Source organism: Danio rerio, chromosome 20 (genome assembly GCF_049306965.1).
Source record: "Danio rerio strain Tuebingen ecotype United States chromosome 20, GRCz12tu, whole genome shotgun sequence".
Lineage (NCBI taxonomy): Eukaryota > Metazoa > Chordata > Actinopteri > Cypriniformes > Danionidae > Danio > Danio rerio.
In genome coordinates, this window is record NC_133195.1 from 10652936 (window position 1) to 10719672 (window position 66737).

Below are 66737 nucleotides of genomic sequence, written 5' to 3' on the forward strand. Positions count from 1 at the left end.
GCCGACCGACAGCTCCCCGTTCTTATGCGCGGTTTTGTACTGCCATGTCGCCGAGCGAAGACACCGCGCTGTCGACCTAAAAACGCTATTCATTGTGCAAGTCTGCGCGGTTTAGGGGGATATTTGAAGCAGTTTAAGTTCGTTTGTCACTTCTCTTTTGCCGCGACGTAGAACTCACTGGAGACTGGACTCAAGCTCCACCTCTTCTAGTATAAACACTCAGCGAGTGAAGTTTATTGGATGTCGGGTTTTTCTTCTCCCCTATGATTGGTTGAAGAATACGTCAGTCGTGAATGTTACGAAATGTTACGATTTTTTTATTTTCATCTCTAATAATTTCAGTTTATACGGTGCGAAAAAATGTGATTAAATGTGTCTACTTGCATTTGTTGTCACTGTAACTAAAACACGTTTGTTTGTTTTTGCTGAAAGAAGTGGAGTGGAGGCGTTTGCATCCGGTTAAAATGTACGCTAAAGTTTTTCTTCCGGTAGTCAACTGATTCATCTTCTAGAATCGACTCATTTAAACTGATCGATTCATTTCAAATAAACCATGGTAAATAATCCACACTCGGGTGGATTTAATCAATAAGCAAGATAAGCGGCAGTTTAGGGAACAAGGAAATCTGAGGGCCCCAAAATAAATACCTATAATTATAAATTATACCTATAAATTATATATAACACAATTTTCTGTCATATTTTTTATGATGAGTGTATAATAAAAAAATAAATGTTTATTGTTTATTACATCTGCGCAAATGTATCACCCCCTCAGTCATGGAGAAGTCCAGCAGTCAAATTAGGTAAAGATTAAAAAAAAAAAAAAAAATCGTATTTTATATATAGTTTTAGTTGTGAATTAATTTTAAGAAAACTCATTTAAAACGTTTTCAAGATGCTTTACATGTTGTTATTATTTTGGCTTGAGACAAAATATAGAAAATGAGTGATTGAGAGATATAAGAAAAAGAAACAGCAAAATAAATCATTTAAAAATAACTTAAAATAGAAAAGTTGCATTTCAGAACTTTTGGGCCCCATGGCTGGAATTGCGAGCCCCTAAATCACTAAACCAGCCCATGCCACACTGTATCGCTGGGAATGGATTTGAGGTTAAAGATTTTTCTTCCAAACCTCACATATAAACGTATTTCATTTAAAAGAAGATCTACTTTGCAAGCACACATAAAAAAAAATAAAATAAAATAAATAAATAAATAAAAAAATAAAAAATAAAAAAACTTACAGTTTCATGGTTGTGTGTGCGCACTTATAGTATACCTTTTCCCATTTGTGTATTTATGTATTAATTCATGTAATCATGACTATTTTATTGTTACTTATTGTTCGTGCATTTGTGTTTTTAATGCTTGTTTGTTTATTTTTTGTGTATACATAATTGCATTTTATAATATTTGCATGTTAAAATATTTCAATAAAACTAAATAAAACACATTTTAAAATCAAATCTTTATTTTTTGTTTTGGCTTATTTTATTGTTTACTTAAAATACTTTATAAAATTAATTTATAACCAAGTTATTAAAGTAAAAGTGCTAATACCAACTCTTTATCCCTGTAGTTTCACAGCATTAATTTAAAACGAATATGACATATTTTAACCGTAAACACAATAAGAATTTTAAATTGTTCAAACTAACTTGTCCATGAATCATACACAACGGTGTTTGTGAAAATGACTCAGTCTAAGGATTCGACTCTGAGTGAATGATTCATTCACGAAGCTCTATTTAACTGCACGATGTTGCATGGGCTGAGGAGACATGTTGTTGAAGGCTGCATAAATGTTACTTGTATGAAGTAAGTAGCTTAAGATAGCCTACTTTTGCACGCATATTGGCATGATTAAAGCAGTGCAGTCTCGCGGTCCGGTCTCCTGTTTGTCCAGTGACTCGAGACTCTGCGAAGCTGCACAGATCAGACTGAAGGATCCAAAGGCGTTACTTCTCCAGACTGAAGTTTTACGTGCGATATTCTTTCGACAGATCTTAACCTGTTTCCACGGCGGTAATGGTTGTGTTGTACCGTTACCAATCTAAAAACAGGCAGAGTAAAACAGCGGCAGTCAGATATTGTCTGGCAGGAGGAGCGCGCCTTTCAGACACTTCGAATTGCCACAGTTGTAGCATTGTGTTGCGGAGGAACCATTGATTAATTCATATTAACTTCTTTTATAGGTTTGAGACCGAATAGAAGCACGGACCCTGAATTGCTCGACAAAATGTGTTTAAAATGGCTTTGTTTACACTTATAACTAATTTATTGTTAAATAAAACAAATTGTACAAAACCTTTTGCAGTATTTTCCTACAGTTGTGTTCTGTAATTGTTTTTTTTTTTTCATTTTTATGAGCTTGTACAGTGAATCAGGGTAATTTGAGACTTGCTTTGCTCAATTTATAATAATAATTAATTATATTTGCAAACTGTGCTTTTCTGGATATCCAAGGTCGCATACTACAAGCATCAAAAGCAATACTAGAACAAATTAAATTAATTAAAACGTTTCCAAACAACATATTGAATGCATGTAAGGAGGTACAGGTACACACATTTTGAGTACAAAATAACACAATAAAACATTGTTAAAAGTAAGCCTGCTTAAAAAGATGGGTCTTGACTAGATTTAAAAGTGTAACGGCTATTACTGATTCTTGGATCCTGGGAAAGCGAGTTCCATAGTTGAGGAGCCATGGAGCAAAAGATCTGGCTCCCGTTGTACTTAAGTGTGAGGTGGCACCAGGGAGAAAGGCTTTAGATATCATTAAACTGATTTAGTTTATCTGACCAACAAAGTTGGTCTCTGGATGATTCCATCCGAATTTTGGTGTGCTTAAACTGATGAAGGCAATATGGACTCAAACCGCTTGGGTCTACTTGGATGATTTGTTTTCTGCATTTGGCTTGTCTGGTCAGCATGAACATTGCAAGTGTAGGCTACTTTTTATTTAATTTCTTACCCCATGGAGCACAATATTACACCAGGAGGCAGATTCATAAAGGCCGATTAGAAAAGTGGAGACTAAGGCCCAAAACCTTACTAGTATAAGCCAGGACATTCTACCAGAAATGTCAATTTTCGCTTATAAAAAACGTGTGACAGGGCCCGACCATTAAGCTTGTCCTTTTCAAAAAAACATATACTGTAAAATCATAGAATTCAATGATAGAAAGCATCCATAATCCCTGTCAGCTTCTCCATCAAATTATGTCACTTCCTCTGAGTCATATGTATTGTACGCTTATGTTTAATTTAATGCAAATGTGACAGGACTGTTAGAAACTTGGGGGAAATTGTAAAGTAATTTTTGTTTGTAGACTTTATTTAGAATTTTATGTTTGAATCAGTTGATGTGAATGATAACAACTTACCTGCTGTTTCTGAAGATATTTGTTTCTAAATAACAGTTTTGAGTATAACAAAGTTATTAAAGCTTTAGGTTTCAATCGGGCTGAGGACAAGGAGAATCACAGGGTTTGTACATTTGTAAAGTGTTTTTAAAAAAGAAAAAAACAATATGAGAACCAAATGAATGGCATATTCCTTAACAGAACAGCACACAGAAATCAACCGTCAGTCCATGTTGGACATTTATATGATGGAATACTTCTTATTCACTCTATTTACGTTTTTATTTCTAGGACAGATAATGTACGTTTCTGGTAGAATGTCCCAGACGAACTAAACATATGTGCTATAATTGGTAATAGTATCAATAGCTGCACCTGTATGTTCAGTGGCGTTTCACAAAATGCGAGGGCCCCCGGAAATCACGTTCAGTGGGGGGATGGGGTAGGGGGCCGGTCTGCTATGCCACTGTGTATGCCAGCAGGGGGTGCTCAACCTGCAGTTTGTGTGGGTTTTAACACCCCAGTATATCCGCTTGTTAAGTGGTGATGTGTTGGTAACCGGCTCCAAGCCACTCATTTGAATTGACAATATATTTGTTTATGACCACTTTTTATTCATATCACACATTAAAGTGAATTTTATAGAAAATCATGGTGTACACAACATTCTCTGGACTTCCTGCATCACAAATTCCAAAATTGTAACAATTTATAAAAAAATGAATCACCTTTTAGCCATCGGATATTAGGCATGGATATATACATTGCGATCGTAATTTTGAAAATATTACAGCGCTTTGTAAACATTTATTATGACCATTTGATGAGTCTTCCTATACAGTTTATTAGAGTGCTTGGACCCGGAAGCCGCTTCTCGTGACGTCACACTTAACAAGCCGATTGATGGGGACTTTATACTATATTTAGGAAGAACTATTCTTTGAATAAGATGTTAAACTGGCATCCTGGCCAGTTGCCTTCTGGCCACTCATGGTCTTCTAACCATCCCCATATTATAACTGGCTTCATCACCAATATTGTCTCCATCAGAAAGCTGATGTGTATGCGGTCTGGCATAGAATGGCTGTGGTCATGTCATTGAAGTGGATGTAAAGCACTTTGAATGTCCAGAAAAGTGCCATATAAATGACATCAAAATGGCACGATTTAAATTAAAGCCTAAAAGGGTCAGTTTTAAAGAGTTATAAAAGATTATTAATTTGGGTATATTGAGCTGAAACTTCACAAACATCAGATATGTATTTAACATTTTGTAAAATAAGGCACAGTAGGTCGTCTTTAAGTAAATCTGATAAGATAAAAAAAAAAAAAGGCTTGCTATTATTTCCTAAACATGATTCACTTAGAATATACTGCCCTAAGGCCTTACTGTGCTTTGGAGTTTTTCACAAATGAGACAGTTTTGCACATTTCCTCTTGCATGAACTTGCTCTCAACTCTAGTCTGCTAGTGTTGATTTTAAGACAGGCCCATCAAATAACTCTACAAAGGACAGAATGTAAAGGCATACATGGTCTGCATTTGAAATTGCAGTTCCTTAATATGTAGTAGGTGAAAATGGTTTCTGAGAAAATAACGTTTAAACTTAACAAGACCTGTTTGTATTATTAATCCAATAATTATTAAGAATAAGAACCTACTTTACAGAGTTTTGAGATTTTGTATACAGCTAAATTGTCCCCAAAATAATGTTTTAAAGAAAAAGTTGATTTAGCCCACATAGCATTGGTTTGAAAAACCAATAATAAAATATTATATAAATAATAAAAATATTTATAATAAAAATAATTTATTTATTATTTTTCTGTCACAGTCTCTTTTTCAGAGGTTGTCACAACGAAATAAACCGCCAAAAAAAAAAAAAAAAAACCCTCTTGTTATTATTTCGAGAACATGACGCATTAAGATGGGATACACTTCACCTAGAATACCGCCCTAAAGCAGTATTCAGGATAGTGAAGCTCACTGCGCTTTGGTGTTTTTCAGATATGAGACAGCCTTGCACACTTCTTGCATGAACTTGCTCTCAAGTGCCTAATCCGCGAGTGTGGGTTTCAAGACCGGCCCATCAAACAACCCTACAAAGGACAGAATGGATAGTCATAGAAATTGCATAGTATGTGAGGAAATAAGGATGTTAGAATTCAACAATACCTGGATTGATTATTTATTTAATAATGTATTCTAAAATAACAACCTACTAAATAGACTTTTGAGATTTTGGATTCAGCCCTGTTCCCCTCCCCCCAAAAAAACAATAAAAAAAGAAGAAGAAAAAACCAACGCAGCACTTATTTTGAAATCTCAAAGTTAAATCAATTTGTCAAACATTAAATCTTTCCATCAGGTAAAGACTGTATCCTTTTTAGCTGTATTTGTTTTGGCATTCCCCATTCATAATGTATAAATAATGACAGTGTTGACAGTGAGCAAACCAGATCTAAATGTATAATTTTCTCTCTCTGTCTCTGTTTTGTTTTGTTCAAATGAACCAAGAAAACTGAACCACAAATTGTGAACATTTTAAGTCTATTAAGTCAGTTTTCTTAAAGTTTATACCAGTTTAAACATATTTAAATATGATTTTCTGTGCTTTATTATATAAACAAATGTCGCTTTGGATTATATTTGTTAAAATTTTGTATGATTTCATATTTCACACAATGGATTTCAGCTTCTTTTAAATCTATGAATACACTGGAAAACTGGATAGGTAATCTATAAACACGCCCATGAATTCTTTGTTATTTTTGAACAAAATTTTATAGATTTTGTTGAGCATCATGCTTGATGGGACTATCACACAGATTTTTTTTTTAGAACGTTCAACAAGAATCCAAAAATCTACAGAAAAGGTACAAAATCTATAACAACAAAAGTAGACAACAGAACAAAACAAAAAGACAAACTAAAGAATATGCCAGGGGGAATATGAATTACAAAAATCACTTTTAATCTACCTTAAAGCAAGTTCACAGTGATGTTTACAAGATCACATACAATACAGTCATCTGGGTATTATAAAAAAAGAGACAATACTGTAAGATTCACATAGTGTTACTGATTTTAAAGCTTTAACATTGCTGGAGGTAGAGATTGTATTTAAATCATATTTCAAATCTTTACAAAAAAAATAAGAAAAAGGGGCTTTACAGACAAAAATTTGCATTTGTGTATAAAAAAATTTGCTAGTAAAATAAACAGATTTATTAGAAAATATTTATCTTTAGCTTTATCAACATGATAAAAACCAAATAAAACATCCTTGTATGACAAAGAAAAATTATATAAAAGAGAGACATGTATAAATAAACTGAATTCTTTCCAAAAAAATCTTAATATGGGTACATTCCCAAAAAAGATGATCGACAGATTCATCTATTTTTCTACAAAAGGAACAAAGGGGATCCTTTTCAGGAAGCATTTTTTTATATAAACATGCACTGGATAAACTCTATGTAGCAATTTGAAGGAAACCTCTTTAACCTTATTTGTGATTAGAAATTTGTTGGGTAAAGACCACACAATCTTCCAAAGAATGTCATGAAATAAATTACTCCAGTGAAATATAACATGAGCTATAGAGGTGACCATTGTTGTAATGACCATTATTATTAAAAAGTTGAGAAACTAAGCTAATATTATTCCTAAACCAATTAGGGAAAAAAATAGATTTATTTTTATAAAAAATATCATGGTTATTCCAGATATAATACTTATGGGGACTGAAGTTGTGTTTATATATTAAACGCCATGCTAATAATACTTGCTTATGAAAATTGGTTAATTTAATAGGAAGTTTGGAGATATTATAATTACATACTAATAAAATAGGGAGGCCACCAACTTTGGAAAAATATACTTGGGAATCACATTCCAAAGGGAATCAGGATCATTCAAAAGCTGCCTCAACCAATTTATCTTGAAAGTATTAATCATAGAAGAAAAATCAAGAAAGTTTAGACCCCATAATCATAACTGTTTATAATAACATATTTTTTAATATAGTGTCTTCTGTTTTTCCAAAGAAAGTCAAAAAGCATTCTATCAACCTCAGCACAGAAAGACTTGTTCACAAACAGTAAGAGAGCAGGATATGTTACTCCTGACATACCCTCACTTTTGGCAAGGAGTGCCCTCCCTCTTAAAGATAAGTCCCTTTGAAGCCAGGAATTAATTTTATTTTTATTTTATTTTTTTTGGTTTTGGCAATTACTGGGTCAAAATTTTATTTACCTCTAATATTGTCATTTTTGCAAATACTTAAACCTAAGTAGCATACTTGAGATTTAACAGGGATATTATAAACCTACAAAAGAAATCTTGTGAAAGTTAATCTTGTGCAATGATTGTAAAATAAAATTGTGCTCAAGAAAATCAAAAGCTTTTTAAAAATATAAAAAAAAGAATAAAGCTCTTCTCCTTAACTAATTCTGCATAATCTAATAACTCTAAGACGAGACGGATATTATCAGAAATGTTTCTTTTTGGGATATAACCTCTTTGCGTTTCCTCTATGATTGTTCCTAGCCAACACAATCTCACGGCAATTCATAACTTTTTCATTTAGTGGCTAATTCGTATGAATTCTCACAATCTAATTTGTACAATTTAGTACGATTTGCTTATCCCCCAATGATGGTTGGGGTTAGGGGTGGGGTTAGGTGCCATGCCTCCTTTTTTTAAAATCGTACCATTTCGTACGACTGAACTCAGGCTGTCCTAGCACACTTTTAAGCCCATTGGCCAATATTAATGCTAATATTTTGTAGTCACAACTTAAGAGTTAAATTGGACGTCAGTTATCTATAAAAAAATAATGTCTTTCTTTGGTTTGGGAATTAAAGTAAGTAAGCCTTGTAATAATGTTGAATGAAGTGCTTCAAAAAAATTCAATGCTTTCTAAAAACAATTCAAGTAAAAAAGGTGCTAAATCTTGATTAGTATAGAAATTTGCACAAAAGGTAGAAATTTGTTTAGAGTCAGAAGACTCGGTTCCATCAATATTCAAGGAATTAATAGTTAGATTTCTAGAGTTGTTCTTTTCCATCCTAAAGAAATAAGCTGTACTTTGCTCTCCCTGCTCAAGCCATCTTCTTGTAGAGCGAATAAAAGTGCCTTCTGCTCTGTATTTATATATTAAGTCTAACTTAGATTGCAATTAAGCAAGTTCTTGAAATTCTGCCTCTGATAGACCATCCTGAACTTTGTTATGAAAGGATATTATTTTATAAAAAATAGACTCATCCTCTTGCTTTTTAAGTTTATCTAGTTGAGTCCCAAATTTCCTAGCACATTTGCCAATTTCATGTTTAAGAAGTTCCCAATTCAATCCATATTTATTTTTTCGCTTTGAGCCAGTATTATTTAATTAAAAATGAAATTTTAATCTGTAATTGATCATGTTTACGCAATGAGGAATTAAGCTTCCAATAAGATGCCCTGGGTCCTGAGAATATATTGTCTGATGAGAGAGGGGACTGAAAAAGAATAGCCTTATGATCAGTTAGAGGGGAATCTTGTCCTCTATAGTTTCAAACAACAAGTCATTATCACGAGTGACATTATAACCATATATATTAACCAAAATTATAACAATATTATTTATACAAACTACCAATATCAGAAAATGTCCCTTCTTATCGCAAAAGTGATGTAAAACGTCTCCAACAAAACTGTTTTTTAAAATTAAAACTCCAGCTGAATGTTCTGAACCATGAGCGAACCAAATGTCATTGCACCACTGATTTTTCCAAAAAGCATAATCACTAGGAATTGAATGTGATTCTTGAAAAAAAACAAAGTCCATCTTGAACGATTTTGCAAGTAAAAACAAAGCTTTCCGCTTAGTAATGTCTCGAAGTCTCCTGGCGTTGAGTGAAATAACAGAAATAGACAGAGTAAAATCAAAAAAAAAAAAAAAACCTCTTAATATGAAGAGAAAAAAAAAGTTCCTTACTGAAGCTTACCCGATGAAAATGCAAAAGTAATAGCTGACAAAATAACTATATAAGAACATTTACAGCTAACTTCAGTGTTCTGAATAGTGTAACATTAGTTATGTGAACCTCTCTTGATTATTTGTTCAGATCATAAAGGGTTAATTTATGAACCTTCAATGAAAGCTCGGTGGCCCACAAAGTATGCTTTTCTTTCTTGCTTACGAGCGTTTTCCTCAAGATCCTTGGAAAATCGAAGACTTTTCACACGAAGAAACTGATGATTTTGCTGCTCTCCACACGCCATCTCTCATTAACCTTAACTGAATGATGACCGCCCGTGGCCTAGTCGTGTTCATTGGCCTCTTCCAGATACGATGAACAGTGTCAATTTTATAAGGTAGAGACAGACCTCCCTCTGGAAAAGTGGCAACACATATGCGAATAGATTCAGCTCTGATGTTTTCACCTTCTTTTTCTGGTATTTCATGCAGGCGCAAATTTCAACAACGCGAGTAACGCTCCAAATCTGCAATCCTAGACTCGCAGAACTACATCTTTTTTTCCTCAGAGCTCACTTTTGCTTCAATAAGGCCAACCTTCCCCTTAACGTTGTTGAGGTCGGCACATATAATGTCAACAGTTTTTTTTTAGCCCTTCTATTTTCATTGCATTGTCTCCAACCATTTTTTCCAGGGCATCCGATCGGTTATTTATTAGCTGAAAAAGCGTGGAGATCACAAAATTATCATCATCAGCTCTGCCTTTCTTTGATGGCGGTTTATCTGGGCTCCCAGGTAACAGTGAAAGTAAAGGGCTATCTCCATGCTGTGGCCTTCCATAAGGCTAGAAACACATGACGTGAAGCACGCGATGTTTCTCCTCCTTTCCTTTTATCTGCCTCTCAATTCATTTTTAAAGTTGTAAGAGGTAACTTTAAAGTAAGATATTTCTCGTTTAGCTGTTAAAGGTTAATTTGTCAGCAGAGCACTACACAAGTAGACTTAGCAGGACACCATCTTGGATCCTCCTCCTGGGAATCGACTATCACACAGATTAACAGCACTTCGGAAATCTTAGTGATGGTGCAAATACAATCAGGAAAAATAATGTATTGAGAGAAAAAGATCCTAGAACATCATTCTGTTGACTACTACTTTGGCTCACTGAGTTCAACTACTGCAGAACACCCAAGTTATATAAAATCTATGATGAAATTTGTTACTTTTGTGATTGTTACATGCAGTAGTGTTGGTGTTCAGTTGGTGTTTCTGTGTGGAGTGTGCATGTTCTTCCGGCGTTCGCGTGGGTTTCCTCCAGGTGCTCCGGTTTCCCCTACAGTCCAAAGACATGTGGTACAGGTGAATTGGGTAGACTAAATTGTCTGTAGTGTATGAGATTGTGTTTGTATGTTACATGCAGTATATATATAACACATTCACTTTAAGACTTAAAATATTACTTAACAAAATGTGAAGTATAAATTATTGCAATATTTGCATATTATTCAATAACATTAAGTAAAATAATAATAAAATTGTGGAAAATTCCTAGGGGGCTCAGATTCCATAGCCCTACTCATAAGACAAAAAAAAACAAGTCATTGGCATAGAACTAAAATTGTTCTTTGATGATGGGTATTAACTTGAACATTCAAATCATAGTTATAATGTGAATAAACTGTCAGCCAAGTATCAACTTGTTTTATTTGTTAAACGTGAATAGATGAAATGTTGACACATAAAAGCCACACTATGTCTATGAATGAGCACTGAATATTGGCTGGAGGCAGTAGCTGGGTTTTGCAGGAGCTGTCAAGGGTAAACGCAGGTCTATGGAGAAGACGGGCGTGTACTGGCAGGAGACAACACTTCTTAAACCTAAGACTTCACTTCCTCAAATGCTTTATTAAAGAGTCACTACAGCTACGCATGGAGCATATCAGTGTCTTTTAGACATTATATTAGTCCTGTTCAGGATGACATCAAGACTAAGTGAGAGAAATGGACAAGTTGGTAAAGAGAAGAAGTGCAAACAAAGAGCCCAAGGTAAGGACATCGTTATTTGCAAGTACAATTTTTATTAATAATGATAATTTTGGGTGGATGTTTTAATTATTTGCCATTATTATTATTATTTTAGGTTTAAATAATATTAAGAATATTTTCTATACTACAAACTTGTTCTATTATGATAACATAATCAATGTTTTTATTCATCTCTATATATATATATATATATATATATATATATATATATATATAGTAGTAGTATTTTATGCATGACAAGTATAATGTAATAAAAGAGTAAGCAAAGGAAATTTTTAAATACAATGAATATGCATGGTATTATTTTCCTTAAGACATACTGTACTTCCTCATTTAGTTCACTTAGTGCATGACTCTCAAATGATACTAAACCTGCTTATACCTGTTTTTGCCTGCGCTAAACTATGTTTTGCCGAAATGGCAGCATGTCAGTCATTCACAGCACCTGTGTTTGTTTATTCATGCTCTTAACCAGAGTTTGATTTCTACATTTACAGATGAGAGACATGCAGTCCAAGAGAGAACTTTTACCAAGTGGATAAACATGCATTTGAAGAGTGTGAGACATATTGTTTCTCTCTGCTTAGCCAATCAATGTATTTACCTTTTAGCAAGCTACACAATGCGATTCTCATTAATTATACCATGGTATTTGCCATAAGTAAGCCTAATAAAAGGATGGTTCGTGTAAAAATATCCACTTAATTTTTCACCCGCAGGCCATCCATTGGCTTCAGTAAAACATTAAAGAAGATATTTAGCTTAAACCATGGCCATCAACGACTGTGTTGAATGTAAAGCAATTTTCTTTTTCAAAGTTTGTGAAAAAAGTAATTTAAAGAGATGGAAAATGGAATTTATGTTATCATTTACGCATTCTCCATTGGTTACAAACCAGTTAAAATGTCATTTTTCTGTTAGGCTAAAAAAAAAGAGATATGTTAAACATTAAAAACATGTAACCATTGACTTCTATAGTATTTGTTTATTCAATTTAGTTAATGGGATCGCTACAATTTTATATTACACCCCTTTAAAATTTGCACATCGATGGATTTGATCTTCAGTGTTTGGAGTTTCAGCAGTGAAATCTAAACCACTAAACTGAACTAAACCTCAACTCAAAACTGGACTGACACAGTTTCAATTTACTAGAACTTCAAGCTGCTTTGACATTTTAAAAGCGCTTTAGAAATAAACAGTAATTGTATTTAATTGAATTATGCTCCCTATGTTACACCATGAAGGTGTTAGAGCAGCTGACTGTAGTATTGATATCCTGGTAACCAACATTAAACAAGACATGCACAATGAAGACAGCTGATCAGTCATGTGAGTGTAATGCCTGCTGTCACAGTATATTCAACAAATGCTTTACCATCTGCCACTATTTGCATTTTTTGCAGTCCAAAACCACCTCAAGCAAGCATTAAATGTTTTTATGGGCAATTAATGGATTTTTATTCGAAATTTGGCATTTACATAACTCATTTCTCATGTGAGAATTTAAAAAGTACATTAACACAGGGTGTTGGAAACCCAGCTAGTGATTTTTAAAATCCAAGTGAATAGTTTGACACTCTGAGAGTCAAAATACTACTACTACTACTACTACCACTAATAATAATAATAAAATACAGGCAACACAAAATAAATACCAATGCTTTTATATATGAAGTAAAAATCATTTCTGTTAAATTTTTACAGCATTATTACTTCCGACAGGAAGCTTCTGCTTTGGACTGTCATAAACACAATGTTTGCTGTGGCTTTAAATTACCATTGCTGTAGCAATGCAAACAGAGGAAACACTTGATAGAATCACTTTTTTATTTAAACATTATCAGCCAATCATTGAACACTTAAAGAAGCAGATAACAAAACTAATGCAAATACTGGGTTTTGGAATAGGCACTGGTGGGGTTTGACACTACAATAAACTTACAGCTTTATATTGTATTAGTATTTGTCTCATATGTCACAGAACAGACTGTTTACAAACATATTAAATTGTAATTTTCCTTTCCCGCCAAATAAATCAATAAAATTCTAATATTAAAATAAACTCATTATTACATTTTTAGACAACTTATGAAGTTGAGGCATGTCTTATTTAGATTTTTTTGTTGCACACTGTTTACACATTGGAAATATAAATAGACTGTAGCACCTTTATGTCTTTCTCTGTGTTGTAGTGTGAGCCACCATTACAAGTCCACCACTTATTTACTGATATTCAAGATGGAAAGGTTCTCATGGCCCTTCTCGAAGAACTGTCAGGCTGTAATTTGGTTAGTCATCACATATTTAACTGAACATTTACACACACTTTTCTCACTAAGTGATGTTGTACATTGATGTGACTTTCCTAAACACATAAAAATTGTTTAATTATTCTTTTTTTTTTTTTTGTATGTTTTTTAGCTTGATAAATTCAGGCCATTTCCACATCGGATCTTCAGACTAAACAATATTTCTAAAGTCTTGAACTTCCTTAAGGACAGAAATGTAAGTTTTGATTTTTGAATAAAGTTTGTCGGCTATAAATTGTAGTATGTAACTCCTCACATGACATATAGGGGGAAATATATTGTAGAAATTTTCCCAATACTGTTTTAAATAAGGAAAGATTCCAATAGTTAACTATTGAAATACATGAATAAAACTAAACCATTTGTGTTGTGGGAACAAATTTATCATATACAGTAGTGACAGTATATTTTACCCCCATGTTTAAACATAAATTTAACATTATTTTCACACAGATAAGTCTTGTAAATATTGAGGCTGATGATATTGCCGATGGCAGCCCTTCAGCTGTTCTCAGGCTAATCTGGAACATCATTGTTTACTATCAGGTAAATCACACTAAGGTTGTGTAATGGTATTGAAAGAATCCATTGTTCTTGTGAGTGAGCATTTAATCTTGTGAGTTAAATCATTTCCTCATTCGTAGATTAAACAGGTCACAAGAAGCCTTGAGAAGTCCCCCTCCACCTTCAGCCTGCTGTCATTACCATGTGACAGTGATTCTTCAGGTCGTAGTTCTCCAGCATCACCCGGAGATGACATTTTTGGCACTTTACCCTCAAAAGGCAAAAAGTCATTAAAAAATCTCAAGTACCGTGGGACAGCTATAAAGACTCTCCTGAGCTGGGCTCAAAACTGCACGGCAAAGTAAGGCAATTAATTTACTGAAGCACAACATGATTTGAGTGTGTGTTTCTTATTACAATGGGTCCAATTTACTTTAATATATTTGACAAAAAAAAACTAAAATCTTGTCTTTTGAACAAAGTAATTTAAGCCCTTGTGCTGATTCAAACCATATTTCGTGAAATGCAAAGGAGAATGATTGATTACCCTTTACCATTAAGGGATAGTTCTCCCCCAAATAAAAGATTTTTAATTTTTTTGCTATTTACTCTCCCTCAAGTGGATCCAAATATTTATACATTTCTTTATTCTGCTAAACACACAAGAAAGTATTTTTAATAAAACTAAAAACCTGTAAACATTGACTTCGATATAGGAGTCGGAAAAAATAATACTATAGAAGCCGATGTTTTTACAGTAGCTTACTTCAAAATATGTTTGTTTGTGTTTACAAAAAAAAAAAAAAAAAGAAAGTCAAACACGTTTTAAATAAATGAATCAAGGATCAATAAACAGCCTTTCTTTGTGGACCATCCTTTTGGAATATTGAATGGATGGTATAATGTTTTCAAAATTCAAAAAGAAGCAGAGTCACTGTTATCTTAAAACAGTTGATTTTCCCCGTTTGATAATTCCTTTTGAGACCAGGTTTCTGTTTTTACCAATAATCACCTTTCCCAGTGAGATAAAACTGAGGACCAGGAGAGAGTGAATTAAAAATAAAGACCCCATTGTCGTGATCTAATTGTACAGTGCATCTAGAAAGTATTCATATCATTTCACTTTTACCACTTTTTTATGTTACAACCTTATTCCAGAATGGAATAAATTAAATTATTATTTCTTATTTATTATTATTTATTTTTAAATTTATTAAAAATAAAAAAGCTGAGAAATCACATCTACTTAAGTTTCCACAACCTTTGCTCAACCTTTGGCAGCAATTACAGCCTTAAGTCTTATTTGAATATGAAGCCACAAGCTTGGTGCACATGTCTTTGGGAATTTTTGCTCATTCCTCTTTGCACTACTTCTCAAGCTCTATTAGGTTGGATGGGAAGCGGCAGTGTACAGCCGTTTTCAGGTCTCTCCAGAGATGTTTAATATGATTTAGGTCTGGGCTCTGGCTGGGCCACTCAAGGGCATTCACCGAGTTGTTGTGAAGACACTCCATTGATATTTTGGCTGTGCTTTGGGTCATTGTCCTGTTGGAAGATGAACCGTCGCCCCAGTCTGAGATCAAGAGCACTCTGAAGCAGGTTTTCATTCAGGATGTCTCTGTACATTGCTGCATTCATCTTTCCCTCTATACTAACTAGTCTTCCAGTTCCTGCTGCAGAAAAACATTACGACAGCATGATCCAGCCACCACCATGCTTCACTGTAGGGATGGTATTAGCCTGGTGATGATGCCTGTTTTTTTCCTAACGCAATGCCTGCCATTTACACCATAGAATTCAAATTTAGTCTCATCAGACAAGGGAATTTAGTTTCTTTTGGTCTGAGAATCCTTCAGATGCCTTTTGGCAAATTCCCTACTAAAGATTGGCTTCCATCTGGCCACTCTACCATACAGGCCTGATTGGTGGATTGCTGAACAGATGGTTGTCCTTCTGTAAGGTTCTCCTCTCTTCTCAGAAGAACAGTGGAGCTCAGACACAGTGACCATCGGGTTATTGATCACCTCTCTGACCTAAGGTCCTTCTCCCCTGATCACTCACCTTATATGGCCAGCCAGCTCTACCCCTTCAGACCTGAATTATGTTCCAAATTTCAGAAAAATGTAAAACTATATTTTCACAGTTCTTGAGGCTCCCATTAATGAGATCAAATTATTATAAAAAAAAAAAAAAAATCTTTAGGTGTATTTTTTTTTTTTTGTCCATTGTAGTGGATATCCGGTCAAAACATTTGTTCTTCCCTAACATTATATTATCATAAAAAAATAATAATAATAAATAAAAAAAATAATAACACAAAAAAAAGTTAGTATACACTTGAAGTTTATTTTCAAGGTCACAAACATCAACAATGTAACGTTTTCACTTTAATTTCTTGGGTTTATTTTTAGATTGCACATTGTTTATAACAAACTAAACTTCTTTAGCATCAATCAATTCAGTCATGTTAGACATGCACACATTTTCTCTTTTTATGTCACAAACTAAACAGTATAACATTTCAACTTCAATTTTAGGGTTTTTTACTTCCTAAATTGCACATTTGTTTCCGAACTGAACATCTTGCGATTAAATCAAGTGGTCATGTTAGAGTCATTTTCGGTGTGCATCTTTTAAACAATTTCCCAGTGACACAAATGTGTTTTCCCAGAACAACCTGGCAGTTTGCATCTTATTACCTTTTTTTCCCATCATAATTTGGCATGTGGTTGACCATATCTTTTTTGACTTCAGGAACTTGCCGACGTTCCATTGCATCTCTTTTTTTTCTCTAGTTGCATTATGGGGAGTAGGGTCGGTAGTGGTGGTGTCAGAATTGCTTGGTCTTTCTCGTTTTCTTGAAACATGCAGCTTCCCAGCACACACAAGTACTTCAGCCACATTCATTTTGAAATCAAGAAGATCCATGATTTTCTGTGGCTGAGTTCCCTTGCTTTCTTGTTCTCTGCGATACTCAAGCCAACTGTTCACCACAGCAAAATCAAAGGCATGAGAAATCATGCGCAGTGGCCATTTGCGAGATCTGATTTCAATCTTGTAATGGCTGATTAGTTGATCAAGCTTGTCCATCCCTCCTATGGCCTTTTTGTATATCTTCACAGCCTCTGGAGGCTTGACCTTCAGATACTGCTTCTCTTTTTGATCCCACCTCTGAACTTCATCTTCTTCTCCAACACCAACAAAGTTGGAAGCCAGCACAAGAGCGATCATCAAACCACTTCACCAGAACCACCTTTCCATCTCTACTTTGAACTTCATTTTGGTTTCCCCACTCTTTCTTTGACATTTCCTTGTCTGTCTTTATTGGAGGATTTGCAAAACAACAAATCCTTGCTGTTCCAGCAACATGGATTTTCTTTTCTGCAAGAACTTCAAGGGCATTGTAAGTTGTGAAGTAATTGTCAAAATAGATCTTATGGTTGTGAACCTTGATTCTCTGGCACAAGTGGGTGACAACAGAAGCTCCATGGCCAAAAACCTTTTTGCTTTGCTCAGAAAGCTCTGTTGTGGCACCTTGGTAGATGAGGAAATCATAAGCAAGCCCACTTTTGCCACAATGGAAATACAACTTCACTCCCCATGGTGTAGGTTTCCCTTTGACATACACAATCCTGAAAGGCACAATCTGCTCATCAACAAAAAGCTCTTCCCCCAGTTGTAGCTGCAGACAGCGTTTCCTTATGGACTCATAGAGTGGTCTGACCTCAAAGAACAACATGCAGGTTGAAGCGGAGTTGAAAAAAATCGATCTCGAGACATGGTATCCTTGAAAATTCCCATATTGATTCTGGAGGACCAGTACATTCTCACTCTAGGAATACCAAGAACACCCATCGCCATATGTAGGCCAACAAGGACTTCAATCTCAGAAGCTGAGGCATGTTTGTAACCCATGACTGCCTTGTCACGGGTTATATATTGGTCATTGTGCTAATCAGCTTAAACATCTCACTTGGAACATACTGCTTGAAGTAGCCATATGGTGGTAGTGGCTCAGGAGGGTCAGCGGAAGGACTTTCCCATGTAGTCTGTACTGGGGTGAAGGGGGTGTGACACTAATGAATATCACTTTTTTTTGTGACATTACAAAGTAATGGTTCTACATTTGCGTCAAGGTCATGATCTTCTCTGTCTTCTCGATCCTGACTTTCCTCTGCCTCAACCTCAATTTTCTCACCCTACCTCTGGTAACAGTGACTCATCTCTGTCTTGCCCTGAAATTGTTAGCAGAAACTGCCCCTTACAAAACAACATAAATATTTTATATTCTAATTCATATTGATATAATATTATAAAACCATATATGCAGATTTATGGTATAGCAGCACTCAATTAATTGAGAAGCATTTAATTGTAATAAAAGACTTAACTAATTAATTAACTAACTATCCCTAATCCTACACTTACCAACTGTTGGAGATCTATCAACTGTATCTCCATCTTCCTCATCACTCCACATATTGTCCACATCTGAGACATTTCCATCTGCTATACATTCAAGGACTTCAAGAACTGTGTACTCTGCATATGAAATTGTTTCAAAAAAAAAAAAAAAAAATAGTGCATTGATATACATTTTGAATATAAAAAGCTCAATTAGCATTGCTGGAGATTTAATTTTAAAAACAGACCTTTAAACCCACTGTGCATCGTAATGGACAAACATATTTTAAAAAAATCCTGATCTAAAGCTTGCAATTCTACAATCGATTTGTAACTTTAATTAGTAAGTTAAATCCCTCTTATTTACATGCAATCTATGAAATATCTGCAAAAAGTGCTGCCATGCTGCTTTTTAGTTCAGTGGATTTTTTTTTCAAATTACGTCATCCAGAGCCGTACTGCCATTTGATTGGATGATAAATGTCCACTCTCAGGGACACTTTCAGGTCTTTTATTTTTAATAAATTTGCAACAATTTCAAAAGCTTTTTTGACATTGTTATTATGGGTTATTGTGTGTAGAATATTGAGGAAGTAAATTAATTTAATCCATTTTGGAATAAGGCTGTAACATAAAAAATGTGGAACAAAATTGAAGCACCATGAATAATTTCCAGATGCACTGTTTTTAATATGGTGTTTCTGAAATGCTTAAAGACAAATAGTAACATCACTACATACAAATTCACAAAAGTTACCAATTCCATCATGGATTTTTTATAATTTGGGTGTTTTGCACTAGTTGAACTCAACTCAAAGCCAAAGTAGAAGTCAACCGAATAGTGTTGTAGGAACTTTTTCTCTCAATACATAAATTTTCCTGGTTGCATGTGCACCGTCACTAAGATTTCCAAAGTGCTGCTAATCTGTGTGATAGTACCATCAAGCATGATGTTCAACAAAATCTACAACTGGAGTAAGGTTTTGTGGTAATGGCGATGAGATTCCTAAAATTAGTTTATGTGATTGAAAAAAAAGTAAAAAGGAGAGCTAAGAGACAAAATCTTTTATGGCAACTTGTAGTCCTTTACAAAGGCTGAGGAAAAAAAAAAAAAAACTCAAAGACAACCACTTAATGCCATTTTCTTTCTCTATGTGTGTTTTTTTGAAACACTAAAACACTTGTACTAAACTGCAGGTGTAGGGGTTAAAGTTGGGACTCGGAAGCAGGGACTAATTAGTTTCTCCAAAATTTCCTGAGTTGAGAAAACCCATGTTGCTACCCAGCTAAGAGTTTTAGATTCTATAATGTTTCTGTATTGCTTTCATTGCTTCTGTATAGCACTATCGACTCCCAGCAAGAAGGTCATTGGTTCGAGTTCTGTCTGGGCCAGTTGGCATCTCTGTGTGGAGTTTGCATGTTCTTTTCGTGTTCACGTAGGTTTCCTCTGAAAGCTCCGGTTTCCCCCACAGTCTAATTTAATTATCCGACAATGAAACGACTAATCTAAATTGCCCGTATTGTGTGAATGAGTGTGTATGAATGTTTTCCAATACCTGGTTGAGGCTGGAAGGGCTTCTACTAAGTAACACATTTGAAAAAATAGTTGGAGGCAGTTCATTCTGCTGTGGTGACCTCTGAAATATAGACTAAGCCGAAGGAAAATGAACGAATGAATGAATGAATGAATGAATGAATAGTAACGTAATATTATTTTTACTTTTGGGATATCTTTGTTTTTAATTGCCAACCATGATTTATTTATCTTTGCTTGAGTTTTTTTTTCTACCTCTTCTTTCAGATATGGAGTAGAAATTCGTGATTTCGGTAAAAGCTGGAGAAGCGGATTAGCATTTGTGGCTCTTGTGAAATTCTTCTGTCCTGAATTTGTGCACATGAGGAAAGCCTTGTCCTCTGAGCCCCGACTAAATATGGAGACAGCCTTCAGAGCAGCGCAGGAGTGGCTGGGGATCCCTCCGCTGCTGAATCCAGATGGTACACACACACACACACACACACGCACACACACACACACACACACACACACACAGACAAATTGTTCCTTTCCTTCTGAAGAGTAGCTGTGCATTGTTTGTGCCCTCTAGGGGAACATACTTAATTGCTGCATGACCTGCTTTCACACTTCAAAAATAAACAATGCAATGAAAACACATGAGCAGGCATCACATTTTGCTGCAGAGTGATTGTGCTAACAGTTTTATTTCCTGCAAATTTGATGTCAGCGTTGTTTTTCTTTTTCTTTTTTATACTTTTTATTGTTTTTTATACCTGACAGTTATGGCAAACATACATAATTGATTCTTTAAAGGACACATATTTTACACCTTTTTAAAGAATTAATATTAATTTTATAGTTCAATTTAAAACACAATTCATATTTTTTTTATTATAATGTGTTAAAAAGTGTCATTTTGGGGGCGTGTATACAGGGCGCTGTTGTAGGGGTGTGTTGCTTTACATGAAAATTAGTTTTGCCTTTCCACCCAGCTTAACAAGGGGGTAAGGCTTGGCGATATGGGCAAAAAATCATACCCTGGTATTTTTAGTAAGAATGATGGTATACGTAAAATATATATATATATATATATATATATATATATATATATATATATATATATATATATATATATATATATATATATATATATATAATCTTTGATAAATAAATACAGTAGAGGTTTTTTTTTCCTGCTTAACACTATACACAGCACTACTGTGCTATTGTGCAAATAATAAAACATAACCATAGAAAACAGTTACATTGTCAGAGCAAAAAAGGAACACGCTTAAATAGTAACACAATAAAATGTATTGTAGGATAGAAAAAAACGACATTGAATGTAAATTTGACACAGTCTTATGTTACAATTACAGTGTTGTTATTAGTAATCCTGTATACCACAGTTGTGTGATTTATAAACAACAATTAAATTAGCTGTATTTGTTTTTTTAGTTACACATTTACATGCATGTATTGTGCACAGTTATTAAACAGTGCACATATCGACTATTACTAAAGATAAGTCTTTCATGCCATGCAAAAAAATCCTACACTTTCTTTTGCTTTGACTAAACTTGTTTTACTAAATAATAAATAAGGAGATGGAAATGAATAGACTATAGATATGAGAAAAAACGAAATTGTTTCAAAGTACTATGATGAAATGCCGGTTCAGCATATACAGTTAAGGTCAGAATTATTAGCCCCCTTTGATTTTTTTTTTTTCTTTTTAAATATTTCTCAAAGAATGTTTAACAGAGCAAGGAAATTTTCACTGTATGTCTGATAATATTTTTTCTTCTGAAGAAAGTCTTATTTGTTTTATTTTTTTAAACACAATTTTAAGGACAAAATTATTAGCCCCTTTAAGCTATTTTTTAATCCGACTGCCTACAGAACAAACCATTGTTAAACAACAACTTGCCTAATTACTCTACCTGTCCAGTTAACCTAATTAGTTAAGCCTTTAAATGTCACTTCATGCTGTATAGAAGTGTCTTAAAAATATCTAGTACAATATTATTTACTGTCATTATGGCAAAGACAAAATAAACCAGTTATTAGAAATAAGAATTAAAACTATTATGTTTAGAAATGTGTTTAAAAAAATATTCTCTTCTTTAAACAGAAAAAAAAAAACAATAATAAACAGGTGGCCTAATAATTCAGGGGGACTAATAATTCTGACTTCAACTGTAAATGTAAATAGTCATTTTAACAGAGCAGAACGTAGAGCTAAATGTGTTAAAACGTAAATGTAAAGAAGTGACCGTCATGTACAGTAATAAATACTGAACTAATAATCAGTAAATATAATGTGGTTTCACTTTGAAATGTTGTATAAAGTCGTCCCATTTTGGCGTTTTAATTCTTTTGAACACATTCAGGTGCTGCTTGTCAGTTTGAGAAGGCTTCTATGTTTGTTCTTGCTGTTAATTGCAGAAGAAATTATCGAGAAAAGGTTTCTGATAAGCCACTGTGACAGCTGCAGGCACTGTGTGACATGTGTGCACGCAAGGAGGAGTCAGATTTCGATACAGCACCGGCACTGCATGTTCCACCATGTTGCGTCAGTGATGGGTTGTTCTTGAATGATTCATTCATTTTGAACAAATCTTTTGTATATCTCATAGAGTAAATTATTCATTTGTGCATGCGCACATTTGTGCAAGTAGAGCTCGCTAGCTACCTATCAATATGAACGATATTGGATAATCCCGCATTGCATTGGGAAATCATAATGATATATCCCCAGAACTTGATACACCGCCCAGTCTTCAAGGGGGCAGAGCCAAGAGCTCCCCCACTTTGTGTATGGCAACAGTCAGGCAGACAGAGAGAAGCAACATGAGTGAGAGGACCAGCATTCAGCCGTACATGTACGACTCGGACAAAGACCAAGCAGAGACTAGTGTTGAGGAAACAATATTCCTAATGTGCCAGAATGTGTCAGAGTGGTAGTTACAAAATCATTTGTGTCTGTGTGTAGTTTTACAGCCGCTATGTAACTACACATGCATCATCCATAAAGGCATTTAATGATTAACCGGTTTCACTATTAACTGCGCTTTGATCCATCACAGTTATTCAATCATAAAGGCTTCTCAACACCGTGTTTCTGCATGGAACAAAACTGCGGCAACTAAACAAAGTTATGCCAACTGTGTCTGTGTGCTAGCTTAAAGTTCCGAGCTTGTACACCGAGACTAACCACGCAAACTGGATTAACTTTGACTGAGGCTATAACTAAGGCAAGTTCTTTATTTCCAATGGAGGTACGTGAACGCGAGACAACGTGCTCACACTTTCCTGCTGCACCTAGTTGAGATGAGTTGAGGGAGCTTCTGTGACTGGGAAAGGCAAACAGCTGAAGTTTAAGGAAGATGCAATGAACAGTGCAAAGGTTTGCAAACCCACTTAAAGTTACAAACAATGGCACAGATGCGAATGATCATGTGGTGAATGTTTATCCGCCAGCCGAGATCAATCGAGTGCTTTTAGAGAGTGCTAAAAGAATTGGTGGATCAGCAGTTTTTAATGGCCCAAATCTGATAGGTTGCGTTCACTTCGTGTTCAGCGCAAATGGCTGCTAAATGTAAAATTTCTTTTGCTCATTCGCAGGAAGACGATGTAGGCTCTTGTATTGAGCCCATTGAGGCTTACACCCAAAAATAGAGCAAAGGTGTTTCTTTAGTGACACCGCTTTGACTCACACGCTGAAAATGGCAGACGTGAAACAACAAACTGAGGATGTGGTGATGTGCGCCTGTCAATCAATATTGGTGGGCAGGGGGACCGCACTCCAACGTCAAGTTGCGGTCAGTCTCAAAACCGCTCCAGTTGGTCCACCGTTTTTATGTTGTTATATTGAAAAACAAAGGACTAGGTGTGTTTATATCACCACAATATAACAGCCTATACATTATAACTACACAAGAGTCTGTCAAAACAGCTTGAGAAGTAAATTGTTTATCATAGGTGCCCTTTAATGTTTAAAAAAACAAAAACAAAACTGGACCTCCAGCTAGTGTGTTTGATTGATTTGACTTGATAATTGTTTTCTTTTTGCAGATGTGGCAGTCCATTCACCAGATGAGCAGTCCATCATCACCTATATCGCCCAGTTTCTTGAATGTTGTCCAGGCCATGATGAGGTGAGGATATCTTTCCACTCATAGGCTGAGTAGAGTAGTAAAGAGTATCAGTATTCTTTTATAAAGTCAAATGTTTGTGAGCCAAAATCCTCTTTGCTGTCATAAATGAAGTATAAACAATGGATTTAACTTAGTAGTAACAAGTTTTAGTTTTTTTGTTTGTTTACTAAAATATTTTAAATTTCATTTTGAATATTAGATTAATTTTCTTACCTTATTGGCAGAATATTTAATTTAATTATTATTTAACTTAATTAAAAACTCACTTATTATTGACGTATTATTTATGAGAACAAGATTTTTTTTTTTACTTGTCCAGAAAATGCTTCTTGATTTAAGAATGTTTAGACAATTGGACTAGAAACAAGATAAAGACTACATTCATTCTCTTTTCGTCCTAGTCCCTTTATTAATCTGGGGTCGCTAAAGCGGAATAAACCACCAACTTACCCAGCATATGTTTTACACAGCGGATGTCCTTACAGCAGCAACCCATCTCTGGGAAACATCCATGACACTCATTTACTCTCATACAAAAGATTAATTTTCCTCATAATTCCTGCAGCACGTGGACTTTATGATTGTATATGAGCGTCAAAATTGTCTGTTCTGCAAAATATTTGACTGCGTGTCACTGCATGTCAAACGACTTAAACGATATAATTAAAGAAATTTTCACTGTGCTGAGCGAGGGAGCTTCTGACCAGCGCATCATCGATGACGTTAGCGTGCCCAGGCCTGAATGTAATGTGAGTGCGGGCCGCCGGGGGACCAGAGGGGGGAAAAGCGTGCTTTGGCTAGGTTCAAGTCAACTGTACATAGTGTGAGTACACCCTAGTTTGCTGTATGACCAGCTTTCACGCTTCAAATGCAGAAGCGAACATTACAAATATTTAGTTTTGCTGTTTGCTCAAACTAGCTAATTTAAAAGGAGCTGAAACAAGACAGTTCTTGAGATTTTTGCGACAACTTAATTGTTTTAAGATCAATCCACTTAATTTAAAAAAAAATATATATTAGGTTAACGTAATTCCATCATGCTGTCCCAATACAAATTAATTGGTCAGACTTACCAAACTTACCAAAATAAACTTTTTCAGTGGTTTAACTTGCACGGATAAATAGTTGACCTAAAGAATAACAATGTGCAAAATAAACATTGCACTATGTACTGTTTTGCATCTGAACAACTCTGGTTTGCACTCCTTGCCATGAACCTAATTGTATTGTTTACAAATTTGTTTTTTTACTCATAATTTTAGATTTTAATAAATGTGTAATTGTATTTATTGTAATTTCTTTTTAAAATTCTACATTTTTGTAATAATATTACATACATGTCAACACTCCTATTTTTCCAGAGATTCTCCCGCATTTTGCATTCTATCATCCTGTAAAGGTATTTTCCCACATTTCTCCCATATTTTTAATCTTTCTTTGAAGGGTGGCAAAATACTTAAAGGGTCACGAAACACCAAAACACATTTTTTGAGCTGTATAACAGTCGTATATGTGTCCCACACTGCTAAAAACACTATTAGGACACCTATATTTCACTAAAAAGTGTAAATTGGTTGTTTTTGCGTTATTTCAAGCAAATTCGTACTTCCGGTTTGAAACAAATTTTTGAAGCTGCGTCACGGCCATGACATAATAGCCTGTATTCCAGCGTGCAGACTGGGCGTCTGTGCCAGAGTGTGTCTTATTACGTCTTACAGTGTGCCACATTAATGCATGAGTAAGGCTTGGTTCAAACCAATCAGCGTGCTCTATTGTTCAACTTTATTAATATTTATTACAGTCACAGTGTTTAGACGACAGACACACCACGTTGTATTGGCAAAACAAGCGTGAAGTGTTGCATTTATAGTTTGCTGCAGTTAAGTTTCGTTTTCATTTTCTCTCTGTGAGAGAAATCTGGAGTCACGTGTGGATTGACAGTGTACGCGACGCTCGACAACAATAACTTACGTGTCTAAGGAGGAACTTTGTTTACCTGAGAGCTGTTCTTATCTGCAAATGCTGAGATCCGGATTCGCTTGTAGTCTCCTCTTAATAAAGACGCGGCTCTAGTTGCTGGTGATTGTCCTGTCTCTACAGATTTGGTAAGTGAGCGACCAGTGGTCTTTGTTTATTCAGTTTGTTCGTATCGAACTAACTATTGCACCGAGTGTAAACATGTTAGCACTACAACCAAACTTTAACCTTGTGTAGGGTGTTCACCGCATTTAGTGACCGGAAAAACAAACGCGGCTTTCTGATGCTATCTGTTGTGTGCATCTAAGTTTCCGGGAAATGCAGAGGTTTTTTTCTCTCATTCGCCGTGCGGTATCAAACATTGCATGAAAAATACAAGCTTAGAGCAGTTCCTCGAATCAAATATTTCGTTTGTCGCGAGGGGCATAAATGAATTCCCTGAATGAAAGAGCCAAACTGCAGTTAAAGTCCACCATTTAGTAATTTGGCAAATAATTTGACTACAGATGTCCATGTAGGTTAAACACCATCACTTTCTCCTGTGTGTCTGTGTGTGTATTTTGACTCTGAAACTCGCGCGTGCCCAAATAGACACTCCCACACCATCCCACTTTTCTTCCTCCGACACTCCCCCCTAAACAGAGCTGGACACGCCCACTTTACTGACTTTTTCCCAAAGTAGAGGTGTGAAAACACCCTGCTGAAACGAGGGGGTTTCATGGCTCTTTAAAAGAGCCGATACTCTCTATATGCAACTCATACCACCAATCCTCCCTATATGCAACTCATACCAGGGGATGGCCCTTGCTCTTAAATGTGAAATTGTTCCGCACTTCCATGTTATTTAAGCATGAAAACTCTTTAAAATAACTATAAAAAACATCTGGATTGCTTTTCTTTCCATTACAGGCACTGTTGCCCCTCCCAGGGCTGGATTAACCAATGAGCCTTATGAACACAGGCCCAAGGGCCCATGTGCACTTAAGGCCCCCTGCGAGGGAAATTTCGGAGTGCCTTTTTAGGCTAAGTGCAAATCGAGCACCTAGTTGGAATAAGCTATTCACGGTTTATGCCCATCAATGCCTGATTGACAGAGACAGCATGTGTACAGAGCGAAGTAGAAATACAGCGTGAGTGGCGTACCTCGTAAAGTGAACAGCATCATTTTTTGACGCGTTTAATCATCCATTCAGTTCAAATCCACCATCTGCTAAACTCGTGCAACTTTTTCTCTCCACATTACATATCAGATTGGAAATATATTTATTTTAATAGGAAAGAAACATAAACAAAAATGCAAATGTAATATAAAGTCACAAGTGCCTCATTGGTATTTTATAATGTTAAACCTTAGCCTATTTCATATGTGTAACAGCATCTAAATAGTGAATATAGTCTATAAACAGTTATTCCATCTGGTGTTAATTGTTAGCAACATTAGGTTTATAATCAAGTTGATCTATGCTGTTTGCCTACTCTTCATCACAAGGAGAGTAGAGAAAATACAGGGAGAAGAGGATAGCGACAGTAAATCATTAATAAGTGTGTGTATTATAAAAGACTCAGATTCATAGAACTAGATTGGAGAGGCATTGTGTGTTATATGCCATGCCAATAATATGATATTCTTAAAACAGTCAGTTCATGTAGTGGTGCGTGATTGTCAGACGCGCTCTATAGTGATAAATAAGATGCTGTTTCCCAAACGGATTCTGTACAGGCGAGTTGAAGTAGAGAGAAAGTGGAAACTCAGGGTTTTGAGTGGGTGAACAGACATATACACATAATAATATGTAAACATTTTCTTGTAAATACAACAAATTTAGTCTTAAATGAGCATAACATTTTTGGAAAGCAATCGATTGCTTTCATTATATGTGTGTGCATTTTTAAAGTGACACCGCTGTTATTTTATGTAGTCAAATGAAAAAATCTAAATCAGAGATTCATTCACTGCCCTTCAATCAGAATGTTTAAGTTATACAGTTAAGAAAAGGTTAATGAGATTTGATAACTTGATTCAATTTCTTTATAATAGTTATTCATTTAAATAGGCTAAACTTTAATTTATTGTCTGCATTTTGTAATGTAAGCTATTGATTCTATTCTTTCTTATTAATACAAAAAAAAAAAAAAAACTATAACTATTGTTGACAGGTATGATATAAATATGCATTTTATATCGTAGCCTCTTGCAATTAACTAATTTCATGGTTTTAATATGCTTTTGCGATTTGATTTCGAATAACTGCACAGCCATAAAGCTGACTTTAACTTTAATTGTAAATTTGATCTCTTATATATATATATATATATATATATATATATATATATATATATATATATATATATATGAAGGCATAGAAGTTGTATGCCTTTTAAGCATATTAAGGATCTTACGCCAGTAATGTATTGTAATTAACGAGTTTTGGTGCTTGTTCAAACTAAGTGAAGTTTATTTAAAAAGAAATTTGGAGAGAATTTCAAATGATTGTTCACAGCTTTTCCAACTTTAGCTAATGACTAATTAACCTATCAGAGGATCCTTAACTCATTATAAATAATATAAATAACCAGACTTTTCTCATCTCATCTTTTCTCATCTCTTTGTCTTGAAGAACCACCCCCCCCCCCCCCCCCCAACTCTACTCTTCCTCCTTTCAAATGGGCGACACAGTGGCTAGTGATTAGCGCTGTTGTCTCACAGCAAGAATGCCACTGGTTTAATTCCTTTCCAAACCAGGCAACATTTCTGTCATTTCCTCCCACAGTTCAAAAACAAGCATTCTAAACAATTAATCAAAAATATTTTAGCCAAACTCTGAGTACACCTTTTCAGCATCCATATCTGACACTTAGCCACAATAAGCAGGAGGGGGAGTCATCGAGATCTACCTGAGCTCAAACTCCCCTCTCACCTTGCAACGGGAGGGAGCCCGGGGCTCGAGGATCTCATAAGCTCAGGGCTCTTTCCCGGGACAGCACGCCGAACAAGTTTTATTATCAATCATTAGCGAAGTGTAAACTCTTGAAATTATTTAAAATAAGTTTAAACAACACAATTCTTGCATTTTTTGAGACAACTTAATTATGTTCAATCCACTTTGTATTTATAAGTTAAGTTAACTTAATCGATTTGTGTTGGGACATGAATTGTGTGAAAGCCAGCATTTTTTTTATAGTGTAGCTGATCATCATTAGACTAATTACTGAATTACATTTCTACCTTGAAAATCTGTAGTGATGATACTGAAAATTCTACATATTTTTAATCCTGTGATATTTACTCATTCCCAGGATGCCATGTCAACAGATTCCTCTCGAGGTACGCCAAACTCCACTGAAAGATGGGACAGGGTGTCGACTGATTCTGACAGCTGTGTTTTCCCATCTAATGTCTCCACAGAGGCTTTGAGAGACCTTTATAACCTTTCTGAGACCAGTGAAGAAGAACAAACCTACCATACTGGAGATCAAGAGTCACTTTCAGTCTGTCAAGAAAACATTAGGGATTTAGCAGCCCGTTCTGAATCTTTACTCAATGTGAAGAAAACTTCCACTGGGGGGCAGTGTTGTGATTCTATAGCATGGAGGAAAAGATGGATAGGAAGCCTGGAGGATGATGGGAACTGTTCTGAGGTTTCAAAGGAGGCTGTTTATTCTCTGTCAGTGCTGGATTCAGATGAGGAGGACGCATTTAGCTACATCTTAGAGCTGGACCATAAAGATTCTGGGCTGGAGTCAAATATTGACTTTGGATTAAATACAGTTATGGATTCACAAGCAGTGGAGTTTGATTTAAATGTTGCCAGCATTTTTGAAACTCAAGAAAGTGAAATAAAGTATTGTTGTTGTGAAGCACAGAGGAATCTGAAGGCCACTGATGTATCAGTGAGGTCAGGTGGTGGTAAATGTACAAACAAAATCACTCTGGATCAAGTCAGACCTACTAAGAGTAATATTTTGACTGAAAATAACTGTGACGAAAAGACTTTGCCTGCTTCTGACACTTTGCTGATGAATCAAAATAGTATTGAGAAGATAGAAAATAACTTCAAGTTATACACTGATGAACGCCCAGACTTGAATTGTTCGTTAAAAATGAAGGAGAGTGATTCTGCAGATGCATTTACTCACAGCAATGGTACTGATGATGCATTTGTCCATCTGGATAATTGTGTAGATGAAGACAAACTCAGAGAGGAACTTTTCCTTTGTCCAGTGAAGGAAAATCTGTTGGATAATGACCAGTATGAGCAAAACAATGTTTTGGATCGAAGCGTTTTGGATGGAATAACAGAAGAACCTGCGGTTTCACATGCAAAGAGGTAGTTATTATACTCTACATTATTACCTTGAAATAAGTAGCTTTGTTTAACTAGACTCAATGAATATATGTTCCTCTATCAGAATGTTTGCAAAACTGTTCACACATACATTTCATTTTGCAGTTCAAATCAAACTTAATGGCAGTAAAAAAGCAACAACATTAAATTTTAAAGGGATAGTTAACCCAAAAATATTATTATTGCTGTTGTTGTTTTGATGGAACTATGATCATTCAACGCAAACCATTAAACTATAACTAACATCCATGACTTTGGCATTAAGGTCTTCTAAAGCCAAAGAATGGTTTGAGAAACTGACAATTATTTACAGTATTAAATGTGACACTAAACCACAAAACCTTACAAAAGTCTTATTTTGCATGAGCATTTTTGGCAAAAAATTTGGCAAAAAAATTGAAGTTCCTGTTTCAAAGCTTACAGATAGATGCCTAATTTGTATGTCATTGACACTTTTGGCACTTTTTTGGAGTATTTTCATAAGTTTTGTTTTTCCTGTAAATGATTCAATAAATACCGTACCGTGACATTCATACCGAGGTATTACCGTACCGTGAAATTCTGATACCGTTACATCCCTAATGCTTTATGTTCCAGATTGTCAAGTAGTTGTATGTCAGGCAAATAATTGCCCTTATTTATCCACAGGGCCTTTTTTTTTCTAAGTTGATATTTAGCTGCACCATATTAGTGTTTTGTAACATCTAGCTTTTATGAGGTGAGTTGTTTGCCCAATGCTCAACCCCCAATGTGGAGGACCAGGTCATACACACATACACTACGGACTATTTAGCTTTCCCAATTTATCTACAGCACATGTCTTTTGACTGTGGAGGAAACTAGAGCACCTGGGGGAAACTCACACAAACACAGGGAGAACATGCAAACTCCATTCAGAAATGCCACCTGACCCAGCTGGGGCTTGAACCAGTGACCTTCCTGCAGTGATACCCACTGCACCACCATGTGGCCTTCAATATTGCCCTGCTTTCACGTGACATTTAAATTTGTTTTCCCCCAGAAAATATACACTTGGTCCAAGGTCACAAATATTATCCACAGCTTTGATAGTGGCTTTTGAACGTGTAACAATAATATAAAAAGAAAATAATAATAATAAATAAATAAATGTTATCATTTAGAACAGTTTACCATTATGCTTTATGATGTGTAACGTATTTGAGGCTTGCATCACATAATTACATTTCATACATCAGAACAATGTAATACAACATTCACATTCATTAACATTAATCCGATTTTTAAACTGAACCCGCTTCAAATGCTGCTCATTATGAAAATATTGTGAAATGTGCAAAAAAACTATCTAATATTTTACAGGCTCTTTTTCTAAGTCTGGATTTCTTTTAAATAGCTGGTATGTTTGATTCTGTTTTCCTCTTGTGTGTTTTAGGAAGGAGGGTCTTGACCAAGCTAGTTATGAGGTGCAAGAGCTACACATGCTTCTGTTTCTCTGGATGATTGCCTACTGTGTCCTTATGTATCCTCATCTGGATATCTTCAGTCTACTAAGCCCAAACTGAAAATACAGATCAATACAGACACAAGCAGAGTAGTACAAAGTGCAGTTATGTGTGCCCACACATGTACTTTGTTCATGTATTTTTTTAGTGTTTGTAAGCCAGGACCAGTTTTAAAACAGTGCACTCTGGATTTACAGTTGAATTGCTGGTATTTAATGTAAAGAATGTGGACTTTCAGTATCATTTTGTAAGATAATTCCAAAGCTCTCAATAAATTTTGTTTATTCTTTGAAAAAAAGGCCATGTTACCAGTTTTATTTCACCCTATGTTTTTTTTTTTACAAATAATGACAGTCAAACTTACTTTTAGTAAAAAAAAAAAAATGCACATCTCTTAGAATTAGAAATAAAGTATGTGTTAAGACTTGACCTGCACGTTAGCACCCCATTGGTTCTTTTAACCAAAACAAAACAACAAAATAATAATAATAAACCTATTATGAACCTCACATCTTGGTCAAGAAAATCATATGAGCACAATTTAAGCCTGGTAATGAGCAGAGATTTAAATAAAAAAAAATAAAATAAATAAATAAAAAAGCAGGCTATTGTACAAACAAACTACACCATGATGATAACTTAAGTGACACCATGAATAAGTGCAATGTCATTTTTATGCTTCAGAATGATTCGGTCATGCCCCCAAGGGTTGTGTACAAGGGACAGCATCATGGACAGTTAGTATTTAGTTAAAAAAAAACTGTGAATTTAAATATGAATGACATTGTACTATTTCCTTTTCAGCTTAGTCCCTTTATTAATCCAGGGTCGCCACTGCAGAATGAACCACCAACTTATTCAGCACGTTTTTACGCATGGGATGCCCTTCAAGCCGCAAGCCTGCGTCGCCTTCACTTCTTTTATCATAACATAAAATACTTGTTTGTTTGTGATACTAGTACACTGTAATAATTTACATAATTAAAAAAAGTCATGACAACTTATTGCTTTGACTTAAATTAGAAAGTGTATCTATCAGGTTTGAACTTATTATTATTTTTTTTAGGTTAAACAGATTTTACCTTGATGTTTTAAGTCAGCTTAAAACTTATCTTACAAAATGACTTAGAAATTTAAGCAAGCAACATATTTTTTACTGTTACTTTCATCCATCATAAAAAAATTAATTAGGTTAGACTTTTTCTGTAGGAAAAAGCATAGGAAAAAACAGTTTAGAGGTGTTTTGAGAACAAGTACAAGTGAAAAGCAAAATCCAAAATGGCTTCAGAGAAACTAATACATTTGGTCTTTCAACACAAATACAACTCCCTCTCTCTGCAATCTAAGGATGCGATTGACCAAATATCAATCATATTTCTTTTCATTATTTTTTTTTATTATTATTATTTATTTATTTGTTAAGCTAGGAGAAGACAACAAAATCATCTTCACTACATTTGTAGTACTTTGCAATTATTTTGCAATAGATTAATTAATACGCATCAAACTCGGTGTGCAAGATTTGTGTGCATGATGAATTTTTTTCGGATTTGAATATGAAAAACTACATACAGAAATTGGACTTCAGTGTGCGCAAACGCCTTAAGATTGCAGATATAATAGGAAGCTCTAAAAGTGACATAATGAGTACAAGGGATTTCCTGACCTCAATAATGTATACTGACCCTTTGACATGTATTAGAAAGATTGAGCTATATATATAGAATACATATTGTAACAAAGGTTCTTTGTGTGGGAAGAAGAAGACAGGGTCGGCGTTGAGGTAAGTAACAGATTTCTTTTATTTTCAGTAATGTAATCACTGTAAAGGACAGCTCCCACTGTGTGGCCGTCGCTCAGCTCTCTCTCTCCCGACTGTTCCTCCCGTTCTCCTTAAGACGGGTGTCCCTCCGGTCCAATCACTAGAATAAACAGGTGTTGCTTATTATTTCGGATTGGCCTGCTGATTAGCCGCCGGGCTCTGAGCATGCTCTCCCCCTTTATTGGGTATTCGATCATGCTTACCTCTCCACATACCCCCACCGCCCACCTCAGGCCGGGGAGCCCTCCCCCCCCCCCCCCCCGCCCTGGAGAGGAAGTCGGCTACAGCCATCTGCGCCCCCGCCCCCATTAAAAGGCTGTAATGCTAGATACCAACGGGTGATCCGCGCGTTGGTATCCTTCATACGGTGGAGCCACTGGAGAGGAGCATGATCTGAACAGAGGACGAATTCCCTACCCAGGAGGTAATAGCGAAGAGTAAGAACGGCCCACCTGATCGCCAAACATTCCTTCTCTATGGTGCTGTACTTAGCCTCACTTTTACTTAGCTTGCGGCTAATGTACAGCACCGGCCGTTCCACTCCTGCCACCTCCTGGGAGAGAACCGCCCCCAGACCCCGATCGGACGCGTCCGTCTGTAAAATAAAGGGGAGAGCAAAATCAGGAGCGTGCAATAGCGGCCCCCCACAAAGTATAGATTTTACCTTTGAGAAGGCCTGTTGGCACTGCTCCGACCATTGGACGGTATCCGGTCCCTCCTTTTTAGTGAGATCAGTCAATGGGCTGACAAGGGCCGAATAATTAGGGACAAACCGCCTATAATATCCTGCCAGTCCCAAAAACTGTCTCACCTCCTTTTTGGTCTTGGGTCTCGGACAGGTTGCAATGGCTGCAGTCTTATTAATTTGGGGCTGCACCTGCCCGTGACCTAAGTGGAAGCCCAGATACCTTACCTCCACTCGCCCAATTGCGCACTTACGTGGGTTGGCCGTGAGCCCGGCCCGTCTCAGCGCCGATAATACCGCCCTCAGATGTTGCATATGCCGCTGCCAATCATTACTGTAAATGATAATGTCGTCTAAATAAGCAGCGGCATATGCTGCGTGAGGGCCGAGTATTTTGTCCATCAGGCGCTGGAACGTCGCCGGCGCCCCGAACAGCCCGAACGGAAGCGTAACAAATTGGTGCAATCCAAACGGCGTAGTGAAGGCTGTTTTTTCGTGGGATATTGGAGATAAGGGGATCTGCCAATAGCCCTTCGTTAAATCCAATGTCGAGTAATATCGAGCAGCACCTAACCGGTCGAGCAACTCGTCAATACGCGGCATTGGATAAGCGTCGAATTTCGACACAGCATTCACATTGCGATAATCCACACAGAACTGGACCGAGCCGTCCGTCTTAGGTACCAAGACAATCGGGCTGGCCCAGTCGCTGTGGGATTCTTCTACTACTCCCATTTTCAGCATATTATTCAATTCTTCCTGAATCACTTTTTTCTTGTGTTCAGGCAGGCGATACGGCCGGGTCCTAACGACCACGCCCGGATCGGTCTCGATATGGTGCTGAATCAGGTTGGTACGACCGGGCAGGGGCGAAAACACGTCAGAGTATTCACGTTGGAGGTGCCGGATGTCGAGGAGCTGGCTCGCTGAGAGATGATCGCCCCCGGTGACCAGAGCGCTCGGCCGTTCACGGCCGGAGCTCTCCGGCCCCAGGTCATCCTCGTTAGTAACAAGCGTAGCCAGCGCCACGTCCTCCGGCTCCCTCCACTGCTTAAGCAGATTAATGTGATAAATCTGACGCGAGTCAGCCCTGTCCGAACGAACCACCTCGTAATCGAGATCACTGACTCGTCGTGTGAACACAAACGGCCCTTGCCACTTGGCGAGTAATTTAGAGCTGGAAGTGGGTAGCAGTACAAGTACTTTATCTCCCTGTGAAAATTTACGGAGTTTAGTGCCCTTATCATATCGCCGGCGTTGGTCATCCTGAGCCTTAAGCAAATTCTCTGTAGAGAGCCGCCCCAGTGTGTGGAGTTTTGCTCTAAGGTCCAGGATATATTGAATTTCATTTTTACTTTTAGAAGGCTCGTCCTCCCAAGCCTCTCTAACAACATCCAAAACCCCTCTGGGCTGTCTGCCGTAGAGAAGCTCGAAGGGGGAAAACCCCGTGGAGGCTTGGGGAACCTCCCGCACAGCGAATAATAAGGGCTCCAACCACTTATCCCAATTTTTCGCGTCCTCGTGAACGAATTTACGGATCATTGATTTAAGCGTGCGATTAAATCTTTCCACAAGCCCGTCTGTTTGTGGGTGATAGACGCTGGTGCGAATAGATTTAATGCCCCATAATCCGTAAAGCTCGCGCATCGTGCGTGACATGAACGCGGTGCCTTGATCAGTGAGAATCTCCTTGGGGATTCCCACACGGGAGATGAGGCGAAACAGCGCCTCCGCAACGCTCTTTGCTGAGATATTACGGAGCGCGACTGCTTCCGGGTAGCGGGTTGCATAATCCACCAGAACCAATGCAAACCGATGCCCGCGTGCGGATCGCTCTAATGGCCCGATGAGATCCATACCAATTCTCTCGAAGGAGATCTCCATAATTGGTAAAGGGCGCAACGGCGCTTTTGGGGTGGCCGGCGGATTTACCAGCTGACATTCACTGCAGGCAGCGCACCATCTGCTTACGTCACCGTGAATGCCCAGCCAAAAGAATCGGGTCATGAGGCGATTTAGTGTGGCCGCCTGACCTAAATGTCCGGCCATAGGATTAGAATGAGCCGCCTGAAAAAGCATTTCCCGGCGGCTCTTTGGTACTAATAGCTGGGTTGTATCTTCTTTTGTCTGAGTGTCTTGGGTCACTCGATACACCCTATCATTAATAACTGCAAAATACGGATAGGAGAGGGGTCGATCAGGCTGGAGGATTTTCCCATCAATAACTTGCACTCTTTCGAGTGCATGTTTTAGTGTATCATCACGCGACTGCTCCAGGGGAAAGTCTTTACACCGGGAAATTCCCAGCCCTTCCTCTGAGTCAGCGCGTGACGTCACTGCTTGGGATTCCCCCAGCTGAGCGACCCGCCCCCTATCTGGCGATTTCTTCTTCCAAGAAACACCCGCACATAAAACTCCCAATAATCTATTAAATCCAGGCCAATTAGTTCCCAGAATTAGCGGGTGTTTGAGGTGCGGGTTAACCGCTACCTCCACTCTATGCTTTTTCCCCCGAAATTGAATATCTATTGCCGTTAGCGGGTAGTGAATAACATCCCCGTGTACACACCTTACCCTTACCGTGCGGCTCATATCCAAAGCCGGAGCAGTTCTCTGGTGCATGATCCGCCCCCCCGCAATGCCAACATGCCGGCCCAGACCTTCCCGTTATACCCCCGAGGGCAGCAGGACCAACTGATTGGGCCGGAGAGAGACCCGTCATCGCTGTAGGCCCGCCCATGCCACGTGCCTCCCCGTCTCTATCCCGATAGGTGCCCCAGCGATGCGTGCTGCGCTGGGGCTCCGGGCCTGGGATCCGCCTCCTGGGAGTCGGTATGGGCGGTCCCCTCGATCTGGGCCTGGGGATAGGAGGAGAGAGAGAAAGAGGAGGGACAGGGGGAGAGAGAGAGAGAGGGGTTACTTCGCCGACCCTGGACTTCGCTACCAGGTGATCCTCCGCCAGCTGGATGGCCGTTTCCAGATCGTCTGGTCGGTGGCACTGGACCCACGCCGATGTTCGGGAGGGAAGGCGGGCGATGAACTGTTCCAGTACCACAGCGTCGACGATCTGATCGATGGTCCGGTCATCCTGCACCAGCCATCTGCGGCAGGCGTCACGGAGCTGCTGGGCGAATATGAAGGGCCGACCGCTTTCCTCCAGCTTCAGCGACCGGAAGCGCTGGCGTTGTTCCTCCGGATTGCGGCCGGCCCGCTGAAGTATGGCTCATTTCAGGTGCGCATAATTCAGGAGATCCTCGGCCGGTAGCTGCTGTGCGGCGGTCTGGGCTTCTCTCGACAGCAGCGGGATGACTCTCACCGGCCAATCGGCCCGGGGCCACCCACACGCTCCTGCCATCTTCTCAAACAGGTCTAAGAAGACTTTCGGGTCATCTTGTGGCCCCATTTTGTGTAGTGTGATGGGAGGGTGGGTGGCTGATGTTGCTCCGGGCTGGATCCCCTGCTTCAGCATGCTCCGGACGAGCTCGCGGTCCTCGCGCTGGGCCTCCACAAGGACCTTAAAGCGCTCCTCCTGCTCGGCTCGTATGTCCAGGATCTCCTGGTGTTGTTCACGGTTGTTCACGGTGGTTGCACGGTCTGCAAACGGACTGGTTGACGGAGTGGTCATCTTAGCGGCGAGGTCTCTTCTTCTTCCTGGGTTTCGGCACCACTGTAACAAAGGTTCTTTGTGTGGGAAGAAGAAGACAGGGTCGGCGTTGAGGTAAGTAACAGATTTCTTTTATTTTCAGTAATGTAATCACTGTAAAGGACAGCTCCCATTGTGTGGCCGTCGCTCAGCTCTCTCTCTCCCGACTGTTCCTCCCGTTCTCCTTAAGACGGGTGTCTCTCCGGTCCAATCACTAGAATAAACAGGTGTTGCTTATTATTTCGGATTGGCCTGCTGATTAGCCGCCGGGCTCTGAGCATGCTCTCCCCCTTTATTGGGTATTCGATGATGCTTACCTCTCCACACATATGATATGTTGAGTTAGAATATTTTCCAGTATTGGGTTGCAGCTGGAAGTTAATCCGCTGCCTAAAACATATTCTGGAATAGTAGTTGTTTCAGTCTGTTGTAGCAACCTCTGATAAATAAGGCACAAAGCCGCAGAAAAATGAATGAATGAGTTCGAATTAACCACATACATTATTTTAAAAGTGTGACGCAGTGGCGCAGTAGGTAGTGCTGCCACCCCACTGCAAGAAGGTTGCTGGTTCGAGCCTCGGCTGGGTCAGTTGGCGTTTCTGTGTTGAGTTTGCATGTTCTCCCTGCGCTCGGGTGGGTTTCCTCCGTGAGCTCCGGTTTCCCCCACTGTCCAAAGACATGTGGTACAGGTGAATAGACCTTTTTCACAGCGGAATTGAACACCGGAAGCGCCCTTCGAAGCAGTGTATCGATATTTCCGGGTTCGCTAGGAGTCACAGAGACATGACAGCCTCGGGACTGTGGATGACTTTCTCACGGTCAACTTTGCCATAATTTGGACAGGAAGATGTTGTTCGGTGAATGTGTAAAACCGCCTTAATAAAACAGCATTTAAAAGATGATACCGATTTGCAGAGTTTGTGCAGAAAACGTGTCTTACACAGCGTTTGTAACGTCAGGTTCCAGTAAGGTGCACAGCCAACAGCATAAAATCTGCTCATTCAAGCCATTCGTAAACTAAATTAACCTGGCTTTTTAACATCCAGCAGGAGGAGTTTTATGTCAGTAGTCCCGTCTGTAAACTGTGCTAACCCCCTCCTTCCTTTTTATTCAGAGTCAGACATAGTGAATGGCGAGGTAGCTGTACAGGCGAGTTGCTATCGGTTAATGCGGGAGCCCCATATACATTAAAGGTTGTTTAATGCTCGTGAGGTTTTCTCAAGTCTGGAAACACGTTAGCTCCTACTCGTGGATAATATTCATTTTTATTATTTATTTAAAGAACAGCAAATAACATTTTACAATACAAAAATGTACAAACCAGGGGGTAATTATAAATAAAATACAAATATACAAAATGTAATATAACATATGTAATAATGAAATACATTGTAAAGTTCACACATTTTAAAGTGGGTCGAGTTTCTTGTTTAGAGAGTTGATACTGGTATTATGCAAGCATATTTCAGTCATCAATACCTTAAAATCTGGTTTCATGTTAGTAAAATTTACATTTATGAATGTACAATTTTGTTAACAACATAGGTTTTGAACACAAAAGAATCGTTATTAATACATTTTGCAACTCACCCCATAAGCTGACTATGTACAATGCCAAAATAAGTGTAAAACTGTCTCCTCATATTCGTTACAAAAATACAATTTACATCAATCCCACTTTTAAATTTTTGCAAACAATGTTTTGCCGGATAAAACCTGTGGATGAGTTTATAGGACATTTCTTTAATTCTATGTCTAACATGATATTTCTGTGGTAACAGCCACACTTTTCTTCAATTCACCCTTTAATAAAGACATATAATAAAATTGAATATAAGGTACAGTAATGATTTCTTTTTGGAAAAGAGTATGAATAGCTCTATCATTACTCTTGGTATTTAGTAAAACAAAAGTTGCTGACATAAGATTTAGTAATATCAAAAGACGATGCATCAGAAGGATGGTCTTATTAATACCTCTAAATAACATGAATGAATGACATGTCTCTGCAGGAATTGAACCAATAACAGTTGAAAACTTGCTGGGTTTTTGAGATTTTGTAATAAAGGACTTCATTGTAAGAAAAGTATACTATCTTTATTATATAACTGACTATACAAATAATTTTGCTGTCAAACCAATTAAAAAAAAGAGATTTGCATTTGTATGAACTGTCTATTATTCCAAAATAACAACAATGTAGGGATAAATCATGCTTATAGATTAATGACCATGATGAGCATTTGTTTGTGGAAGGCAGATAGCTTAACTGGAGTTTTGTCTATATTATAATTACTCATCAAAATAAACCATAGACCACCAGTCTTTAATGAAACATAATAATCTCCGCTTTGAAGTGCATACAGCATAAGAATGTACTTCCGCATATAACTTGAAACGGCATTCAACCCCCTTTAATATTGTCATCCATTATTTTCCCTGTCCTTCATCTTTCGGGAGATCGTGGTCATTAAAGTAGGAGTGTCGTTTTTGAGTTGGAGCAGCTGGGAACGCAGCAATCACAGCGATGAGATGACCCTGCCATTCTTTCTTGCTCCGTCGCATTGAAACCGGATGTTGTGGTACACTGCTTCACTTACCGGAACCAGGAAGTGTGAAAAAGGCCTATTGGGTAGGCTAAATTGTCCATAGTGTATGAGTGTGGATGAGTGTGTGTGGATGTATTCCAGGGATGGGTTGTGGCTGGAAGGGCATCCGCTGCATAAAAACATGTTGGAAAAGTTGGCGGTTATTCCGCTATGGCGACCCCGGATTGATAAAGGGACTAAGCTGAAAAGAAATTGAATGAATGAATAAATATTTCAAATTAATCGCATGAGTTAACGCGCCTATTTTGACAGCCCTAATAATAACCCTTTAATAACATATTATATATTGTATTTGCATGGTCAAATAGCAATTTTAATAACTGTGTTAATCATTTTGTAACTTGCTCACACCTGATTATTTAAGTGTGAGCACAGCACCCTAGGGAGCAACTGGAGTTACGGTAACTTGCTCAAGGGCAGTACAGTCATGTGTTTTGAGACAGAAAAGAGGACTGTTTATCACCACCCCTACCGTACCCCTCATCCCACCACCACCTACTGGTAATCGAACCTACCTCCAGATTACAAGTCCAACTATTTACCCACCAAGCCATTGTTGAAAAATATTTCCTAATACTTTTACAACAGCAGTTTTACACTGCATCAGGCGTTTAAGCATGCTACAATTTCTATTAAATGTTTACATGCTTCAAAAATGACACTTTCAATTCGTCCCAGCGATCAGTCTGTGTTTTGTGTGTGTGTGTGGGTCTGGTGGAGATAAAACTGGCCAAACTGTTCAAATATGCACGACTGAGCGTGGGCTGGGTGAGATTTGTGTCCTCATGCAGCAAGCCAACAACTTCTGAGAACATGTTTGTTTGCTGTCAAGGTCAGGGCCACTAATCAATGTCAACATCTTTCAACATTTCCCTTGGACGAAGATCCAAAGAGTAGTTTGGACATTTGTGTGCATCCCTAGCTGCGCAGCAGTGAGCTATCAAGAGATTATGTATAGTATTATTTAGCTAGTGGCAAAGCTGCTAATCTTCGCTCCTGCAGGGGAATTGGAAAAAACCTGATAGACAACAAGCACTGAATAGTATAGAAGCTAGCATGGATGCGGTAGTGCTCCATGGCGACCTTGGTTTGTTTGCTGCTTATAGGAGATAGTAGCAGAGGGAAAAATCTTTTCTCCTCAGTTGGAGAGTCCTTTGCCCTTTTGAAGATAGCGAGGACTCTCATATGACCCGGTCTCTGTAAAGCTCGATGGATGGACTTTTATTCAAAGATCATTGTGGAACATACATCGTCTTGGTCATCCATAACCTAGAGAAGCCCCTTACAAAACAACCTTGCTCAATGTAATGCTGAGCATTATGAAATTGTGAACTAAAATGATTGCTGGAGCTGTAGACTAGCTGTAGATCTGCTGCAGCCCTATTCACTCTGATTTGTTAGGAATTGGTTGCATTAATAAAACACAAATGGAGAATGCTACATACAAGTGCAAACAGGGTTCAAAATTATTTTGTCCATTTTAAGGATCCTCCAGAGGTAGCCAAATACATAGTTGATTGGCTATTCATGTCAACAGCCTCAAGGTTTCAATCAAACTCATAAATGTCATTGAAATATTTTTCATTTGCTTGAAAGCAGGTGAATGATTGTCCTCAGAATCTTTAGTCACATATCATAACATTCCACTACCCCCCACCCCCCTCAAAATGACCTTTCTTCGCTTCTGGTTGAATGGAATGCCTTTTGAGAAGGGCTATAGACTGATTTCACGCGGCCGCCATTTTCAAAAGCGAAATCGAGGCTGCTGTGGGAAGAAAACCGGAAGCATCGTTGGGAGTTACATAGGAATGTTGTGTAACTGGCTGTATATCTTATCAGCAAAGATAAAGTGACACAGATTTATCATTTCTCCGCCTTCCGGGTAACCCGAAGGTCCGTTCTGAATGAATGGTGAATGTAAAAAGGGATAGAGTTCATTTTCAGCTAAGTTAAGATAAATGGCACTAGTTGACTAACGTTTTCTTTCCCAAACACACGTTTTAGATGCCATTCATCAAACTCGAGTTAATAAACTGATTCTTTCACTATATTAGACTTGTCACGATACTGAATTAAAAGAAAAATTCAATTCAATTCAATTCAGCTTTATTTGTATAGCGCTTTTACAATGTAGATTGTGTCAAAGCAGCTTCACATAAATGGTCATAGTAACTGGAACAGTGTGGTTCAGTAACTGGAACAGTGTGGTTCAGGTTTTAGTGTTTAAGTTCAGTTCAGTTCAGTTTAGCTCAGTTCAGTGTGATTTAATCATTACTGAGAGTTCAAACACTGAAGAGCAAATTCATCGATGCGTAGCTCTACCAATCCTGAACCATGCGAGGCAGTGGCGACAGCGGAGAGGGAAAAAAAAACTTCACCTGATGGGAGTGAAGAAAAAAAACCTTGAGAGAACCAGACTCAGTTGGGCACGACCATTTTAATTTCTCCGCTGGCCAAAAGTCTTGTGCAGAACTTCATTCGTCGTGGTTTAGGCTGGAAGATGGCCTCAGCGAAGACTCGTCTGTCCCTGGAGCGTCGACTCATGTTCTCCACTCCCCACGACCATCAGCGCAGCAGCAGCTCAGGATATGGCCTGGTCCCGGATATGGAATCCTTGGGATCATCACGTCGCTGGTCTTGGATCCAATCAGTGACTCCACATAATCTGAGGACCTCGGGATGAGTATCCCCAGGTGAAAATAGAGAATAAAGAGAATAATTAGCGTAGCTGCTGTTCATCGTGTATATAAGCAAGATGCAGAAGCCAGTGTGGAACCCGCTAGGTGATGCATTGAGTGTAGGCTTTACTAAACAGATAGGTCTTTAATCTAGTTTTGAACTGGGAGAGTGTGTCTGAGCCTCGGACGTTATCAGGAAGGCTATTCCAGAGTGTAGGAGCCATGAAAGAGAAGGCTCGACCTCCTTTACTTGATTTTGCTATTCTAGGTACTACCAGAAGCCCTGAATTTTGAGATCTTAAAGAGCGAGTTGGTTTGTAGCGAGACAGAAGGTTGGTTAGATAAACAGGAGCTTGATTATTTAGGGTTTTATAGGTGAGAAGTAATATTTTAAATTCAATACGAAACTTACTGTAACAGGCAGCCAGTGTAGGGAGGATAAAATTGGGGTTATATGATCATATTTTCTAGACCTGGTCAGAACTCTGGCTGCTGCTTTTTGTACTAATTGAAGTTTGTTAATAGAGGATGCTGGGCAGCCAGCAAATAGAGCATTACAGTAATCCAGTCTCGAAGTCATAAAAGCATGGACTAGCTTTTCTGCATCTGAGATGGATAGCATATTTCGTAATTTAGCGATATTTCTCAGATGAAAGAAGGCAGTTTTTGTGACATAGGATATATGGTTTTAAAAGTTAGATTGCTGTCTAATATGACACCCAGATCTTTTATAGTAGAGCTAAAGCTAACTTTGTATCCCTATAATTGTAAATTGAGTTGCGAGATCTGCTGTGTGCAAGATTTAGGCCCAATAAGTAATAATTCTGTTTTGTCTGAGTTTAAGAGAAAAAAATTGTTGGTCATCCAGTCTTTGATGTCTTTGATACACTCAGTTAGTTTAGAAAGTTCAGACGTCTCGTCAGGTTTAGTTGAAATATATAATTGAGTATCATCTGCATAGCAGTGAAAGCTGATCCCATGTCTTCTAATAATGTCTCCCAGAGGTAGCATGTAAATTGTAAACAGTAAAGGGCCTAAAACTGATCCTTGAGGCACCCCATACTTTACTGGGCAGATTTGTGAAGGCTGTCCATTAAGATTCATAAACTGGTAGCGGTCAGTTAAGTATGACTTAAACCATTGTAGAGCCTGTCCCTGGACACCTGTAGACTTTAAGCGATTTATGAGGATATTGTGGTCAATGGTATCAAATGCCGCACTAAGATCGAGTAAAACTAATAGCGAGACGCACCCTCGGTCAGCAGCTTAGAGTAAATCATTGGTTATTTTCACTAAGGCGGTTTCTGTACTGTGGTGAGCCCTGAAACCTGACTGAAACACTTCAAAAATGGTTTACCCATACTCAAAATTGGTCCTCTCCTTTTAACACAGCCAAGTGCACACACACATTTTGAGCAAGAAATAAAAACACACATAGTGAGCATTCACCTAGAACAGTGGGAAGCGATTGCTATCGGGGAGCAAGTAGGGGTTAGGTGCCTTGTTCAAAGGCACCTCAGTTGGGTATTGAAGATGAAAAGAGTGGGATTCATTCACTATCCTGACCTTCAATTCCAGCAGGGACTAGGGCATAGAATCAGCAAGTCCAACTTGCTGACCATTTGGCCATAACTGCCCCAAAATTGACATGGTAAATTGTTATCAACACATGTCTAATATCACTATGCCCACAAATCATGTCAGCATTTTTGGAGATGATCATTTTTTTATGTTTGCATGAACACAAGACTGGTGATACTTTCAAAAACCTTCAAATGTTGTTGGGTAGTAAACAAACAGGAAAAATACATAAAATCTGGCCTGTTTTCACCTTGTTGTGTAAACAACCCCTTGCTTGGGCTGTGGTGTTTAAACAATGAGTACTAATGGAACCCTATATTACTAAGGTGTGGTGTGTGCTGGAACTAAACTCTCACACTCCATTGCTGCTAGCCCCCAGTTAGCAACCAAAAGTCAGCAAGCCACACGCCCATCTCAAAGCCCACCTCGCCCTACACCTAGGAAAGGCCTCAGGTCTTTGCGACAGCGCCAGGTCCCAAAAAACACCTCATCTTTAGCTGGTGAACTTAAAAACTGCCATTGATGTGTCTCGGGGGCCTGCTTAGGTAACAGTGTCTTTATCAGATGTTTACAGAACAAGCAGGAACCCAGTGTGTCTGTAGCTTTCTCTACGCAGATATGTGTCTTATTACGTGACAGAAAACCAAAGACTCTTTCAGACCGTATAGCAAATCATTCAAATCTGGTGTCTATTAAATGTATATCTGAGACTTCTGTAGTGAAAACGACTAAAACTGTTAAGTTAGCACTTCTAAACATCAGATCACTCAATAATAAGTCACTTTTAGTCAATGATTTTATCAACACAAATTGCCTTGATTTTATGCTTTTAAATGAAACTTGGCTAGATGACAGTTGTAGCGCAGCAGTTCTGAATGAAGCAGCTCCTTTAAACTTTGACTTTTTGAGTGTTTGCAGAGCTAATAGGAGAGGTGGAGGCATCGCTGCCCTGTTTAAAGATGTCTATGAATGTAAACAAGTGTCATTTGGTGACTATTTGTCTTTTGAATATCTGAGTATAGCACTAAAAGGGTCTCCACGCATCTTACTAATCATTATCTACAGACCTCCAAAATATTCTCCAGCTTTTATTGATGATTTTACAGAGCTTTTATCAATAGTAACATCTGAATATGATTATTTTAGTATTGCTGGGGATTTTAATATTCACATTGATAATCCAGAAATCAATGCTGTAAAAGAACTGATGACTGTTTTTAACACTTTTGATCTGACTCAGCATGTTCAAGGACCCACACACAATCGTGGACACACTCTTGATCTACTTATAACTAAGGGTTTACACATTTCATCGACTGTTGTTAAGGATGTGGCACTATCTGATCATTTCTGTATTTTCTTTGATATATTGATCACTCCAGCTATTAAAGACAGATCTGTCTCTTTCAGAAAGAGATGCAGAAATGAGAACACTAGTGAGCAGTTTATGAAGGCCATATCGCTGGCACCAAGTATATCTGCAGACTCTGTTGATTCAATCAGCCAAGTTGTGATGATATCAAACAAACTCAACCACAACTTGAGAAGTCAGACATTATGTCTGATTTCATGGCAATTAACGGTAAATTCTTAGAAGAGATGGTGCAAATTATAAAAACATCAACCTGCAGTCTTGACACGCTCCCCACATCATTCTTCAAAACAGTGTTTACCTGTTTAGAAATGGATCTTCTAAAAGTGGTAAATGATTCACTTCTCTCAGGGATTTTTCCAAACTCACTTAAAACTGCAGTTGTTAAACCCCTCTTGAAGAAGAGCAACCTGGATAACACCCTATTGAGCAATTACAGGCCAATCTCAAATCTCCCCTTCATTGGCAAAATCATTGAAAAAGTTGTTTTCAACCAGGTTAACAAGTTCTTAAACTTCAAGGGGTGTTTAGACAATTTTCAATCTGGTTTCAGAGCACATCACAGTACAGAGAGCGCTCTTATAAAGATAATCAATGATATTCGTCTAAACACAGATTCAGGTAAAATAACAGTGTTGGTATTGCTCGATCTCAGTGCTGCATTTGACACTGTCGATCAAAGCATACTTCTGGATAGGCTGGAAAACTGGGTTGGGCTGTCTGGGACAGTCCTCAAATGGTTCAGATCTTACCTTGAAGGGAGAGATTACTATGTCAGTATAGGTGATCATAGGTCGAGGTGGACACCCATGACATGTGGAGTCCCACAAGGCTCGATTCTGGCACCTCTCCTGTTCAACCTTTACATGCTCCCTCTGAGCCAAATAATGAGAAAGAATCAAATCTCCTACCACAGCTATGCTGATGACACTCAGATCTACCTAGCCTTACTGCCTAATGACTACAGCCCCATTGACACCCTCTGCCAATGTATTGATGAAATTAAAAATTGGATGTGCCAAAACTTTCTTCAGTTAAACAAAGAGAAAACTGAAGTCATTGCGTTTGGGAACAGAGATGAGGTTCTCAAGGTGAATGCGTACCTAGGCTCTAAAGGTCAAACGACAAAAAATAAGGTCAAGAATCTTGGTGTGACGCTGGAGTCAGATCTGAGTTTCAACAGTTATGTCAAAGCAGTCAGTAAATCAGCATACTATCATCTCAAAAACATAGCAAGAATCAGATGCTTTGTTTCTAGTGAAGATTTAGAGAAACTTGTTCATGCTTTTATCAGCAGCAGGGTGGATTACTGTAATGGACTCCTCACTGGCCTTCCCAAAAAGACAGTCAGACACTTGCAGCTGATCCAGAATGCTGCAGCCAGAATTCTGACCAGAAGCAGGAAATCAGAGCACATCACACCTGTCCTCAGGTCTCTACACTGGCTGCCAGTTACATTCAGAATAGATTTTAAAGTATTATTACTGGTCTATAAATCACTAAATGGCCAAGGACCTCAATACATTACAGATATGCTCACTGAATACAAACCTAACAGATCACTCAGATCTTTAGGATCATATAAACTAGAAGTTCCAAGAGTTCAGTCTAAGCAGGGTGAATCTGCCTTCAGCCACTACGCCCCTTGCTGCTGGAATCAGCTTCCAGAAATGATCAGATGTGCTCCAACATTAGGCACATTCAAATCAAGACTGAAAACACATCTGTTTAGCTGTGCCTTTACTGAATGAGCACTGTGCTGCGTCCGACAGATCGCACTATTATGTTTTTCGTTTTCTTTTTCATTCTTTTGTAACCTATTTTAACTCATTTTAATTTGTTTTATCTGTTTTTAATAATTTTTATTGTCTGCATTTTATTTTCCTAAACTTGTCTTTTTTATTCCTGTTTATGTAAAGCACTTTGAATTGCCACTGTGTATGAAATGTGCTATATAAATAAACTAGCCTTGCCTTGCCTTGCCTTGCCTAAGGGAACACCCCTACACCATTACGCAATTAACAGCCTGATTCAAGAGAGGAAGGATGTTGTCCACACCATTACTTTCTTCAATTCATTATCTGGGTAACATTTTATGATAACATTACATGATTATTTATATGTACACTAAACATTACTTCATTATGAACTAGTTATAAGATAATGCATGCGCTAATCATGAACTAACTTTAACTAAGTCACATGAATTCATGTGTTAATTATGGCTTATGGAATTATATCTTAATTACTTGTTTGTACATGATTGTTTGTTAATCAATGTATCAATTACCAAATTAGTTTTTACTTATTTTTAGCCATCATGAACTCATGACATGTAATGTAGAATTATATTGTGACTACTTGGAGGGGCACATTATCGTTAAACCATTCTTAATGAACTCCTTATGCACGTCCGTCTAGTGAGTTCACACTGAATAACAATAAAAAGTGTCAATATCAACATCAACAGTTTAAGGAGTTTATGAGGAGTTAAGGATGAGTTAATGTGATGTGCCCCTCCAAGTAAAGTCATGACATAATTATACATTAACAGCTCATGAGTTGGTTACATTTAGCTTAAACTTACATATTAATTAATACATTAATTAACAACATGTAACAAGTAATTAGGGTAGCTGTTATTCACACATGAACTCATGTTGTAGTTAACGTTAGTTCATGATTAGCATGCAACTTGTGGGTCATTCTCACATCATGCTGTATAATTTGCAATATAAGCAAGTTTGAAAGTTTTAAAAATCTGTTAGAAACCTGAATTATTATTTTTGCTTTGTTTTTTTTTTTCAGGATCAAGGTCGTAAAGATTTTAAGATTTCTCCCACTATCAAAAGTAGACAAAGACATCTAAATTATCTAACTTTTCAGTGGACCAGATGAATAACATCATGGTGATACAGTACACAGTATTTATCTTGCAGAAACCTGAATAACTAAATAAAATATTGAAAATTACAATAATACATAGCCCTAAATTATTCAGACTAATGGCCAGTTATCTTTTAGAATAATCTAGTAGAAGGACCTGTCTTAAACCAGAAATTCTATTCGTGGTTGATTGTAGCTTCATAAACAACAAGCTTAAGAGGCTTTGTTCTGATTTCAACTGTTGTAAACAAAGCAATAAAGTAGAGAGTAAGTGGCACTGCACACTGCCTAAAACCTTGATTTGGCTTCTACCTTTGACAGGTTTGCAGAGAACCAACTCTCAAAGTTTGCTTTGAAAAAAAAAAAAAAAAAAAAAAAACAGATACTTTAAACACTGTGTAAACTTAAGATCAGCCACCTTATAAATTGTGTATTAATTTTAAGCACCCCATAACAAATGCTAAGTGTCTTTCTTTGCAGATTTTTTGTCATTCAATTGTGTATGAACATGTGGATAACTCCACATATATGCATATACTCTGTTATGTATCATGAGCATGTTAAATATTTGTGGTGTTATAAAACACATAAAAATGAAATGTCATAAAAAATTACCTACACTGCAAATTAAGGACTGCTACAGTACTTTTAAATGCTAGACTACCACTAACGAAAAGGCCCCAAGACCTTTTTGATAGTAAAACAGTCACATTGCTAGTTCAAATATGCTAAATCTCATCAACCAGTACTGAAAAAAAAAAAAAAAAAAAAAACTAAAGTCTAAAAACTGTTGCATCACTTACAAACAACAGGTAATCATGAGAGATTGTGTTCACAAAACGGGGGTGGAAATGGGTTAATGTTTAAATATTTTACTTAGCTGATTTTTGAAGGTCTATAAATTGACTCTTCTTCATCCAAACAGTCTCCCGTCATAAGGACTTTGATGGTAAGTGACACTAATTGTTTCTCTAAAACAGACATCATTTAAATAGCTGCTATTAATATGCATAATATGTAAGATGAAATGGGTGATCAGATAATTAGTTTTTCTCACATTTAATAATATGTGTAACATTATTGTTTTGATTTTTTATTTAACGGCACTTTTAACATTCTGCTTACTACAGTATGAGTGATTTGCAAAGTTTCTTGTAGTCAACACAGATATAATTTGCACCTGGAATTAAGATACGTTTTCACCAATCCAATTGCACATCTATGACAATTAATGCAGGTTTTAACAGGTTCTGTAACATTTTCAGCATCTTTCTACCATTTCCAGATCTAGTGGAATATTAGTTTGATTAAATTGTAGTTGGACAATGTAAATAATCGTGTTGTCAATTTCAGGTGCCATTTCTTCTTTATCTACAAATTTAGCACACAGTCCATCACATGCTTTACGTATGCATACTTGCATGCCAAAAAAAGCTATTCATAGTTCATGGTATTATTATAAAAACCCAGATAAAAATTAACATCTGACAGTTGCATCCATATGCTTTTAATTTTGTTGCTTTACTACTTGCTGGTTCATTTGCTCAATGAAACTTGAACCACACTAAAAGCTTCTAGAAAGGTAATATACAGCATATTGATACACATCCAAAATTCTACAATCACAAATAATTGTTTTAGCTTTATTAAAATAATAATAAATAAATAATAATAATAACAGCCTTTTCCATATTTTGTAGTTCCTATGTGTTTTTCAATTATTGATGGTTATGAATTGCATTATGTGATCTTGAATTCTGCTCTACTGTATGGTAAATATATAGTCTGTAAAATAACAAAAAAGTACTGGCAGTTTATTTTCAGGTTTTTGTACTGTAATTCACAGTAACATTCCAGACAATATATCACTATATAATGTATATCAATATATCACAACATAACATCAAATGTTGTTGTAGTAAAGGTCAAGGTCCCATAATGCAATTAAAACACAAATAATAATAATAATAATAATAATAATAATAATAATAATAATAATAATAATAGCCAGGAAAAAATATGAATATTGTTTTAAAGTATTGATAGTACCTGGACATTTTTCATCACTTATAAGCAGGTCACTTCCAGGTTGGCATGCTGACATAAATTACTTAAAATGTCTAGGTTGTGAGGTTCAAAATAAAGTGTATCTGATCTGTACATTACTGTGCTCTTGTTATTAAACACAGGTGAAAAAAATGAGGGGAAATATATTCTGCTGTGCAATTGCTGCCTTGCTGGTAGCAACAGCCTGGGCGGCACCCCACGATGGCCATGAAGGCCATGACCATGGTAGCCACACTGCTGACCACCACCACCATCTCCACCATGGGAAGGACGAACCCCATCCCAGCCACAAGGGGGTCGATGCTTGCCACCTGCTCGCTCCGCACAATGCTGACTTCGCTTTTTCCCTTTACAAGAAACTTGCATCCAATCCTGATGCCCAAGGCAAGAACATTTTCTTCTCCCCAGTTGGCATCTCAATGGCTTTGAGCTTGCTGGCTGTAGGTGCCAAGGGCAGCACTCTTTCACAGATTTACAGTGGTCTAGGTTACAGTGCACTGACGCCTGAGCAGGTAAATGAGGGTTATGAGCACTTGCTCCACATGTTGGGTCACAGTCAGGATGCCATGCAGCTGGAGGCCGGCGCTGGTGTGGCCATCAGAGATGGCTTCAAGGTGGTGGATCAGTTCCTGAAGGATGCTCAGCACTACTACAACAGCGAAGCCTTCGGCGTTGACTTCTCCAAGCCTGAAATCGCTGCAGCTGAAATCAACAAGTTCATTGCCAGGAAAACCCACGACAAGATAACCAACATGGTGAAAGACCTAGATGCAGATACGGTGATGATGCTGATTAACTACATGTACTTCAGAGGTACTTAACAGACTTTTCTTTTATTATTGACATTTGTTTCTACTGATCACAGGCATCTTTCAATTTGACATTTAGCTAACATTCTTTCTATTTCATCCTGATAGGCAAGTGGGAAAAGCAATTTGATGCAAAACTGACCCACAAAGCTGACTTCAAAGTGGACCAGGACACCACCGTACAAGTTGACATGATGAAAAGAACTGGCCGCTATGACATCTACCAAGATCCTGTCAACCAAACTACAGTCCTGATGGTGCCCTACAAAGGCAATACATCCATGCTGATAGTTCTTCCTAATGATGGGAAGATGAAGGAGCTTGAAGAATCCATCTGCAGACACCATCTTAAGAACTGGCATGATAAACTCTTCAGAAGGTAATATTACTGATACCTCAGGATTTAGATCCATGGTCAGTTGGTTATGAATACATTTGGGAATGAACCATAGCATTTTACATTTCTTTCTTTTAGCTCTGTGGACCTGTTTATGCCCAAATTCTCCATCTCTGCAACTTCCAAGTTGGATGATATCTTGATGGACATGGGAATGACTGATGCATTTGATTACAAAGCAGATTTCTCTGGGATGACGGAGGAGGTCAAAGTAAGAGTGTCTCGGGTATGTGAGGACTTGTTTCTACTTCTTGAAGCATCACTGATGGTAAACGAAACTAATCTTTGGACAATATCTGCAGGTTCTCCATCAAGCAGTTATGAGCGTGGATGAGAAGGGCACAGAAGCAGCAGCTATAACCACGATTGAAATAATGCCGATGTCCCTGCCACACACTGTGATACTCAATAGGCCCTTCTTGGTACTGATTGTAGAGGACAGCACCATGAGCATCCTGTTTATGGGCAAGATCACCAATCCTACAGCATGAGGTCCTACTCCAACAAGCCGGACATTTGCATAATACTGCCAAACTTTCTGTACAACTCATTGTAAATTGCAATAAATGTTGATTTGATTGTTATCAAATTAGTCATCATAAAAAAAAAACATGTTTTTTTTTTTTAACACTGGTATCAACAACTTATTCATTCATTAATTTTCCCTCAACATGATCCCTTATTTATGAGGGGTCACCACAGCGCACCACCCCAGCCGGCATTCTAACCAGTGACTGTCTTACTGTGAAGTGACAGTACTAACCACTGAGCAACCATGCTGCTTCTCAACATAACTCTGAATAAAAATACAGATTTCTAACTTATTTTAGAATGTAATTTATTTTAATATGATTTACAAAAGGCTTAAACTTTAAAAGAATCTTTGGGTGCCTTCACACTTAGCTCAATTGCCTGGACCGAACCCAAGTTTGATTGTTCGCCCTTGCCACCTTTTTGGCTGGTTTGTGTACATGCTGCCTTTTTTTCCTTCTGAACTCCAGCGTGCTTGCATCATAAAGCTGCATGTTTAGGTACAGCAGTTGCTAGGTGATGGCCACGAAAGCAAAGCACCAAAATGGAGATGTCCACATATCACTGTCATTCTGCTTTTACTGAATATTTTGCCTTTGTCCCAAAAAACAAAATACACAGGGACACTTTAAGGATCCTTCAGAGGTAGCCAAAAACTCATTTGATTGGCTATTCATGTTGTCAAATGCATTCAAGTAGCCTCAAGGTTTCAATCAAACTCATAAATGTCATTGAAATATTTTTCATTTGCTTGGAAGCAAGTGAATGATTGCCCTCAGAATTTTTAGTCACATATCATAACATTCCACTACCCCCCTCCCCCTCAAAATGACCTTTCTTCACTTCGGGTTGAATGGAATGCCTTTTGAGCAGGGCTATTCTGATTAGCCTTCATCAATTTGCCAGTCTTCCTCCATTTTGTTAGTAACACCCATGTTTCAATGACTCAAGGATGAAATCCTGCCCTAATTTTTCAATAGTGATGTGCAGATCGATACTAAAATATTGATATCTCTAATACAAGCTTTGTGTGTTCTAGAATCAATTATCTTATCAAAATATACATATTTTAGTAATTTCAGTACAAATATGTAGTTTATTGGAAATAGAAATATAGTGGATATAACCACAATTACCCTAGTTTCTCTGAATAATGCCAACATAGTCTGAACTACTTGTTCTTCCTCTTACCAAGTCATGTGTGTAATATTGCACTGTACAACTGCAAAGGATGCTAGCTAACCACTGGCCAGGTACAGAGTGAGAAAAAAAACAAACAGGAAAAATTCATAAAATCTGGCCTGTTTTCATCTTGTTGTGTAAACAACCCCTTGCTTGGGCTGTGGTGTTTAAACAATGAGTACTGAGTACTAAGGAACCCTATATTACTAAGGGAACACCCCTACACCATTACGCAATTAACAGCCTGATTCAAGAGAGGAAGGATGTTGTCCACACCATTACTTTCTTCCTTTCATAATCTGGGTAACATTTTATAATAACAGTAGATGAATATTTATATGTACACTAAACATTACTTCATTATGAACTAATTATAAGGTAATGCATGCGCTAATCATGAACTAACTTTAACTAAGTCACATGAATTCATGTGTTAATTATGGCTTATGGAATTATATCTTAATTACTTGTTTGTACATGATTGTTTGTTAATTAATGTATTAATTACCAAATTAGTTTTTACTTATTTTTAGCCATCATGAACTCATGACATGTAATGTAGAATTATATTGTGACTACTTGGAGGGGCACATTATCGTTAAACCATTCTCAATGAACTCCTTATGCACGTCCGTCTAGTGAGTTCACACTGAATAACAAAAAAAAAGTGTCAATATCAACATCAACAGTTTAAGGAGTTTATGAGGAGTTAAGGATGAGTTAATGTGCTGTGCCCCTCCAAGTAAAGTCATGACATAATTATACATTAACAGCTCATGAGTTGGTTACATTTAGCTTAATCTTACATATTAATTAATACATTAATTAACAACATGTTACAAGTAAATAGGTAAGCTGTTATTCACACATGAACTTATGTGACTTATGTTGTAGTTAACGTTAGTTCATGATTAGCATGCACCTTGTGGGTCATTCTCAAATCATGCTGTATAATTTGCAATATAAGCAAGTTTGAAAGTTTAAAAAATCGTTTAGAAACCTGAATTATTATTTTTGCTTTGTTTTTTTTCCATGATCAAGGTCGTAAAGATTTTAAGATTTCTCCCACTATCAAAACTAGACAAACTTTTCAGTGGACCAGATGGATAACATCATGGTGATACTGTACACAGTATTTATCTTGCAGAAACCTGAATAACTAAATAAAATATTGAAAATCACAATAATACATAATCCTAAATTAATCCCACTAACAGCCAGTTATATTTTAGTATAATATAGTAGAAGGACCTTCCGTCTTAAACCAGAAATTCTATTTGTGGTTGATTGTAGCTTCATAAACAACAAGCTTAAGAGGCTTTGTTCTGATTTCAACTGTTGTAAACAAAGCAATAAAGTAGAGAGTAAGTGGCACTGCACACTGCCTAAAACCTTGATTTGGCTTCTACCTTTGACAGGTTTGCAGAGAACCAACTCTCAAAGTTTGCTTTGACAAAAAAAAAAAAAAAAAAAAAAATGATACTTTAAACACTGTGTAAACTCCAGATCAGGCACCTTATATATTTTGTATTAATTTTAAGCACCCCATAACAAATGCTAAGTGTCTTTCTTTGCAGATTTTTTGTCATTCAATTGTATATAAACACGTGGATAACTCCTTCACATATATGCATATACTCTGTTATGTATCATGAGCATGTTAAATATTTGTGGTGTTATAAAACACATAAAAAATTAAATGTCATAAAAAATTAACTACACTGCAAATTAAGGACTGCTACAGTACTTTTAAATGCTAGACTACCACTAACGAAAAGGCCCCAAGACCTTTTTGATAGTAAAACAGTCACATCGCTAGTTCAAATATGCTAAATCTCATCAACCAGTACTAAAAAAAAAACCTAAAGTCTAAAAACTGTTGCATCACTTACAAGCAACAGGTAATCATGAGAGATTGTGTTCACAGAATGGGGGTGGAAATGGGTTAATGTTTAAATATTTTACTCAGCTGATTTTTGAAGGTCTATAAATTGACTCTTCTTCATCCAAACAGTCTCCCGTCATAAGGACTTTGATGGTAAGTGACACTAATTGTTTCTCTAAAACAGACATCATTTAAATAGCTGCTATTGATATGCATAATATGTAAGATGAAATGGGTGATCAGATAATTAGTTTTTCTCACATTTAATAATATGTGTAACATTGTTGTTTTTTTTTTTTTTATTTAACCCCACTTTTACCATTCTGCTTACTACAGTATGAGTGATTTGCAAAGTTTTTTGTAGTCAACACAGATATCATTTGCACCTAGAATTGATACGTTTTCACCAAACCAATTGCACATCTATGACAATTAATGCAGGTTTTAACAGGTTCTGTAACATTTTAAGCATCTTTCAACCACTTTACATCTGACAGTTGCATCCATATGTTTTTAATTTTGTTGCTTTACTACTTGAGGGTTCATTTGCTCAATGAAACTTGAACCAAACTAAAAGCTTCTAGAAAAGTAATATACAGCATATTGATACACATCCAAAATTCTACAATCACAAAATAATTGTTTTAGCTTTATTAAAATAATAAATAAATAAATAAATAAATAAATAAATAAATAATAATGGTAACACTTTACAAAAAGGTTTATTAGTTAATGCATTTACTAACATGAACCAATTATGAACAACACATGTACAGCATTTATTAACCATAACTGAGCATTTATTAATGCATTATTAACATCCAAGTCCATGCTTGTTAACATTAGTTAATGCACTATGAGTTAACATGACCTAACAATGAACTACTGTATTTTAATTAACTAACGTTAACTAGCATGAACAAATACAGTAGTAAATGTATTGTTCATTGTTTGTTCATGTTAGTAAATGAATTAAGTAACATTAACTATTGAACCTTTTTGTAAAGTGTGACCATAACAATAATAACAACTTTTTCCATATTTTGTAGTTCCAATGTGTTTTCCAATTATTTATGGTTATGAGTTGCATTATATGAACTTGAATTCTGCTCTACAGTATGATAAATATTTAGTCTGTAAAATAACAAAAGAAGTACTGGCAGTTTATTTTCAGTTTTTTGTACTGTAATTCACAGTGACATTCCACACAATATATCACTATATAATGTATATCAATATATCACAACATAACATCAAATGTTGTTGTAGGAAAGGTAAAGGTCCCATAATGCAATTCAAAACACAAGTAATAATAATAATAATAATAATAATAACAGCAACAATAATAATAACCATGAAAAAATATGAATATTGCTTTACAGTATTGATAGTACCTGGACATTTTTCATCACTTATAAGCAGGTCACTTCCAGGTTGGCATGCTGACATAAATGACTTAAAATGTCTGGGTTGTGAGGTTCAAAATAAAGTGTATCTGATCTGATCTGTACAATACTGTGCTCTTGTTATTAAACACAGGTGAAAAAAATGTGGGGAAATATATACTGCTGTGCAATTGCTGCCTTGCTGGTAGCAACGGCCTGGGCGGCACCCCACGATGGCCATGTAGGCCATGACCATGGTAGCCACACAGCTGACCACCACCACCATCTCCACCACGGGAAGGACGAACCCCATCCCAGCCACAAGGGGGTCGATGCTTGCCACCTGCTCGCTCCGCACAATGCTGACTTCGCTTTTTCCCTTTACAAGAAACTTGCATCCAATCCTGATGGCCAAGGCAAGAACATTTTCTTTTCCCCAGTTGGCATCTCAATGGCTTTGAGCTTGCTGGCTGTAGGTGCCAAGGCCAGCACTCTTTCACAGATTTACAGTGGTCTGGGTTACAGTGCACTGACGCCTGAGCAGGTAAATGAGGGTTATGAGCACTTGCTCCACATGTTGGGTCACAGTCAGGATGCCATGCAGCTGGAGGCCGGCGCTGGTGTGGCCATCAGAGATGGCTTCAAGGTGGTGGATCAGTTCCTGAAGGATGCTCAGCACTACTACAACAGCGAAGCCTTCGGCGTTGACTTCTCCAAGCCTGAAATCGCTGCAGCTGAAATCAACAAGTTCATTGCCAGGAAAACCCACGACAAGATAACCAACATGGTGAAAGACCTAGATGCAGATACGGTGATGATGCTGATTAACTACATGTACTTCAGAGGTACTAAACAGACTTTTCCTTTTTTATTGACATTTGTTTCTACTGATCACAGGTATCTTTCAGTTTGACATTTAGCTAACATTCTTTCTATTTCATCCTGATAGGCAAGTGGGAAAAGCCATTTGATGCAAAACTGACCCACAAAGCTGACTTCAAAGTGGACCAGGACACCACCGTACAAGTTGACATGATGAAAAGAACTGGCCGCTATGACATCTACCAAGATCCTGTCAACCAAACTACAGTCATGATGGTGCCCTACAAAGGCAATACATCCATGATGATAGTTCTTCCTGATGATGGGAAGATGAAGGAGCTTGAAGAATCCATCTGCAGACACCATCTTAAGAACTGGCATGATAAACTCTTCAGAAGGTAATATTACTGATACCTCAGGATTTAGATCCATGGTCAGTTGGTTATGAATACATTTGGGAATGAACCATAGCATTTTACATTTCTTTCTTTTAGCTCTGTGGACCTGTTTATGCCCAAATTCTCCATCTCTGCAACTTCCAAGTTGGATGGTATCTTGAAGGACATGGGAATGACTGACGCATTTAATGACAAAGCAGATTTCTCTGGGATGACAGAGGAGGTTAAAGTAAAAGTGTCTCAGGTATGTGAGGACTTGTTTTTACTTCTTGAAGCATCACTGATGGTAAACAAAACTAATGTTTGGACAATATCTGCAGGTTCTCCATCAAGCAGTCATGAGCGTGGATGAGAAGGGCACAGAAGCAGCAGCTATAACCACGATTGAAATTATGCCGATGTCCCTGCCAGACACTGTGATACTTAATAGGCCCTTCTTGGTACTGATTGTAGAGGACAGCACCATGAGCATCCTGTTCATGGGCAAGATCACCAATCCTACAGCATGAGGTCCTACTCCAACAAGCCGGACATTTGCATAATACTGCCAAACTTTCTGTACAACTCATTGTAAATTGCAATAAATGTTGGTTTGATTGTTATCAAATTAGTCATCATAAAAAAACATGTTTCTTTTAACACTGGTATCAACAACTTATTCATTCATTAATTTTCCCTCAACATAATCCCTTATTTATAAGGGGTCACCACAGCGCACCACCCCAGCCGGGACTCTAACCAGTGTCTGTCTTACTGTGAAGTGACAGTACTAACCACTGAGTAACCACGCTGCCCCTCAACATAACTCTGAATAAAAATACAGATTTCTAACCTATTTTAGAATGTAATTTATTTTAATATGATTTACAAAAGGCTTAAACTTTAAAAGAATCTTTGGGTGCTTTCACACTTGGCTTAATTGCCTAGACCGTTCCCAAGTTTGATTGTTCCCCCTTGCCACCTTTTGGGCTGGTTTGTGTTCATGCTGTCTTTTTTTTCCTTCTGAACTCCGGCGTGCTTGCATCATAAAGCTGCAGGTTTAGGTACAGCAGTTGCTAGGTGATGGCCACGAAAGCAAAATGGAGATGTCCACATATCTCTGTCATTCTGCTTTTACTGAATATTTTGCCTTTGTCACAAAAAACAAAATACAGAGGGACACTTGCATCTATCTGCCGCAATAAAAAAATAAAAAATAAAATAAATAAATAAATAAAAATTAAAAATGTAGTCATTTTTGGTGGACACAAGCAGACATTATCACTGTTTGCACTGGGTAAGTCCTGCTTGTCACCAAGGTAGATGATATAGAGATACACATGAATGAATGTTATGAAAACAAGTTTGTTGTACAGTTAGTGGTTTGCTTCCATTAGTTGATATGATTGCATTTATATCAGAAGTGAATGTAGCAGAGTTCGTACGAACAGTACTCCAGACCACCTCTTTCAGACGAACTTGGGTATGGTTCTCAGGTGCATGCCCAAGTTCAGAAAACTTGTTCACACTAGCTAAACATTCCATTTTTTGTTGTCAACTGAATCCAGGTGTGAACCAAAATTGTTTGTTGAAGTATTTTGTGATTGTGTAGTCATTCTGCAGCAATCCCTGCTGTTGCTTCATTACTGTTCCTCAGGAGTTCTGCAAATGATCAACAGACATTTGGGGTTTCAGCATTGATTTTTTTTTTCTGTAAGGCATCATCTACTTGGACATAGTTCATCAGCAACAACATGATGTTATGTAGAAAAAAAAAAAAATCTGTATATGACCTCACAATACATACATCAGGATTCAAGACCTTTAGAATTCTTCAAATTAACTCAAATGATATTTTATTGTAAACATTTTCATTCTGAAACTTTATTTATTGTCTAGTTTTGAAGCCCAGTTTTTCAAAGCAGCTTTGGACTGGATTCTTCCACAGATCCACAGTTTTGTTGGCTCTTTGTTGTAGTTTTTTCTTTGTATCACAGACCAAATGCACTGACATGGGAGAAGTTTAAAAACACCACAAGAAAAAAAAAAAAAAAAACATCTTTCTGAATTCTTAAAAATGCATAAGTAAAAAAAAATAAAATAAATAAATAAAGCCATAAATATAAATAACAGCCCAGATATACAGTACTATACTAGGAGGATGACAGTTTGAATCTAAAGCTTTTAGATAAAATCCTAAAAAAAAAAAAAAAAAAACGAATGCAGCAATGTTTTAGGTTGCACAACAGCAGGAAGGCCGGATAACCTCTGGTTCATTCCCCTCACCTCTCTGGCCTCCGACCTTTTGATAGAGCTACTGCTCAAGAATAGTGTGCTCAATCAATACCACGTCCTCCATAAATCCAACACAGCAGGCCGAGGCATGTCTGTTTTTTCTAGGAGATCAAGAGTGCAAATAAATGAAAATGGAGTGAAAGCCTTGTTGAGTGAAGTATGCAGTGAGGAAATAGATCACATGAGGGTGATACTCATTCCAAAATAACATTGGCAAAGAATCTGGGACATATGGCAAGTTTCGGCTTAAGTCTGATGTTGTACTGCGTATGTGTGTGTGTGTGTGTGTGTGTGTGTGTGTGTGTTTGTGTGTATGGTGTGTGCATGTATTTTGTTGTTGTTTTGTAGGCAATTATGTAAGCTCACACTGAGGATTAAACACGCCTAATAAAAGAAACAGAATGAATACATATCTAATACTGATCAAAAAGATGAAAATGAAAGAGGAAAGAATTTTACAGAGAAAAAAAATCCAATGCTAGCTCACAACAAATAATAGAGAATTAAAATAAAAAGAGACTATTTAAAACTGGATTGTGCATTAAAATAAAATATACTGTATTTGTCTCTTGATTATAATGTTTTTAGACAACATAAAGCCTAAATAGCAAAATTATTAAGCATTTTATCAACTCTTGTCATTTTACATTTTTCTATTACATTAATATTTAACCTCAGTTATTGAAAGCTTAACATTTTTAACTAAATTAATGTTGAAATCTTATGCATAATTTAAAGAGCCCCTATTTTGCATTATAAAGTGTCATAATTAGTTTTTGGGGGTCTCCAAAAACGGGCTTATATGCATGCAAGGTCAAAAAACACTTTCATTGTCTTATAATATGCATGTATTTTTACCTAATTATCCCAACGATTCCAATATGATTTGTTTTGCAAATCATTAGGTTAGGTATAACCGGAGGTTGGAGCCATCTCCAAATGGACAGGGCAGCTCCAAATGGGTGGGACTTGAGCTCCAAGTGGGCTGTACAAATCACCCGTGGCATTTGATTGGTTCGTTAGTAGCAGCGGAAGAAAAAGAGGAGAAGATGTGAAGAAATACATGTTACTATGTAAGTTTGATTTCCTGATAACTCCAAAAGACTTTTTCATTGTAATGAATGCAATTGCTGAAAGTGTTAAAATGCTTTTTAGAGGATATGGTGGAGTATCCAAAGTTTTGGCTGTTCCATTGCACCTCTTGGAAACTTCAGTGGGAAAAATTAGTGGGTTTTTTTCACAACCTTCCTCATGTAATTACAAAATCAGGTCTCTCTTTCAAAAGGAAATTGTAACAACCCCATATGTGAATTTTTTTGTTTTTGTTTTTGTTTTTTTTTTGGATGGAAATATGAAACGTTTGGTCTTTGTCTGTAAAATATATAATATCTAACAAAATTAGAAAATTTCATTTAAACTGTTACACAGATTTTACCCAAGTAAGGCATTTTTGAAAATATTTAGTTCAGATATAGATACATGCTGCTCTTTCTGTTATATATCCAGTATAATTGCTAATCATATCTTTTGGAATTGCCTTTATGCACAATGCTTTTGGATTGAACTTTCTTTGGAGATTCATCGCAAAATACTACCAGGATTCTTGTTGTCTTTTAAGGATATCCTGTTGTGTTTTTTCAGTACTCCCTATGATAAAAGTAAGGATATTTCATTATTAATCTCCTTTTAATCCTTGCAAAATTCCATAAACACTACTGTAAATTCTCTCAACGTATAACTAGTTTTATTGTTTTGAAAATGATCTTCCATGCAGTGTGTGACACAGCACTAAGTAAATGAAAGTGCACCATGTTTTAAAATGAATGATCTTGCGTTTCCATCTTTAGGTTGAATGCATCAAAATCGATACATCACCAATATGAAAAATGTGAACGCGTCACTCGCTTCAAACAACAGAGGAGGATCATGACATGAAGATGACGATCACTGACAAATGGAGATTCATCTGCAGGGAATAAAGGGTTATAGTTCCTTTTCACAACAAACGACTGCATTGTTTGTAAAATTTTTCTGATGATTTACAGAATAACCAATGCAGTGGCACATAATGCGTGGGCCCACCTGCAAGAGTTAAGGTGGGGTTGCTGGCAGTGTTAAGGCTGAGGTAAGTTATGATCATGCAAAGTGAAACCGGGGGGGTGTGTAGCCCCGTCCGCTACACCTCTGAACCTACACTGCAGCATAGGATTCGTGGGCCATTTGCTATTAAAGGATGAAGCACCAGAGACTATTATGTAATAAACATAATATGCGGCCTGCAGAACAATTTCATCCGGAATGCGAGGAAGTTTTTAAAATTTTGTTTCTGAGTAACAGTTTGGTTTCAGAATTAGTAAATTAAAGTGAACGCCATTTGATGGCATTATTGCACGCGGTACAGTAGAATTAGCACACGCTCTAAGATATTAAATGCACTCGACCTTTAATGACTGAAAATGAGTCAGGCAAAAAAATAAAAAATAAAAATTGACTCTGAATGTCGTGTGTTTAAGGAAGAATTGACAATAAAATACTTCTATCGGACAGAAAGCAGTAGGTCTAATATGCCAAGAAAATTTAGCTGTTTTTATCAAATCTAAGGGATCGATCACATTGAACGCGCATTTACGTTCCAAAAACGCAAGGTGTCCCACACTGCCTTTTTGTTGACAGGAAAAAAAGGAGCTTTTTTTTTTTTTTTTTGGTATGGTATTTTGCGAGAGTGTGGCTGTTGATATTAATATAACTTAATTTTCAGGCTCATTGTACACATTAACACATTCATAATAACATAACTTGAAATAACAAAGACTGAGATTCTTTTTCTGTTTTATCTCACAGTTTTATAATGATTGATATGAGCATATTAATACAAGCTCAAGATGAGATTGTTGTGAATTTGACTCAAATTATACAATAATTGCTGGCTAATTGTGTTAATTTTTGCCATAGAATATATTATGCATACATCCACTTTAAAAAGTTATTTTATTAAAGATTTGTGGTTTTATCAAGTTTTATGATGATTGATCGGTATATTCTAAAAGCAATGCAAATTAGATTATTATAAATTTGACTGAATAGTAAACTTTAAGACTCTTTTTTTTATTTGGTAATATGAGATTTTTTTCTATCAGACAATATATTTTCTATTCTCCACTGTAAACATTATAACATTATTATTCTTATTAATATTATTGTATTTTATAAGAGATTATTTATTGCTTTGTGATGATTGATAAGTGATAATAAATATAAATAGCAGTGCAAATTCATTTAATTTGTAAATTTGACTCAATAATAACGATTAAAAAAAAGAAAAAAAATGTGTTTTGTGTTAATGTGACATGTTTCTATCCGATATTATATGTTCCATGCATACTGCCATTTAAAGGTTTAACTAGGTTAATTAGGTTAACTAGGCAGGTTACGGTAATTAGGCAAGTTATTGTATAAAGATAGCTAATACAATAACTTCCTTAAAGGGGCTAATAATTTTGACCTTAAAATGGTTTTTAAAAATTTAAAACTGCTTTTATTCTAGCCAAAATTAAACAAATAAGGCATACTGTGAAATTTCCCTTGCTTTGTTAAACATCATTTGGGAAATATTTAAAAAAAAAATAAAAATCAAAGGGGGCTAACAATTCTGACTTCAACTGTATACAAAGGGATAATGTCAATCAAAGTGTTTCTGCAGACGTTTTATGAAGTATAATTATTAAAAAAAAATAGTATTAATACATTAGAGTTGCCACACAACTGTATTTAAGCCCCTTATAAAATAAATTTCGCATAATAGGTCTCATATAACAGCAATCCTCTTCATCAAGACACTTTTTCCATTCACAAGGTGGCACTGTTGTTCCTCTGATGAATAAGAAAGGCTGCGAGTGACGTAGAGAGTGGAAAAAAGTGAGAACACGCTGATCTCCCAGCACAGCAGATGTTAATTTTCATTCAGTTGGCTATTGAGCGCCAAGCAAAGCAGCCAAGCCTCCCAATTCACTGACCATTTAACACTACTAATGACTTTCATGCTCAGTAAGGCCACACAAAACTGTGGCATTCATTCTGAGACAGACCCTCACCACTAAATCTACGAAATGGGACACAAGTTTAAGGACGAGGCAGGTGAACGCTGGGCTCTGGCAGAAGGCGAGGGCCGTGTCCCTGGGGCCGACGCTAGCAGAGTTAATTGAAACTAAATGGATTCTGCAGGCACGGCATGAACCAGCAGCAGGCAGAGTCACAGACGGGTGATAGAGGTGATGATGGACATCATATGGCCACAGCAGGACACCAGTAACACACCAGACAAACTGAGCCCAAAACACTTATATTTATGACATGTGCATCAGTGAGGAAATTGTTCAGAGTGGCTGCTGATCTATTTAGGCTTTTTTGGAATTTTGTAGATTTGCTTTTGGGTTGTATTAAAATCATTTTATGATATATTATATTCTAAGTTTTTGAAATATTATTAAATATTATAATTTAGATATATTATACCATACAACAATAGCAGAAATTAATTTACAAAATGGTAATATACATCATTTTTTTTCTTCTTAAATATTTTTTCAAATGATGTCAAACAGAGTTTGAAATTTTCACAGTCTGATAATATTTTTTCTTCTGGAGAAAGTCTTATTTGTTTTATTTCGGCTAGAATAAAAGCAACTTTTAATTTTTTAAAAACTATTTCCAGGTCAACATTTTTAGCCCCTTTAAAAGCTATTTATTTTTTTCGATAATATACAGAACAAATCACTTATATACAATAAAGCTACGGTCACACTAGAGTTTGTGTGTGCAAAATTCTGTTGTACGGCGCTGCGAATAGGGGCAGGAATAAACCAGATTATTAGGCATTAAAAAAGTGAGCGATTAATCCATGTTTTACATTTCTGTCCAGAGATGTCATGTTTTGATCCTCGGTTGGTCTCACGCAGTCAAGTGATGCGATTTAGCAGGTCAGTTAACAAATCTTGAACTTTGCACCGCAGCAACCTGCGAAACTTAACGCATAACCCTGCGTTTCCGGTTTGACACATTCGCGTGCATGTGAAAGGATGTCTATGGGAGGAAAAGCCCAGTGTGACCGCAGCTTAACTTGCCTAATTACCCTAACCTGCCTAGTTAACATAGCTAACCTTGTTAAGCCTTTAATGTCACATTAAGCTGAATAGAAGTGTCTTGAAAAACATCTAGTAAAATTTTGTTAACTGTCATAAAAAATAAATAAATAAATCTGTTATTAGAGATGAGCTATTAAACTATTATGCTTGGTAATGTGTTGAAAAAATCTATATATAATATATACAGTTTATGTAGAGTATATATATATATATATATATATATATATATATATATATATATATATATATATATATATATATTTTTTTTTTTTTTTTTTTTTTTTTTTTACAAACCGTTACGAGTATAAGTATTTTAGTTTGTGTACTCACCGATACCAAGTACCGCTACTTCATAAATGAGTTTCATTTAAGTTTATTTGGTCGTTTTTTTTTTTTTTTTTTTTTTTGTCTGTAGCAAGGATGAACACAAAAATCTTTAACAGAAGGGTGCTGTAAGCCAAAAGTATACTCACATTGTTGATAACT

The 66737-nt window shown here is 37.0% G+C and overlaps 4 protein-coding genes, 1 long non-coding RNA gene and 1 other non-coding gene across 8 annotated transcripts in view; 5 read left to right on the forward strand and 1 right to left on the reverse strand.

The window, feature by feature from the left end:
* Positions 1 to 142, reverse strand: part of glrx5 (glutaredoxin 5 homolog (S. cerevisiae)) — a 3871-nt gene extending 3729 nt beyond the window's left edge. The window contains exon 1 of the mRNA NM_213021.1: positions 1 to 142. This exon is cut by the window's left edge and continues 202 nt beyond it. Coding sequence (NP_998186.1) covers positions 1 to 93 — 93 coding nt within the window. The 5' untranslated portion in view covers positions 94 to 142.
* A 1638-nt stretch (positions 143 to 1780) lies between these two features.
* On the forward strand, positions 1781 to 4692 carry linc.5888 (lincRNA gene 5888). The gene is made up of 3 exons (XR_222697.6): positions 1781 to 1823; positions 2201 to 3858; positions 3898 to 4692. It is a non-coding gene; the product is annotated as a lincRNA gene 5888 (long non-coding RNA).
* Positions 1876 to 2145, forward strand: LOC137488759 (small Cajal body-specific RNA 13). The gene has a single exon (XR_011007941.1).
* Positions 4693 to 11235: 6543 nt separating the features above from the next.
* Positions 11236 to 32382, forward strand: clmnb (calmin b). 3 transcript variants are annotated; one of them, XM_009294580.4, is made up of 11 exons: positions 11236 to 11381; positions 11879 to 11940; positions 13577 to 13672; positions 13806 to 13889; positions 14147 to 14239; positions 14338 to 14558; positions 20403 to 20596; positions 24195 to 24277; positions 29552 to 29579; positions 29661 to 30582; positions 32015 to 32382. In XM_009294580.4, the coding sequence occupies exons 1-11, from the start codon at positions 11312 to 11314 to the stop codon at positions 32142 to 32144; spliced, it is 1983 nt and encodes a 660-aa protein (XP_009292855.1). In that variant the 5' UTR covers positions 11236 to 11311; the 3' UTR covers positions 32145 to 32382.
* A 17905-nt stretch (positions 32383 to 50287) lies between these two features.
* serpina1l (serine (or cysteine) proteinase inhibitor, clade A (alpha-1 antiproteinase, antitrypsin), member 1, like) lies at positions 50288 to 53456 on the forward strand. Its single transcript, NM_001013259.3, has 5 exons — positions 50288 to 50309; positions 51550 to 52240; positions 52345 to 52615; positions 52712 to 52859; positions 52936 to 53456. Exons 1-5 carry the CDS (start codon positions 50307 to 50309, stop codon positions 53122 to 53124), a joined length of 1302 nt encoding a protein of 433 aa, NP_001013277.3. The 5' UTR covers positions 50288 to 50306; the 3' UTR covers positions 53125 to 53456.
* Positions 53457 to 56369: 2913 nt separating this feature from the next.
* On the forward strand, positions 56370 to 59443 carry serpina1 (serpin peptidase inhibitor, clade A (alpha-1 antiproteinase, antitrypsin), member 1). Its single transcript, NM_001077758.2, has 5 exons — positions 56370 to 56384; positions 57771 to 58461; positions 58566 to 58836; positions 58933 to 59080; positions 59157 to 59443. Exons 2-5 carry the CDS (start codon positions 57780 to 57782, stop codon positions 59343 to 59345), a joined length of 1290 nt encoding a protein of 429 aa, NP_001071226.1. The 5' UTR covers positions 56370 to 56384; positions 57771 to 57779; the 3' UTR covers positions 59346 to 59443.
* Positions 59444 to 66737: the final 7294 nt, after the last annotated feature.

Coding starts and splice junctions, on each gene's coding strand:
- serpina1 (NM_001077758.2), top strand. CDS start 57,780: ATGTGGGGAAATATATACTGCTGTGCAATTGCTGCCTTGCTGGTAGCA. Junction 58,462..58,565: donor TAACTACATGTACTTCAGAG/GTACTAAACAGA, acceptor TCATCCTGATAG/GCAAGTGGGAAAAGCCATTT. Junction 59,081..59,156: donor TTAAAGTAAAAGTGTCTCAG/GTATGTGAGGAC, acceptor CAATATCTGCAG/GTTCTCCATCAAGCAGTCAT.
- clmnb (XM_009294580.4), top strand. CDS start 11,312: ATGACATCAAGACTAAGTGAGAGAAATGGACAAGTTGGTAAAGAGAAG. Junction 20,597..24,194: donor TCCGCTGCTGAATCCAGATG/GTACACACACAC, acceptor TTCTTTTTGCAG/ATGTGGCAGTCCATTCACCA. Junction 24,278..29,551: donor GTTGTCCAGGCCATGATGAG/GTGAGGATATCT, acceptor ACTCATTCCCAG/GATGCCATGTCAACAGATTC.
- serpina1l (NM_001013259.3), top strand. Junction 52,241..52,344: donor TAACTACATGTACTTCAGAG/GTACTTAACAGA, acceptor TCATCCTGATAG/GCAAGTGGGAAAAGCAATTT. Junction 52,616..52,711: donor CATGATAAACTCTTCAGAAG/GTAATATTACTG, acceptor TCTTTCTTTTAG/CTCTGTGGACCTGTTTATGC.